The sequence below is a fragment of the Hevea brasiliensis genome, chromosome 15 (genome assembly GCF_030052815.1).
Source record: "Hevea brasiliensis isolate MT/VB/25A 57/8 chromosome 15, ASM3005281v1, whole genome shotgun sequence".
Lineage (NCBI taxonomy): Eukaryota > Viridiplantae > Streptophyta > Magnoliopsida > Malpighiales > Euphorbiaceae > Hevea > Hevea brasiliensis.
In genome coordinates, this window is record NC_079507.1 from 48,541,629 (window position 1) to 48,613,717 (window position 72,089).

The window sequence follows — 72,089 nt, forward strand, 5'->3', positions numbered from 1 at the left end:
GAAACCCTATGAAATAATTTTTGGGACTCAAGTGAAGAATTATTGAGGCTTAGATGGCAATAGAATGCCAAAAAAATGCTAAGAAAATTTTTTAAGTTGGTACAGACAATTTAGCTCGTTAAGCTAAACGAAGGGCATTTTGGTCATTTCGCCTTCAGAGTTTATTTTTTCGCCTTCAGAGTTTATTTTTGACCAACTTGTCCATTTAAGTAAGCGAGGTATATGACATAAAATGTAAATAAATATTGATGAAAATTTTATAAAAAAAAATAAGTAAAAGAGAAAGGAAAGAAAAACAACATAAAATGAAAATTTATCCTAAATATTACATAAGCATGAGGTAATTTAAAATGTGTAACCAATAAAAATTTGACAAATACCCTTATAAGAGATAAAAAGGAAATTAACTAAAATAAAAATAAAATCCATCTTCTTCCTTGGGCATTTTGGCCGAACCACCATTCTTAGAAAGCTCTCACCATTTTCTTCTTCATCTAGCTTTCTTCCCTAGTAAATCACACCATAAAAACCCTGGCTCCCAAAATAAAAACTTGACATTTGCCTATGATAAGAAGATTAGAAGTGATAGATTGAAAAGAAAGTGAAGATTGACCAAGTTAGGAAATCTCACAAAAGAGGTTAGTGCATTATCCAAGTTCTCTCTCTTCTTTAAGTGTTATAAACATACAAAACTAAGTTGAAATCACATGAAATTGAAAGAAAATGATGAGGAATTGAAAGATTAGAAATTCGGCAGCCATGAGAACATGTGAGAAATTTATCTTTTGATGGAATTAAATTGATTAGTAGTGTTATTGATGAATTTGAATGCGGTAGAGGTTGGATTGCATGATGTTATGCATGAACTAGAAATTTGAAGTTAGGGTTTTGACCTCAATTTGGGAATTTTGTGTTGTGACTTGAAATGATGATTTTGAGATTGATTTTTTACTATTAGAAGTGCCATGAATGTGAATTGAAGTTTGGAAGTTGGATGGAATTGAAAATTGGGAGTATTGTTCTTGTGCAGGGAATTCTGGACCTATGAGTCTAGTGTGTTTAAATGAACATAAGTAGAGCTAGAGAGCTCCAATTGGTATGAAGCCAATTAGAGATGAAATTTAAGACCTAAAGCAACATTTTTTATGAAGAAACCATGCCCAAAAACCAAACACAAAATGACCTAAAATTGGCTTGAATCCGGGTAACCACTTGCTGGACCTGGAAAAATGATCATATGAACAGTAAATGTTCAAATAGTCATAACTCACTCTAGGAAGGTCAGAATGACCTGATTTTTGAACCATTGGAAAGCTTAGACATAGAAGAACATTTCTTATGAAGAACTTAGAGCCTAGTTTTGACCCTAACCTAATCAAATTGCTAACCAAATTTAGCCCAACAAAACTGTCAAAACCAAAATTGCCCAGAAAATCCTGGATATTGACCATCCGACTAGTTGTGGCAAAAATGCCATAACTTACTCTACAAAATTGAAAATGCAGTGAAACCAAAGCCAAAATCTTTATAAGACCTAGAACTATAATTTTGATGTTTTGACCAAAACCCAGAAATGAATGCAACTTAGGGAAATTGTTAGGAGAAGTCAGGACTTCTTAATTTGGAAATTCCTGCACTTAGACAAATTGACCATTTGGCACCCGAATAGTAATTGAGCCAAAACTTTTAATAGAAAACTGCAATTAAGATGAGCCAAATTGATCTGGAAACTTAAGAAATAGAAGTACAATTTTGGTTTAGAAACCTCACTCAAATTTTGAGTGTAAGAAACCCAAATGTGGGATGCAAAGACTGACCTGAACCTGAAATTCTGGATGTACAGGGTGTAAGGGTCCAGGTTAGTTAAACTGCCATAACTCCTCCTATATAGCTTAAAAAATTAGTAATTTTGAACCAGTATGACCAAGACACATAGGGGAACAAATCATATGAAGGACATTAGGCCTAAATATGACTGCAATATGTCCAGCCATCAGGATAAAGTGAGATTTCAAAATCTGCCTGGCTCACTGACAAAGAACCAGTTTTATAAATTGACCATAACTAGAGCTATAGAACCCTAAATGAAATGATTCAAAATGATCTAAAAAGCTAAGACAGAGACCTAAAGCTTTGTTTTAGAGACCTAGACTCAATTCTAAGCCAAATGGATTATGCATCTTGGCCAAATAGTTAGAGGAAAATTAAGGCATAAATCTAAAATTTATGAAAATGGATAGGAATAACCTAGAATATGAATGGTACCCACTTTAATGACTTAATGGATACCTAAATTATGTGAATAGGTAGTTGGAACTTGTATTCCCATCACAAATGGAACTTATAATATATTAGCAATACAACTTAAAATATGAAAATTTCTTAACATAAAGGAAACGTTAAATGTATAAATGAAGTGAAGCCATACTTAGGACTTATGTTCCCATGGTATGACGGGCCGAGACACTACGGTGTACAGTGCGCAGTGACCCGCTTATCCAGTTTAGTCAGCCTGTCATAGGTTACTTGGGCAGTGAAATAAATTAAGAATATTAGAAATTAAAAATGTTAGAAATTAAATAAATAGATTAGAAATACTTGAAAAGAATTAGTTAGAATTAAGAATATTAGTTATTATGAAACGATCCAAACCACATAAAAATTGTTAAGTAAAGTGATAAAAGATTAGCAAAAATAGGTATAACTTAAAAAAATATCACAAATGTACCTTCTGTAACCATATGAATATAAATTTAGTATTTTTATTAATTTTATATATTGTATATTATTACTGTGCATTTAGGAACTAAGCGCTTCCAAGAGGAACAAATTAGAACAAAAAATAGTTAATACTAGAAATATCATATTAAATTAAATTAAATTCCTGAATATCCAAATGATGCTTATTTTCTTTCTTTATATGTATATATTATTTTCTTGTTATATTATCGCACCACTAAGCAGAAATACTTAGCGCGATGTATTGTTTCCTTCATGCAGGTACTGAAGATAAAACCCAGTGAATATTAGACTGAAATTTTAGAGTCTGAATCTACAGAAGTGTCAGAAGTGTTCAAGGTTGTCACCTCCTAAGCAATGCATGTAGATAGGGCTAACAAAAGTAATTTTATGTATTTTGTGCATTATAATTAGTTATTATGGAATTATAATTAATTTGTATATCATGTAAATTGTGAATTTATGTAATCAGTTAGTAAATTATGTAATTAATGGAAATTTGAGAATTTTGATATATGAATTGAGCATGAATAGAAATATATGGAAATGAATATGAAATAGAAATATATAGATGATATTCAAAATGATGAGATGTTTATGATGTGTATAAATGAGATTATTACTAAAAATTATTGTTGGAATCTTTAAACAGGTAAACAGTGAAACACGCCAACTGATAATAAAATAGGAAAAACTCCATCAGTTTCTCCTATGAATTTAATTTATTTTAAAATATAACGAAAACAAATTATTAAAAGAATAAAGTAAAATAAGATAGGGTGCTCCTACACCGAGTGTGACATGCCTTGCTCGGCTACACTGTAGACGAGTGAGGAGTGTCACAGTCCTTATTGGATACCAAGTTCCTCAATTATGAATATACTATAATTGATACCTGTGAAACGTAATACCTGTGAAACGTAATACCTGTGAAACGTAAGCTCCGTCACTTGGATAAGTCGGGAATTATCATGTAACTTTTTATAGTTAGTAAATCATTCCCATGGAATGATCTTTACCAAATCTTCTTTAGACAATTGTTGAGGAATTTGAACAATAGTGAGTGTGATTTCTGTGTCTACAAGAATAAATAGAGCATCAAAGGACACTCTTGCTAAGATAAACGTGGAGGTTACGGATAGAAAATCATAAAAATTATTATACTCAAATTTAAATTTGATTAATATTTTTAATATTTAAATTTATTTAAAACTTAGTCAAAATATATTTCTAATGATGTGAATTTATGTTAAACTCGATTATTATTATTTTTTAAAAAACACATAAATTTATTTATTTTTATATATTTTAATTAATAATTTATATATAAAAATATTTTTATTAATAATTTATATTTTAAAATTTTAATAATTTTATAAAATATTTAAATTTTATTTATCTATAATATAATATATAAAAATTTATGAATATTAAAATTAAATCGACATAATTTTTATTTTTTCAAATTTAAATTCATTAAAAAATTAAATTATATAATACTCAAACTAGTTACGTTAGAGTACTTAGCCGCAAAATATTAAACCATTATCATCCCGCATGTGAAATGAATGGCACGTGACGAATGAGGATGACGTGGCAAAATCAATGAAGATGGGGGGTGGTTGCAGTCAACAACAAAACCCATCTCCATATCCAGGAAAGAATGTCTCTGTTGTGAGGACCGTACTGGTCCCTTTCCTGTAAAGCTGTCATCCACACTCTTTCACTTTCCTTCCTTTTTTTTATTATATTATATTTTCTTTTCTTCATTATTATTATAAATATCTCACCTTGGTGAAAACGACTTCCCCTTTCTTTTTCTAATTTTTTATTTTTCAATTACTTAAAAAAAACTTTTTTTATTTTCTTTAATATTCAAAATTTTCCTTTTTTAAAATAATATATTTATTAATTTTATAATCATATTTATTATTTTTTAATTTAATAAACTATAATATTAAATTGACTTATAATATTTAATAGATGTAATATTTTAAATAATTTTAAAATACCAATACAAAATTTAAAATTATAATTATTATTTTGAAAAATGAAATTTTTAATATTATTATTTTAATTATTAATATTCAATTACTAAAATTCATGTTAAAATAAGATATTTTATAAAATATAAAAAAATACAAAATAAATTAATTTTATTAATTATAAAAAGTAGATATCAAGGAAACACGTAATATAGACACGTGTATGTGATAATGCCCCAGGAAGAGCCTATCAATTTCGCCCTCTCTCAAACTCTCAGCCCTATCACTTGCCCTTCTGCTCTCTCTCTCTCTCTCTCTCTAAGAAGGAGAGTAAATTTTCCAATTTCAGTGAAAACCCAGAAAAAATCTCAAAAAATCGAAAAAATAAAAAAAGCCCATACCTTCTCTGGTTCTATCCATCCAAATGAAACCCTAGATTTTCACCCATTCCACGCCATGCATCCATGATTCTTCTCTGAACACCAACCCTTATCGTCGCCGAGGAGGAGATCGTCGTCTTTGTCATGTATAAAGACCGAGGGATTGGTGGCTCCAAGACGGAGGTGGGACCTGTCGCTCGGAAGCGGATCAACGATGCCCTTGATAAGCATCTCGAGCGATCTTCTCCCTCTACTTCCAGAACAATCAACGGCAAGGAATTTTCGTCTCAGTCTCTTCTCATGGGGAAGCAACCTCCTGATCATAAGGATCCCCTCTCCAAAAACAATGCCTCTGATGGTATTTCTCTTTTACTATCATTTTTTTCATATGTGTATTTTGAGTATTTTTTTTTTTCAATGTTTGTTGCTTGCTTATTTAATCTGTAATTGAAGAGGTGTATGCTTATAAAAATTAATTTTTTTAGTGCTGGAAATTGTGATTTTAATTAAAGTTTTGTAGTCGGCTAAACGATTTAAATTCTTACTCTTATTAGGAACTAATAAGAACTAAAGCTTTTGCTTTGGATTCTAAAGTGGTTAGTAGGAGTGATACTAATTGCTTCAATTCGAGGCTATGATACTTTTTAAGTTGTTACCTTCCGTAATCATCAATCCTCGGAATCTACCTCTATGGAGTGGCGAATTTCTATTGGTGTTTTACTGGGTTTCTATATATATATATATATATTGATGGGAAGTTTTTTTTTCCAACTCCATTTATGTATTTGTATAACTTTTTTGATTGACAGAAGTTTTTTATTGTTAGTTTTTGGAGTATTGTTGATGGTGAAGTAAAACTGATTTGAATAAAATGCAATGCATTTGTATAAGATGAGGCACATCTGTTTGTAATATTTTCTTTTTTTTTAATGTTTCCTGTTATTCACTGTAAATTTGTTAAAATGTGCCAAGATTTATATTTTTTAGGAAAATCTTTAATTGTAATTGTCCTTTGCAGTTGCATTTGCATACTATGTCATTAGTACTAGTCTCCGATCTGGGTCAGATGCAGGGTAGGGAAAAAGCCTTACCTTGACAGTCCTGCTTATTACTTCTTAATGCTGTCTTCCTTTGGATTGCCATTGGACAAGCCTGTGACCTATAAAAGAAATGTAGTTGTGTACAAAAATACCTGGCGTGAGCCATATGGTTGATTTTGGCTATTGGCTGATGTAAATCTTCTATGTACTGCAGAGGAATCTGAGACGGACAGTGAAGAGTCAGATGTTAGTGGTTCTGATGGGGATGACACATCTTGGATCTCATGGTTTTGCAATCTGCGAGGAAATGAATTCTTTTGTGAAGTTGATGATGATTACATTCAAGATGACTTTAACCTCTGTGGGTTAAGCAGTCAAGTTCCTTATTATGATTATGCACTTGATCTGATTTTGGATGTTGAATCCTCTCATGGTAAGCTCAATATTTTTAGACAAATTTCATATTGAGGGTTGTGATACAATCATGTGAACATGCATTTATACGCATTAATGCCATTATATTGGCACTGTACCCAGACATTAATTCTGTCATTGAATCTGACATTTCATACATGTATTAGAATTTAGAAGTACATGTTTGTAGCCTGGTTAGTTATTTGATTATTTCTCACAATTGATCGGGATGGATAGGGGATATGTTTACAGAGGAACAGCATGAGTTAGTAGAGTCAGCTGCAGAGATGCTGTATGGACTGATTCATGCCCGATATATATTGACTAGCAAAGGAATGGCAGCTATGGTGAGATTTTGCTTATAAGTTTGTTCGATGTTTTCCAAGATTCGGTGACTTTAATATTGGTGTACGAACTAGAATCTTGCTGTTGTGGTTTCTACAGATGGACAAGTACAAGAACTGTGACTTTGGGAGATGCCCACGAGTTTACTGCTGTGGACAACCCTGCCTTCCTGTTGGTCAATCAGACATTCCTCGGTCAAGCACTGTGAAAATATGTTGCCCCAGATGTGAAGATATATACTACCCGCGATCCAAATACCAAGGTAGTATCCTTTGTTTCTTTGGACTTTCTTTAATGCATATATTCATCTTAGCCATGCACTTGCATAAGCAGGCTTTTCACATGCAACTTTGGTGTTCACTTTGGCCTAGACATTCAATAATATGTTTTTCCATCTAATTTGAACTTTTTCAATTTCAAAGGGGCTGAGGACTATGGTTAAGATTTAGAAATATAATATTTAGGTCTTGTCCTTGGGGTTCTTAACATGTTTATTTTAATTTCATTATCTGCTGATTTTCTGTTTAATTTATCAATTTTCTTTCTTTTAGGTATTGGTAAATGCTTTTACATTGGTGTATGAAAGTCATTAAGTTTGGATTCCTGCATTGCAAAGTTGTTCTTGCAATTTTTGAAATTTACTATTAACTAATGCATGATTTAGGCTTTTTTTTTCCCTTTATTTATTTTTTTTTTCTAATTTTTTAGATTTATGCATCTAGCTAAACTATGTGATGCTTTGTTAGACCTGCTGTAACAAGTCTAGCTCGTCATTTAGCTGAGCTCAAAACCCATTTAAAAGTCAATTTTTTCTAAACATGCTCTAGCTCAGACTCATATGAACTTTTTAGAAAGCTTAGCATCCGTAATTGCATATTATGATGTATTGTTATTTGTTTTTTATATATATTCTATTTATGGTCTGAGTTGAGCTTCAGCTGGGGCCTTATTCAAAGCTGGAACATTGTATTGTGCTGTGCTTGCACAAATATTTGAGTTGGCTTATTCGCAGCCTTGCAAAAAGGCACAGAAGATGTAGCTCTGGTTACCTTTCTTTCAAAATATTGGTGGATGCATAAAACCTAGCTGTTATCTTGGAACTTGGATCCCAAGATAAACTGTGTGAAGATCCAAACTGTCCTTTTTTTTCTTGTTCTAAAATATTGTTGTAGTAGCAGTTCTAAGAAGTGCACAAATAATTTGCTTAGATTGAACAAACTTATTCTGACATTTAAAAATGGTATGATAGAGAAGTAATTAATTTGGGATGGAGGTATAATTTGGGGAATCACCTCACATTGTCTTGCGTAATGGAAACTGTTAAAAGTTAGATGGTGGTTGGAAGTATCAAGTATTATAAAGTGTGTTATGGTGTTTTATCAACTGACCTACTTCATGTTTTATGCTCCATGTTCTCATGTTTATGGCCCACTCTATGTCCTGGCTATGCTTTAATATTTCTTAAAGTTTCCTCAACTTTATTTAGACATTGATGGAGCCTACTTTGGAACAACATTTCCTCACCTGTTCTTGATGACGTACGGGCACCTCAAGCCTCAAAAGCCATCACAGAGTTATGTTCCAAGAGTATTTGGGTTCAAAATACACAAACCATGACAGTGGAAGTTCTAGCTTATTTGGTTAAGAGTTTGCAAAGGTGAAAGTCGTGCAAAAGGCCATAAATCTGCCCCTGCCTCCACTACGAAAGAACCAGAAAAATAATGGGGAAAAATTGTTGTCATATGTTCAAGGTAAGGACCGTAAAGAAAATGTGGAATTATGTTGGGCAAGTAGTCTTCAAATATTAGTTCCCTAAGTAGCTATAGCTTCTTTTCGTTTCAGTTTTCAAAGTGGCAAATTTGCAACTTCGTTTTTCGTCTAGAGTAATTTCATGAATTGCCATAGAGGCTTCTTTGTACTTAATTAGCATCAGAATGATATTGGCAGTCAAACTTTGTCCGGAAATTCTATAATTTAGTTATATTTGGCGTTCTCTCTCTTTATTTTACTTCAATCTGAAGCTAATGAATTTTATATATCGTGCTATATCATCTGAGCTATTTGTTTCTTCTCACTGATGATAATTTGCTGAGGTTCTATTTAAATATGCATTAGTTTCAACTTTCGACTGGGATTGAAAACGTTAGGATTTAGCAGAGTACGCAGCTGCATGTTACAACTATTCTGCATCAAGCTTAAGTTATGTTAGGGCGACAAGTTATTGGGAGAAGAAAGAAATTTGTGTTTGAGAAGTGATCTTCATGTTTGCTCTCTCTCTCTCTCTCTCTCTCTCCTGGGGTTTTTGGGAAAGTTAATGTTAAACAGACTTCCCTCAGAGTTCCTCTTACAAAACCTGAAAGAGTGAAGCCTGGCTCTCTACTGTCCCTTTTCTTGTGTAAAATGCCATTTGAATGTCTCAAATCAGATCCAGTGGAAACTTCTTATCTGGACTCCATTCATGATTGATAAAAATACAAAACATATAAACTTTCACTTATAAGAGTGGGGATGAAACTGAGAAAGTCTATTGAGCTGTGTTTTGTTGCTTTTCGTACTCTGTCATCCTAGGGAGGCCCCAAGCGTGAAATGCTTTTTTTTTTTTTTTCCTCAACTTTGAATGGGTAAATTACTATTTAATTTTTTATATTTTAATAAAATTAATTATTTAATTTTTATATTTTAAAAATATAATTTCATTTTTTTAATTAATATTGATTAAATTATTATTTAATTTTTTTATTTTGATGAAATTAACTAATCTTTTTAGATATTTTAGAAAGACATTAATTGATTAACTTTGTTAATTATTTAGTCTTATTATTATTTTTTATATAAAAAATTACTTTAATTTTATCTCTTTGTTTGTCTCTTATCCCTTCTTGTTTCTTTCATCGTGTTTCATTTTTTCTCTATATACACCCTTCTACTTCTATAAATTTTTTTCATATAATATGAATTATTTACATGAAAAAATTAATTTATTTTCTTAAATTTTTAAATAATAAAAAGAAATTTCTTAAATTTTTAAATAATTAAAAAATTTTATTTTATAGTAGAGAATACAAATAATGTTTAAGGAATTAAAAATTATAAAAATGTAAATTTAATTTAGTTTACTTATAGCAAAATTTTTATTTTTATTTAATAATATATTTTATAAAATATATTAATTAATTAATTTTATTAAAATAAAATAATTAAATAATAATATTTTTTAAAATACAAAAATTAATTAATTAATTTTTTGAAAATAGAAAAATTAAGTAATAATTTTATAAAATAAAGAAATTGAATAATAGTTTAAATAGTATGAAAATTGATGGAATGATTAAATAATTTAACAAAATGAAAATATAGAAATTAAATAGTATATTTTTTGAAAATATAAGTATAAAATAATTAATTTTATTAAAATATATAATTAAATAATAATTTTTTTTTTTAATTTGGATAAACTATTAAAGAATATTTACCCTTTAATTTTGGAAATATAAGGCGGATATAAGTAATCCTAAGGATAAGGTCAAGTTGTTCAACAAATCAGATGCCAGGACTTGCATATGGATCAAGTTTGGGCATCTATTGGGATAAAGCTTGGTAGATAGACTTTTCTATTTGAAATTTAACACATTACAGCCATTTTTTGATTTATGGAAAATATTTTTTTAAAAAATATTTTTTATATTTTTTAACGTCTGACATATTCAAAAAATATATTAATAAAAAATATTTTCTTAATAAAAAAATATAATATAATTTTTAGATTGCCTCCTTTCAAAAGGTGAAACAATCTGCTAAATTTTGATAATTTTATTAGATTGTGAAAAAATTCATACATACGTAATATAAAAATATATTATTAATTTAATATTATAATTAAATAATAAAAAAAAATTTTATGAAAAAAAAATTTTTTTAATAATTTTAAAAAATATATTATATATATAATTTTTTTTTTCAATTATCCAATTGGTTTGATTTGCAGAACGTTATGGACTATTCCATCGACGCAGCAATGTTAAAAAAAAAATAATTAAATTAAAATAAAATAATTTGACTCATTTATTTATTTATTTTCAATTTACATACTAATGTTATTCCTATGGGTTATTGCCTATAATGGGCCCACAAGCACTGAAGGTGGGCCATCATTACCATTGAAGATAAGGCAAAAAGTGCACCCAAAAAAGTGAAGCTTCAAAATTCCAACTTTTCCATAAACATTCCTTAGTGGGCCTTTTTTTTTAATTATTTTAACTACTTTTTGCATTATTCAATGGCAAATTCTTCTCTAAATTTAATTGTAAGTATTCAATTTAGTAGAAAAATTATTGGTTCTAATTATGAATAATGCTTTTGTGGATTAGCTTCATTTGGATTAATAGTATTATATATATATATAAACTATAATTTATTTCATAATATTTTGTTAAATTTATAATTTAGTTATTACAATTTTAAAATTAAATAATTTTTTTCTTGGCATTTTAATAAATATTAGAATCACCGTTAATTCTTCATTAAATTTAATAACATATGATTTAAATGTATTCTATTAAAAATAAGATCTAAGTCAAGTAATGAAAAATAGAATTATCCGACTAATGATTTCGATTCTAAATTGAATCAAATTCGAAAAATCGATTAATTAAAATATAAAAATATAAAAATCAAACCGATGTTATGAATAAAATTAATTAATTTTGGTAAATTATATACCTAGTTTTTAATGTCAGCTAATTTAATAATTCGTTGAAAATTTTTATAATTTTCTGTTTTATTTGTTAAAAGTTCATATTCATTGCCAAATCCCATGATTCTTATAGTGATTTTGTGACACAATTTGTGCTTTATCACTTGAGCAATGCTAGTGACTTAGGCCTCCACTTGGAGACTTGGATCGTGTTGCATCTCATGACTTAGTTGGCATAGTTATGCATTGCTTGATGCATTGAAAATCAGTAATAATTAAGGTTTTTAAATTTTCCCTTATCTTTGAACCCAGTGAAGCAAAGGATCAAATGTTGAATAAGGATAAATGAAAATTAAATTAAATAAATATTGCAAACATAATACATAAATTAGTATTTTTAGTAAAATTTATGTTGCCGTGAATTTTTGGGTTCCCTTACTAGATGGCCTGTAAATTATACTGGCCTAATAGTAGCTACTCCTAGAGAAGGCAATGAGTACAGTAACCCCCAGAATTACTCTATCTAAATCCGAACCCAAACCCTGTTAAAATTTTGAAAACCTGAACCCATTTCAAATTTGACTAAAATTTATTATCAACTCTTCGAATCCGTCCCAAACTTGATTATTATTATTCAAAAAATATCTGAATTCGTCCCAAACCTGATTATTATTATCCTAAAAATATCCGAACCTATTTAATTTTATATATTTTAATTAATAAATTATATTTTAAAAAATTTAATAATTTCATAAAATATTTAAATTTTATTTTATTTAAAATAAAATATAAAATTTATAAATATTATTATAAGAAAATATATATTTTATATTTAATTAAATATTTACATAAATTGGTTTGGGTATCAAATACTTAACGTGTAAAATTCGAACCCAATCAAATTCCATCATGGGTTATGAACTCGATTATATATTACCCAAATACGTTCAATTAGGATTTAATCAAGTCAAATACCTGTGAAAATCCGATTAGTTGTCATCCTAACTACTTCAATGCTCATATTAGAGATTTTATAGAATTTGTGAATTCAAAACAATAGATTGAAGATGATAGAAGTGATTATAAAACGTACCTTGATTGTCAATTTTTACCTTCTTATAGTGTTTTTGTAGCCATTAGCGTTATTTTAGAGGTCTTGATGATAAATCCACCGAGTCTGATCCATCTTTGTCAGATTTTAGGACGAGTTATATAAAAAATTATAAAATATAAAAGATATTGAAATTAGTAAATTTTATTAAACTTGAATGTAAATTATCAAAATAAATTCAATAATTTCAAATTATAAGTTAATTTGAGAGCAAACTAGTTACATTAAAATTTTATATCAAAATAAAATTAGTTGAGTTAATGAAAACAATAAAACCAATTTTATAATTTTATATTATCATCTTTTTTTACAAAATGTAATTAGAGTAATTACAATTATTTTATAAAATAATATTTTATAAATGAAATATAATTAAACATTTTATTTTTTAGCCCAAGGGTTCAATTCCTCCCTCATGCAAGTTTTATTTTTAAAAAATTAGCAAGCCAATAGATATTAAATGAAGAAAGAGGCAAGTTAAATGATGGATATAAATAAATAGAGAGATAATTAAGTGAAAATGAAATAAAAATATATATAAAAAAAAAATTAAAGGTCAAACTTGGTAAAAGAAAGTAACATTAATTACTTTATTGATAGAAAATACACTTAAAATCCCTTTGTCCCTGTAAAAGTTTAATCCCAAAGTAATGATCACTATCAATAATGCTTTAACCATATCAATATTACCTAATAATAATATTACTAATCATGATTAGGGATGAATTATAATTAAATATAAATAGTTGAATATAAAATTAATTCAAAATTTCCTTACAAATAAAAAATTATATTTAATTTTTTAATTATAAAAATGTTAAAATAAATAAAAATTTAAATAATAAAATATTTAAATCTCTAGTATTTATTTAAAAAATGGATTAAATTGACATAAAAACCAAAAATATTATTTTAGTTATGTCCAAAACTTAATTTGAACTAAATTATAAATTAATTAAAAATTTAAGAGTCAAAGTTCATCTTTGTGCCTTATCCAAAGGATTATTCAAATGAGTATCACACAACTTGATAAATAAATAAATAATTAAAAGGAGTCTTGTAATTGACATAAAAATCTTAATCTTAAATCACAAGGTAATATATGTGAACAATATTTAAAACAAATGATTGATGAAATTAAGCAACCATTTTGGAATTCAACTAAATCATGATATGTTGGACCATGTGGGCTGTACTTGATGTGGACATTGCATAATTTCACAAATTTGACTAGACATTCTAAACCCAATCACATTTTAAATGATTTAGTCATAAAATTCTATTTTCATCATATATAGATATGTGTGTGTATGGGGATATCTATTGTGAACAAAATTGAGAAAAAGGAATGATATTTAGGCTCTGTTTTTTTTTTTTTTTTAATGTTTTTACAAATAAACCATTTCTAAAGAAAATGATTTTTTCCTCCCAAAAGAGAAAGTCATTTTCTATATTTTTACAATATTATTAAAATGTGAAAATATTTATACAAACATAATATAAATATATATTATTATTTTAACATTACAATTAAATAATATAAAATTTTAAAAAAGTATTTTTTATATATAAGTTATTCTCCATAAAATAAAGAGAACTTAGACATTTAACAAATAAATTAAATTAAACACATTAATAAATATGAATTAAAAAGAGAAAGAAAATTAACAAAACAAAAAATAAGATAAGGATGAATGTAATGAGAAAAGATTTAATTGTTCTACTATATATTAGTGTTCTTGTCTCAATTAAAAAAAAAATTTACCTAGCCTGACTTATTTAATGGTTAAAGGTATAACACTCACATGTGGCTTGAATTCTCACTCTCTTCATCTCCTTTTATACATATATATATATATATATATATATATATATATATATATATATATATATATATATATATATATATATATATATATATACTTTTTGAAAATGAAATGATCAAAAGAAGGTTGTTTTTATTATGGGTATCAATGAATGGATCCCATTTCCATCTCTTTCTCATGTTTCCAATTTTTTTTTTCCTTCTTATCTCATTCTCCATCCTAAAAATATGTACACACAAGGAAAAAGACCATGAGACCTAGAGAGAAAGTGAGATGTGTTGATTTTCTTAGGTCAATCTTTGTTTGGAACAGAAGTAATAAGACATGCATTTTAACACATAATGTGATGTCCTATTAAGAGATTAGGAGAAAAAGGGAATGTGATGATAAAGTTCAAAAACATATGTCATCTTAAGGGCCAAGAAAAGGAGAGGCAAAACTTGGATAAGAACAAGGTAAAGCCACAAATTTCATATTCATATAGAGATGTGGAGCCTTCAACTTGACTGTTGCCCATGCAACCATTTAAACTCATCTTATTCATTGAATTTTTCATCTGCTGGTATCCATTGATCTGCTTCAGACAGATACTGACTACCACACATGACCAATGAGTTAGCTACTCTTGCTTTTTCTTTAATTTCTTTTATAAATAATTAAAAAATTATTATATATATACGATTAATTCTGATTTCAAACTTAAAATTTCATAGTTATAAATACGATTGACTTAAAGTTTATTATTTATATTATATTTATTGAGATTGTATAGAAATTTTAGTGGGTTAACATTCTGTTCAGATCTTTTTAATTATGATATCTGAGTTATTATACCATAAAAAGTTAGAATTGCACTTTTAATAACAATTTAAACTTTTGACTGTAAACTCTTAATCCTACAATTTTTTTATTATTTTTATTTGTCAGAGTTTTTTTCATTAATTTATATATTAATAGGGACATATTATTTTATTTAAATTAAATATTAAACTGAACAATTAAATTTTTTAAATAAACAATCTAATTTTTTTAATTTAATTATTTTTTTTTAATTTTATAATAAAAATATATAATTAACTAAAAATGATGAAACAAACAAGATTAATTAAAATATTTTATTTTTAATTTGATACAATAACCATTAATTTGATGCTATCAATTCAATTCTATCACTTATTTGATTTCAATTTTGGTTAGACAAATAATTTATTTGATTTTAATGAATTTCAAATTAAATAAATCAAACTGATCAACAAGATGGAGGCAAATTCACTATCTAATTAAGTTAACCTTTAATTTTTATTTTATTTTATTTTTATATTATGAAACAATTACTTTACCATTAAGATACTAATTCATTGATCAAGTCAACTAATTTTTAATGTCCTTGTCTTAGTTTAATTCCTATCTTATCATAGTATCTGCAAGATTTAAGGGAAAATTATTTTTTAATCCCTTTATTTTAATAAAATTAATTGTTTGATCATTTATTTTAAAAAATATATTAGTTAATCTTTATATTTTTGTTCTATTTAGTTTTTAGTCCCTGTGGTTATTTTAGGCATTTGTTTAAATTTTATTTAGTTCCTAGAATTTAAAAAATATAGTCCTTTTATTTTCTAAGACTTGAATTATTTAGTTCCTATGACATTAATTTTGCACCCATTTGAATATATTGATTAACAAAAAATTTAATTTAAATTACATGAAGAGACTAAAAAATAAATGAAATAAAAAAATATAAAAATTAATTAATATATTTTTAAAAATGAAATAATAAAATACTTAATTTTATTAAAATAAAGTGAATAAAGAGTAATTTTTCCTACATCTAACTTCATGGATTGAACTTGTGTTCTATTGGTGTTTATGTCTTCTAGTGAAACCTAAATCTCTTCTTTTTTTTTTTTCTATTTTAAGCAATGACATAAGTTTGTAGTTTGGCATGGAGACATAAGGATATGTGTTTATGAAGAGAATGTCATTTCAAAATTTTAAAATACATTAAATTTTATTAATAAATTAATTTTATAATCACATTAATTCTTAATTATTTAAGATATATATATATAAGAGTCAAGCATTTGTATAGATGAAAATACCCTTAATTATTTATAAAATTATATTTTATTAATTTAGATATATATAATTAATTTTTTTTTATTCAATAGAGGCCAAATGAATTAAATGATAATTGATGGTCTACACAATAGAAAGTAATTATATTTATTTTCATTATAAAGATAAATTATTTTATAATAGGTAGTTAAAAAAATTTAAACTCGATATCTCTCCATTTTTTGTCTTAAAGATGAATAGAGACTAATCTAACTACTCATAATTTATTATAATTTAAATATTTTATAAAATTATTAGAATTTTAAGATATAAATTATTAATAAAATATATTTTACACATTTTTTTAGAAAGATTTTATATAAATTATTAATAAAAATACATAAAATTAAACGAATTTATATAATATTCAAGAATAATAATAATAATAATAATAATTACATTATGATTAATTTAAATAATTTATAATAAATTTTAATTAAATTTTAGGTAAATTTAAATATCAAGAATAATAATAAAAAAAATTTAATTTAATTTACAAGCAATCCACCCGCAGCTATCCCTAGATAAAACCGCTGCAATCCAAAATCCAAGTAGATACTTTGCTGGCAATGCCTTCCCTCCGTACCAAAGAAACCAGACATCAAAACCATAAACAAACATCGCCAACCTTCACTCTTTCTTTCTTTCCTTCTTTTACTCTCTTCTTCCATTATATTCATCAGAGCTCTTCTCCTTTCAAATCTCACACACCAACAGAGATTGAGGAGAAGAAACAAAAGCAAAAGCTCTACAGAGAGACTTGCAGAACGAAAGGGCATCTCTGATATGTAAATGCGTCAGAAGATATCAGAAACGCAGATCAGAAAAGAAACTGGAAGCAGAAGCAGGGGCAGAGGCAGAGGCAGAAGCAGAAGCAGAGGCGTTTCTTCTGGTTCCGATACTACGATTCCAATCCACCAAAAGCATCTCCAAATCCAAATCCCATCCCTGCAAATATCACCGAACCCACCACTGCCTATGCTGCTAGCCCAACACCATCACCAACACCAACACCAACCTCACTTTCACTTTCACCATGACCTACAACAACCCATCTCCAATCATCCTTCGACAACACAAACAACACCCCTTCTTTCGTTGCCTCACAAAAGACCTACAATCATGACTCTTTCACCCTCTTCTCTTTCCCTTTCTTCTACTCGCCACCAATCCAATTTTAGTCCAACACCCTCTTTTGCAACTCCATTTTCCATCAGAACTCTATCATATAAACTATTTTTCTGTCTAACCCGTGCCCGTTTGCTTTGTGTACATTTGCGGGTCTTAGTCCTTATTTCTTTGCCTTCACTTTACTTCTTTTTATCCATACATAATCGCTTTTTTATCATAAATTTTCTTTCAATTCTTGCTTTCTCAATTACCTTTTTGGTATCTCTCACCCTCGCTTTCCCTCGCTTGCCTTCTATTCGATTACTTCTTGCCCGTTCATTGCCTAGTAAGCTCAACTCAACAAATTTACCCACAAAAGCTTCAAAACCTGTAATATGGTCTATTGGTTCCAAGCCAAAAGTAGAGAAGAGGCCGAATTCGGGGTCTTGGGTTCAAGTTTACAGCAATGGTGATGTTTATGAGGGTGAATTTCACAAGGGAAAGTGTTCAGGCAGTGGGGTTTATTACTATTACATGAGCGGGAGATATGAGGGTGATTGGGTTGATGAGAAGTATGATGGCTATGGAGTTGAAACCTGGGCTAAAGGGAGTCGGTACAGAGGGCAATATAGGAAGGGTTTAAGGCATGGAATTGGAGTTTATAGGTTTTATTCTGGTGATGTTTACGCTGGGGAGTGGTCTAATGGGCAATGTCACGGGTGTGGGATCCATACCTGTGAGGATGGTAGTAGATATGTTGGGGAGTTCAAGTGGGGCGTCAAGCATGGCCTTGGTCGTTACTATTTCAGGTAAACTTTTGATCTTTGATTCTTCCCATTTTCAATGATAGTTAATTGTTAAACTTTTTCCCCCCATTTTGAATGATGCGACGGTTAGATTTCGTTTATTTAAATTGCATATTCTTCATCATACTTCACAATTTACCGCATTGAGTTTATGTGCTATTCAACTTGGCCTACATGGATTCATTACCTGCATTCAGTTTCTATGCAAGATAGAATTTTGAAATTGCATAAAGTTATAGGCATTGAGCTTATCATCTTATTGGTCAGCAAATGGCTTTTCCCTGCTCAACTATACAGTTTACTTTCACATAGCTAAGGGAAATTATTGTTCAGGCTTTTATGCCTTCTGGTGTTGATCAATAGAAAGTATTTATTCAATCAGTAACTATGTAATGTGGAATTGTGGATTGATGATGTTTGAGCTCATAGCTAATTCTAATAACAATTATGAAATAGGGTTTCACTTTAACAAAGAGGGATCACTGGTGCACTAGGAAATTTGATAGAATTCTTGAAGAGAATGTTTTATTTAGCTATAGAGAACTCAGTGCTAAATTTCTGGTTATGTTTCGTATTTAAAGAGAAGCTATTTCTTGTATCCTTATTTCTACTTGTTCTAATAGCAATGGGCTTATGTAATCCTAAGACAACTATAATCAAGAAAATGACCTTAACATAAAAACATCCTAACATTATATTATCAAGAACTATTAAATAAGTTACCTTGACCCTATATTTTCTGTTTCTCATTTGCTGCTCTGATGTATGAAATTGTGAATATTTATATGCTGTAAAAGTAAGTACTGTGTTCTGGATTAAATTGCTAACAGACAATAAACCTATTTAAATCAATCAATTCAGTCTAATAAATTAGAGAACTCAGAGGATATTCTGATACAATTTATTACAAGATTGCTGTTTCAGAACTCACTGAATTACAAAACGTGGTCGGGTGATTAATATAATACCTTGATGTGTAAATTTATTCTAAGTTTATGGTGTAAGACAGTTGGCAAACAGTTGTTGGAGAAATTAGATAATGATGGTAATTCTCAGGCAATACAACTATTGCTAATTTGCATCTAAAATTTAATGTCTTGGCTTCTGTGCTGGCCATTTTGCAGAAATGGGGACACATATGCTGGGGAATATTTTGCAGACAAAATGCATGGTTTTGGAGTTTATCAGTTCGGAAATGGACATCAATATGAAGGAGCTTGGCATGAGGGAAGGAGGCAAGGGCTTGGCATGTACACTTTCAGAAATGGGGAAACACAATCTGGTCATTGGCAAAATGGTTTTCTTGATTTCCCCAACTCAGAGAATAGCCTTTATGGATCTCCTTATGCGGTTACTTATTCCAAAGTTCTTTATGCTGTCCAGGTAACTGTATATTCAGACATCTGAAGCCGTTTTGTTGATTAGATTTTCTAGATGATGGACAAAGTAGAACAAATGAAAACATATGATTTTAAATACACACAAAATTATGCTTGACTTCAAAGAATTCTGTGCCAGACTGCCAGTTTAGATAGGTTATAATAAAGGGCTGCTAGTTTCTTAAATTAATATAGGCAGAGGACCAGGCAAATCGCAGGCATATCTTATCATATTTGTATTTTGTGAAAAGTTTGGAGTTCGGAAACCATGTAATCTCAAAGACAAGCCTATATGGGTTCAATTTTTAGTAGAGCTTCAGTAGACTGGGCTCCCTTTGTTGCTGTTGGGAGTAGCTCAGACTGCTTGGCTAGTTCCACTACAGTAACTTTGTTATATCATTGCATTTTTTGAGGGTTTCAAATGAACCTGCTGTTTAATAAATGAGTTACAAGCTATATTCATATTTGGGTATAGATGCCTTGTGGCGATTGACCTTTTTCTAGCTGATGTTCTGTTCTTAGGTGTTGAAACTTACCTACTATGTCTGCATATACTAAAATTGATAAGTGGCATAATGACATACCATAATCTGATTCATCTATTACCTTTTTATAAGCAGGAAGCACAGCAGGCTGCTAGGAAAGCATATGATTTGGCAAGAACAGATGAAAGGTTGAATAGAGCTGTTGCAGCAGCAAATAAGGCAGCCAATGCTGCAAGAGTTGCAGCAGTAAAAGCTGTCCAAAGACAAATGCCTCCTGACAACAGTGATGATGCACCAAATCCCTGTGTTTGATCTTACAATCATCCAGGCTTTTTTGGAGTCATTTTGAATCCCTTAGATTATCTAGTGTTTAGCATTTCTATCCTGTTAAACGAATGACAGAATCATGAGGTACATGAGGTACCTACTTGGACCCACATTCAGCCACCAAAAGGGATGACTGAATGGAGGAACAAGAAGGGATACAACCTTTTCTCTTGACCAAATAATATGTGTATGGGTTTTGTAAGAAATTTTAAGAGTGAAGGTCGAGTATGGATAGGTTTATGTAGGATGGCAACATTGTGCCTAAATGCTAACTAGAGTTTGCCAATCCCTTTAGCTGTCCGTAAATGTATCAGTTACTTGTGTGTCCTGCATGAAATGATGCAGGCAGTATTGCTAGTGTTCTCAGCTTATGCATGAAACTGCCCTTCCTAATGAGTTTATTTACTAAAATTTTACAAATTAACACTTCAAAACAAAATTCTTTCAAACTTTAATATCATTAATTTTATTGAACTTATTACATATAATTTTATGAAATTTACAAATAAATCCTAAGCTTGCACGCCTTGAGTCTCAAATTTAAATCATTTTCTCAATTAAATTAATTAAATGAGGTTTAAATTTAATAATTAAGTATAAGAAAAATTTTATTTAGAAAAAAATGTAATTAATAGAATTAATTGGCAATTGAAATTAGAAATGGTAATGGGTAGAATGTTGTGAAAATTACTCTACCTAAATTTGATTAATATTCTCAAATTTGAACTCATTAAAATTTGTTTTCAATCACTCAAAACTCAGATTATTATTATTTAAAAAATATTCATATTTGTTTAATTTTATATATTTTAATTAATAATTTGCATAAAAAAATTTTTATTAATAATTATATTTTAAAATTTTAATAACTTCATAAAATATTTAAAATTTATTTTGTTTAAAGTAAAATACATAAAATTTATAAATATTATTATAAAAAATATAATTTATATTTAATTAAATATTTATATATCAATACTCAATCTATAAAACCTGAACTAGATCCAAACCTATAATAGATATTATTTTTCAAACTCGAACATGTCTCAAACTCATTATATTCTACTAAATCCCGTTCTACTCAGGATAGATCATTCAAGTATCTAAAAAAACCAACCTATTGCCATTTCTAACTAAAATAAATTTTACATTCATTTCATCCAAATACAATGAAAATTTATACATAGAATATAAAATTAAAGGTATCTATAGTAATTTTGCTTTTCACAACATAAATCAACTTTTGTCTATAATTATCATTAATTATTATTAAATGAGTTTTTAAGCCTAATGTCTATATAATATATAAATTTGTGAAGAGGGGGACATTGGAAATTTTTAAAATACCCTTCACCATTTTTATTATCTATAATTATATTTTTTTATTATCTAATTAATTTTACAGTTTATATAAATTTAAAATTTTTAGTATATATATATATTTTACTATTTATATTATTTATAAAAATAAATAATATTTTATTTTATATGAATAACTTTTTTTAATAAATCATAATAGATTTCTAACTCTATCTTGTAATTATTTATATAAAAATATTTTAATACAATAATAAATATTTTATTTACTTTTCAATAATAGTAATTAATAATCATTATATTAATGCCATATCCGTATCATTCCATATCTAAATCATTCTAATAATAATAATTTAAAAATAAATTGTTGTTAAAAATAATTATTATCTAAGGCTTTTTAGATTAAAATTTCATTATTTTTCTATAAAACTAAAGTAATTATTTGCTTATTTTTTTCACTATGTTTGATATAAATAAATTCAATCTATATAAAATTAATTTAAATGAAAGGGAAGGGGGACATTAATTTTGTCAAAAATACCCTTCATGATTTATATTATTCATAAAAATAGAAAGATATTTTATTTTTTATAAATAATGTCACAACCCAACCTATGGGCCGGACCGGCACTAGGACCTGGGCCAACCTAAAGCCCCCGAGGTCCGTAGTAAGCCTAACTATTCCTCAACCCAACTCTAAGGCCTATTTGGGTCCAATTTCAAGAATTCAACCGGACAGAGTCCGGCCATAAAATGGACCTTTTAACGAGGAGCTTTTGACTCACCTGACCTATAAACACAATATATAATCAATTAGAGAGCTCAGCTTACCCTCCATATACTTATAATAACATAAAGTCAAATGGGAGCTCAAGCTCTCTCATCCAGTCCAACATACATGCATCTAATAAGTTTACAAGTCCAACATAGCAAATTATATTACAGACCCAAATCAAATAAATATTTCTAACACATGTGAAAATTCTAGGAGTTAACAGAATTAAAGAAATATTACAGACATTAATAGACGACCTGCGAAGAAGAAAAGCAGGTTAACCATAACAATAATCCTCTTGTAGCCTGGAAAATAATGAACAGGAGTGAGTGTTCGATTCAAAGAGTAAAATATCAATTTTAACCATAATCTTTATAACTATCTAAAACTAATGCACCCTGTAGAGTGAAATGCAACATCACCAATATTTTCACATTATAACAGCAAAAAGGTAATTTGGAGCACTCACACACACCCGATAATGTCAAACCATACATATATGGGAGCTGATCCCCTATACAGTCCTCTTAATCCAACCTCTGCCAGCGAAGAACTCAAGCTGGACTTTCGCTTAATAAACTAATACGGGTTCCCAGCGAAGAACTCAAATCGTGTCTACCCCGAAGGACCGGGTCCCAGCAAAGATCTCAAGCCGTGTCTACCCGTCCTATCCATATCCAACACTATACCACACACACGCCAACGCACACACACTGCTCCAAATCACCACAAATAACATCCATAGCACTTCAACATTTATAAATGCAATGTACAACATGCTTAGTGTTTAACTACATAGATACATATTTATAAGTGATGTATGGGCATACTTAAACATATAATAATATCAAAATTACAATTAAAATTAATATTTTACTCACAGACTTAACCGTAGTCACTGTGGCGGCTGGGTAGTGGAGGAAGGCTGTCCCGGCTCACCTGACAATTTTTATTACAATTATTTAGTACATTTGACTCAATACAAGCTAAGAAAAGACCAAAGATGTTCTAAGTCGTGCCGAAAATCCGGCAGAGTCTCCCTTATACCTAGGATGTATCCAACCTATAAAAGGGCTTAAAACGCACTTCTATATCCACAAACCATACACCCACAACTCAATTACATCACACAGCCCCTCCTAGGCCCATCCAAACAGTCATCAATCACAATATGTAAAATTACAGTTTAGTCCTTATAATTGATCCTTTTTACAAAAACTACCCAATTAAGCTCTAAAAATTCTAAAATATTGTCCCGCGGTCCTTAGCAATATTACCAAGCTAACGCAAAAAGAATCATAATTTTCTGAGCTACCACGAATATTTTATGGATTTTTAATCCCATTCAAGCACTAGAAAATTAAGACAAAGTAAGGTTCGGGTTTAGCTATGCCGATTCCGATCTCGAGAACGCACTCGAGACATCTGACAATGGTGGGGTAGCCAAAATCTCAACCCAATTCCGAGACTTTTTCGGTAGCTGTCTGTCTGGCCGGAAATTCACAGACCCGGGCAACCGTCGAATTTTCGCGAATTGAAGGTACCTACACGAAGCCCACAACACGAGGGTTAGTATATAATTTTTACAAAATTTTCTAAACTCATTTAATGCTCGGAAAAACACTACGAAGTTTCGTGGGACCCATTGAAAACGGTATCGAAAAATTTTGAAATTTATATTGCCGCGAAGCTCTCGATGAGTGGAGCACTTTGGTACTCTCGATTTTCTCGTGGGGTTCACGGTTTGTGAGAAAATCTAGCCCAAAAATCGAAATGGGCTAAAACTTTTCGAGTAAAAATTGGACAAACCGCTCGATGGATTTTGGTAATCTTGGTGTCTATGGAAAGCTCTCGAGGTGTAGGTGGTGTTTGACACATGACCCGGCCCAAACAGTGGCCGGATCGGCCGGATTTTGGCCGGGAAGGTGAGGTGTCGCGATGCGCGTCGCGTGACTTTGCGCGTGTTTTCTCGGGTTTCCAGGCGGCCGACGAGGGGAATGGTTGCTGGAGGGGTGCCGGTGAGCTGGGTGTAAGGGGGACAGCCCGTTACCCCGCGAGGATTGGCCAAACCCAGCCAAGCCGTAGGCCTATGAAATGGTGTAAGGGCACAATTGATGAGAATGAGAAGTTTGGCGGACACTTTTATAAATATGGAAAAGTGCAGGGGGGTGTGACCACTGAGACATACTGATGTCTCCTCCTGCCAGAGGTCACTATATTCCCAATGCTCTTTAGGGGGGTGTGACTAGTTGGCCACTGGTGAGCACGGTCGAGCCCAACTAGTTGCCGAATTTGCTGTCAAGCTCTCCACCATCCCCGGGGTCACTGGCGCAGGGGCGTGACTCTAAGTGAGCTCCCTACGTACTCATTGTACTAGGCGACGGGCATCGTGCTCTTGAGAGATAGGAGCTCGGTGTCTCCATGAAGAAGGAGCTTCATGGACACTACAAGGCCGAGGGGCTTGTAGTGCGTGTCTCTCCTGGGCTCGAGGTTTCCATATAAGGCCGACGATGCTGCTCGGTATAAGGGCCAATAATGCTACTTGGTACAGGGGAATAAACATTATAGATTGGCTTTGGGTTCAGCCATATGGTCGGATGTTACTTATTGCCTTGCTTTTGGATGATGCTTGTGGATGTACACAATGAAGGGCGACATCGTGCTACAAGGAATATCAATGCTCAATTACTGGGCTAAATATGTGTCACGACCCAACCTATGGGCCGAACCGGCACTAGGACCTGGGTCAGCCTAAAGCCCCCGAGGCCCGTAGTAAGCCTAACTATTCCTTAACCCAACTCTAAGGCCCATTTGGGCCCAATTTCAAGAATTCAACCGAATAGAGTCCAGCCATAAAATGGACCTTTCAACGGGGAGTTTTTGACTCACCCGACCTATAAACACAATAAATAATCAATTGGGGAGCTCAGCTCACCCTCCACATACTCATATCAACATAAAAATAAATGGGAGCTCAGCTCCCTCATCCAGTCCATCAACATGCATAAAATAATAAGTTTACAGGTCCAAAATAACAATTTACATTATAGACCCAAATCAAATAAATATTTCTAACACATGCGAAAATTCTAGATGTTTATAGAATTACACAAACATGAATAGACAACCTGCGAGGGAGAAAAGCAGGTTAACCTCAAAAATATCCTCCTGTGGCCTGGAAAACTATTGAACAGGAGTGAGCGTTCGACTTAGAGAGTAAAATATCAATTTTAACCATAATCTCTATAACTATATAAAACTAATGCACCCTGTAGAGTGAAATGCAACATCAGCAATATTTTCACATCATAACAGTAAAAAGGTAATTTGAAGCACTCACATACCCAGTAATATCAATCATAATATATGGGAGCTGATCCCCCATACAGCTCTCTTAAATCCAACCTGTGCCAGCGAAGAACTCAAGCTGGACTTTCGCTTAATAAACCAAATCGAGGTCCCAGCGAAGAACTCAAGCCATGTCTACCCCGAAGGACCGGGTCCCAGCGAAGATCTCAAGCCGTGTCTACTCGTCCTATCCATAGTCCACACCACATCACACGCACACTAACACACGCACACTGCTCCAAATTACCACAACAACATCCATGGCACTTTCACAGTTGTGAATGCAACATAAAATGTGCCTAGAGTTTAACTATATAGATACATACATATAAGTGATGCATGGGCATGCTTAAACATATAATAATATCGAAATTACAATTAAAATTAACATTTTACTCACAGACTTGACAGCAATCACTGTGGCAGCTGGGAGGAGTAAGAAGGCTGTCCCGGCTCACCTGATAATTACATTACAATTATTTAATACAAATGACTCAATACAAATCAAGAAAAGACCAAATACGTCCTAAGTCGTTCCGAAAATCCGGCAGAGTCTCCCCTATACCTATGACCTACCTAACCTGCAAAATGGCTCAAAACACACTTCTATATTCATAACCCATATATCCACAACTCAATCACATCACACAGCCCCTCCTGGGCCCATCAAATCAGTCATCCATCATATATTATGTAAAATTTCAATTTAGTCCTTATAATTGATTATTTTGCAAAAACTACCCAAATAAGCTCTAAAAATTTTAAAATTTTGCCCCGCGGTCCTTAGTAATATTACTAGGCTATTGCAAAAAGAATCATAATTTTCTGAGCTACCACGAATATTTTATGGATTTTTAATCCTATTTAAGCACTAGAAAATTATGAAAAAGCAAGGTTCGGGTTTACCTTTGCCGATTCCAGCTCCGGGGATGCACTCGGGACGTCTGACAATGGTGGGGTAGCCAAAACCTCGATTCAATTCGGAGACTTTTTCCGGTAGTCGGTCTGTCTGGCCGGAAATTCACAGACCCCGACAACTGTCGAATTTTCGCGAATTAAAGATGCCTACACGAAGCCCACAACATGGGGGTTAGTACATACATTTTACGGAATTTTCTAAGCTCATTAAATGCTCAAAAAAAACACTGCGAAGTTCCGCGGGACCCATCGAAAAACGATGTCGGAAAATTTCGAAATTTATATTGCTGCGAAGCTCTCGATGAGTGGAGCGCTCTGGTACTCTCGATTTTCTCGTGGGGTTCACGGTTTGCGAGAAATCTAGCGCAAAAGTCAAAATAGGCTAAAACTTCTCGGGCAAAAATTGGACAAATCGCTCGATGGATTTCGGTGTTCTTGGTGTCTATGGAAAGCTCTCGATGAGTAGATGGATTTAGACAGAAGACCCGATCCGATTGGTGGCCGGATTTCAACGGGGAAGACGAAGCGGCGCGCTTGCGCGTCGCGTCACTTCGCTTCGAGCGCCTTTTGCCGGCGTTCCAGGCGGCGGCCGGCGAGGGGAGGAGGGAGGAGAGAGAAAATGGGAAAGAAAGAGAGAGGGGTCGGGACGCGCGCGGGGAGGAAGAAAAAGGAAGAAGCTGGTCCGATTCGATCGGTCCAATCCGGTCCGGTTCGATTCGGTCGGTTCGATTCAGAATACAAAATTTTAAATTTTTACTCTGTCTTGGGACCGAAAACGAGGTCCAAAAATTTTGAAAAAAATTCTAAAAAACTCAAAAAAATTCGTAGACTCCAAATATATTTTTAGTTTTGCCACGTGGTCTTTAAATTAATTTTTAAAAATCATCAAAGTTTTATATTTTCGGGAAATCAAACCCGATTTCAAAAATCCGAAAAATTTCAAATAATTTCCTAAAATTTAAATAAAATTAAAACATCAATATTTGCCCAAAAATAATAAATTTAAAAATTAGGGGTGTTACATTCTTTCCCCCTTACAAAAAATTCGTCCTCGAATTTTATACAAGGCAGAATAAAGTACAGGATTACACATTGAACAGATAAGGGTACTTGCTACGCATGTCCCGTTCTGACTCCCAGGTGCACTCTTCCACTGAGTGGCTCCTCCACAAAACCTTAACCATAGGGATCTGTTTTGATCTTAGCTGTCTCACTTGGTAGTCCACTATGGCTACAGGTTGCTCCTCAAACGTCAAGTTTTCTTTCAACTCTATTACATCTAGTTGTAACACATGGGAAGGATTAGGAATGTATTTCCTGAGCATGGAGATGTGAAATACATAATGAACATGAGAAAGGTTGGTGGTAGCTCCAACCGGTAGGCAACTGCTCCAACTCTATCAGTAACCTCAAAAGGTCCAATATACCGAGGTGCCAACTTGCCCTTCTTTCCAAATCTCATGACTCCCTTCATCGAAGAAACCTTCAGGAATACATAGTCGCCTACTGCAAACTCCACATCCCTTCGTCTGGGGTCTGCATAACTCTTCTGTCTATTGAAAGCTGTTTTCAATCGTTCCCTGATTAAAGGAACTATCTCTGAAGTGTACTGCACTAGGTCTACATCATGCACCTTCGCTTCTCCCATTTCCGTCCAACACAGAGGAAACCTACACTTTCTTCCATATAGTGCCTCATAGGGTGCCATCCTTATGCTGGAATGGTAACTGTTATTGTAGGCAAACTCCATCAAAGCTAGCTGATTATCCCATTAACCTCCAAAATCCAAAACACTCATGCGAAGCATGTCTTCCAGTGTTTGGATTGTCCTTTCGGACTATCCATCTGTCTGAGGGTGGAAAGCAGTACTAAAGTTCAACTGTGTGCTAAGTGCCTCCTGCAACTTCCTGCAAAACCGAGAAGTGAACTGGGGCCCTCTGTCAGATATTATGGAAGCAGGAACTCCATGCAATCTGACTATTTCTCGAATGTAGAGTCGGGCGTGCTATGCCACAGAATATATAATCTTCACAGGCAAGAAGTGAGCTGATTTAGTTAAGCGGTCTACAATTACCCATATCGAATCATATCCTCTCGTGGTACGAGGCAACCCAGTCACAAAATCCATAGTAATCATTTCCCACTTCCATTCTGGGATAGGGAGCTCTTGCAGCTTCCCTGACGGTCTCTGGTATTCAAACTTCACCTTCTGACAAGTCAAGCACTTGGACACAAAGTCTGCTATGTCTCTCTTCATGCCATTCCACCAATAGCTATCTTTCACATCATGGTACATGTTAGTGGAGCCTGGGTGGATACTGTACAGTGTATAGTGTGCCTCTCACATGATTTCATTTCTGAGATTGTCCACATCGGGCACACATATCCTAGAACCTTACATAAGGGTGTCATCATTGGCGAATCCAAACTCACCACCTTCACCTTGTTGTACTCTTTCTATGATCTTCATCAATTGTTGGTCACTGTGCTGGGAAACTCTGACCCTATAGCGCAAGTCTGGCCTCACTGAAAAATGTGCCAACAATACCCCCTCATCTGAAAGATCTAGGATTAAACCTTGATCCATCAACTCATGTACTTCCTGAATCAACGGTCTTTTCTCTGCTGAAATGTGCGCCAAACTGCCAGAAGATTTTCTGCTCAAAGCATCTGCTACTACATTGGCCTTCCTAGGGTGGTACTGGATGGTGCAATCATAGTCTTTCAGAAGCTCCATCCATCTCCTCTGTCTCAAGTTTAAGTCCCTTTGTTGGAAGATGTACTTCAAACTCTTGTGGTCGGTGTATATCTAGCACACTTCACCATACAGGTAGTGTCTCCAGATTTTTAGTGCAAAGACTACAGCCGCCATTTCCAAATCATGGGTGGGGTAGTTCTGCTCATGCGTCTTCAACTGCCTTGAAGCATAAGCCACTACGTTTCCATTCTACATCAAAACACACCCTAGGCCAACTCTGGAGGCGTCATAGTACACGGTGTATCCTTCACCGCTCATAGGTAGTGTCAACACAGGGGCAGTGGTTAGACACTCCTTAAGCTTCTGGAAACTCTCCTCACAGTCATCTGTCCAAACGAATGGAACATTCTTCTGAGTTAACTTAGTTAGGGGAGCCGCTATCCTGGAAAAATCCTGTACAAAACGCCTATAGTAGCCAGCTAGATCCACAAAACTTTGCACCTCAGTGACTGTTGTAGGCCTAAGCCAATCAGATACAGCTTCAATTTTCTTGGGATCCACTTGAATACCTTCACTAGAAACCACGTGTCCCAAGAATGAGATGCTTTCTAGCCAAAATTCACATTTTGAAAATTTGGCATATAGCTGGTGCTCCCTCAAAGTCTGCAACACCATCCTCAAGTGCCACACGTGTTCTTCCTCGGTCCGAGAGTAATACCAAAATGTCATCCATTAATACGATGATAAAATGGTCCAAAAATGGCTTGAACACCTGGTTCATCAAGTCCATGAAGGCTGCTGGTGCATTAGTGAGTCCAAAAGACATCACCAAAAACTCATAATGACCATATCTTGTCCTGAATGCTGTTTTGGACACATCCTCATTCCTGATTCTCAACTGAGGTAGCCTGATCGCAGGTCTATCTTGGAAAAGAATCTAGCCCCTTGGAGCTGATCAAACAGATCGTCGATCCGAAGAAGTAAATACTTATTCTTCACAGTCACCTTGTTCAGCTGTCTATAGTCGATACACAACCTCAATGACTCATCCTTCTTTCTCACAAATAGAACAGGAGCACCCCAGGGTGAAGTGCTCGGACGTATAAAACTCTTGTCCAAAAGCTCCTGTAGTTGCTCCTTTAGCTCTTTCAATTCTGCTGGTGCCATCCTGTAAGGCGGCATTGATATGGGGTTTGTACCGAGCACAATATCAATGCAGAACTCTATTTCCCTTTCCGGTGGCAACCCTGGAAGCTCCTTAGGAAAGACATCCATGAATTCTCTGAAAACAGGAACATTTTTCATGTTGACACCTTCTACAGATGTATCTCTTACCAATGCCAAATACCCTTGACATCCACGCCTCAACATTTTTCTAACACTGATTGCTGACACCAAATTATATGGAGCCACGCTCCTGTCACCATCAAAGCTAAACCCTTCCACACCAGGTATGTGGAAATACACCTTTTTTTTCCTGCAGTCTAAAGTGGCATAATGAGTTGCCAACCAATCCATCCCAAGATTACATCGAAATCCATTACTGGTAGAGGAACCAAGTCTGCTGGGAGGATCTTTCCATCCATTACTACTAGGCTACCCGGAAAAACCATATCTACATCTATATTGTCACTTAGCGGGGTAGCTACAGACAAAGGGTATTCTAAAGTGGTAGGGTTTCTACATAATCTCATGGCAAACACAGGGGAGACAAATGAGTGCGTAGCACCTGGATCTATCAAAACACGAGCCTCATAGGAGCAGACTAGAAGAATACCTGCCACAACTGCATTGGAAGCCTGAGCATCCTTGTGGGTTAAGGTGAAAACCCGAGCTTGACCCCTACCCTGGGTAGCAGAACCCTGATACTGTCTTCTACCTCCTGATCTGCCTCCAAATCCATGTCCCCCTTGTCCTCGGCCCTATTGGCCACTGAACTGATTGCCTGCCATGCTGGAAGCACCCGGATACAACTGACGAGGAACATTTGCAACAGAACCCTGTGACCCCATCTGTGGCTCGCTGAACACGGGGCATTCCCTAGCAAAGTGACCTGGTTGGCCACACCTGAAGCATACCCCTGAACCCATCATACAAGGTCCTGAATGTCCTCTTTCACACTGTGCACAAGGTGCCAAGGAGGATCCTGAACCAGACCCAGAACTGCTGTACCCCGAACTGTGACCACTGCTGGATCCGTACCCTGGTCTGAACCCTCGAGATTTGTGTCTAAAACCACTCTTCTTGTTCCTACTTCTTCCTCTGTAATTAGTTTGGCCACCACTATCCGTAGTACCCATGTGGGGAACACCTTAAGAACCCTCTGCTCTATTTTTCTTTGCCCTTCCGCTGTCATCCACAGCATAGCTAATCTCTATCTGTCTGGCTCAATCAACCACCACATCAAAAGACTGATCAGACATCATGGCCAGGTTTGCATACCTCCTGTCAAGCCCCTTTTGGAATCTCTTCACCTTCATGGTTTCTGTAGCTACTGCTGTAGGGGCATACCTGCTCAGTTTCAGAAATTCTATAGCATATTCATCTACAGACCTGCCATTCTGTCTTAAGGCCTTAAAAGCCCACTGTTTTTTATCTCTGAAACTTTCTGGTACAAACCGATTGATGAACAGTTCCACAAACTGAGTCCACGACAAACCCTCCATCCGAGGTAATATGTAGTCATTCATCCATTGTCTAGGCATAGGCCCCATGACATGCTGCATACACTCTATAAGTCTTCTATTAGTCAACTGTAATTCTGTTCCTGCCTGTCTGTAGGGGTGTGCAAACGATCGGTTCGGTTCTGAACCGAACTGAACCAACAAAATCGAAAATAGAAAATAAAAAATTTTAAAAACCGAACCGAACCGATTGATAAGAGAAAATTGAACAGAATCGAACTGATAAATTTCGGTTCGGTTCGATTTTAAACTGATCAAACCGAAATTTATAAAATTTCATATTTTTAACATTAAATCTAAATAATAAAAACATAAAAACAAAAAAAAATTAGAAATCAAAACTCAAAAATCTTAAGGTTCGGTTCGGTTTTCTTTGATTTCGGTTCGGTTCGATTCGGTTCGATTCAATTTGATTCGATTTTTTTTATTTCCTATATATATTAATAATTTCGGTTCGGTTCGATTTTTTTGATTTTTTTATGAAAATGACCGAACTGATTAAATTTTAAAACCGAACCGATTGAACCGAATTAATCGGTTCGGTTTGGTTTTTCGGTTTGAATCGAAAACTGCTCTCCCCTACCTGTCTGCAGGAATCCAAAAACCGATATGCATCGTCTGACACATCATAAGTACTAGGCACCAACTTCTTGAAATTGATGATCTGTTTGTAAGGTTTCCCTCTTGGTGCGGTGGACTGCTGCTGCTATAGAGGGTGGATCATATACTGCACCATCATATCGATGGTTCTCTGCAACCCAGCTAGAGTAGCTGTCATTGGGTCCATGGGACCCTGTGCCATAAAAGACTGATCATGAACTGGTAGCAGCTGCTCTTCTACTTGAGCAGCTCTAGGCCTCCTACCCCGCCTCCTCGGGGCAGGCGCCTCATCCTGTGCTAACACCGTCGAGCACATCCGGTTGCAGTGCGATGGCGGCTCTCACCTTCTACGCATTTTCCTGAAATTCAGCAGTATTAGCCCACAAAATTCAAAACTGCACATTACATAACTCTATAGACTCATATTTACACACAATATATGAAGCAGAGACTAGAAGCAAAGATGACAATGCAAGACGAATGTGGACCCTATTTTCCGTATGTGACTCCTATTAGACTCTTCCTAACATTTTAGACAAACATTCCCTAAGAATCTGAAGCCTAAGCTCTGATACCACAATTGTCACAATCCAACCTATGGGCCGGACCGGCACTAGGACCTGGGTCAGCCTAAAGCCCCCGAGGCCCGTAGCAAGCCTAACTATTCCTTAACCCAACTCTAAAGCCCATTTGGGCCCAATTTCAAGAATTCAACCGAACAGAGTCCGGCCATAAAATGGACCTTTCAACGGGGAGTTTTTGACTCATCCGACCTGTAAACACAATAAATAATCAATTGGGGAGCTCAGCTCACCCTCCACATACTCATATCAACATAAAAATAAATGGGAGCTCAGCTCCCTCATCCAGTCCATCAACATGCATAAAATAATAAGTTTACAGGTCCAAAATAACAATTTACATTACAGACCCAAATCAAATAAATATTTCTAACACATGCGGAAATTCTAGATGTTTATAGAATTACATAAACATGAATAGACGACCTGCGAGGGAGAAAAGCAGGTTAACCTCAAAAATATCCTCCTGTGGCCTGGAAAAATATTGAACAGGAGTGAGTGTTCGACTCAGAGAGTAAAATATTAATTTTAACCATAATCTTTATAACTATCTAAAACTAATGCACCCTGTAGAGTGAAATGCAACATCAGCAATATTTTCACATCATAACAGCAAAAAGGTAATTTGGAGCACTCACACACCCAGTAATATCAATCATAATATATGGGAGCTAATCCCCTATACAGCTCTCTTAAATCCAACCTGTGCCAGCGCAGAACTCAAGCCGGACTTTCGCTTAATAAACCAAATCGGGGTCCCAGCGAAGAACTCAAGCTGTGTCTACCCCGAAGGACCGGGTCCCAGCGAAAATCTCAAGCCGTGTCTACCCGTCCTATCCATAGTCCACACCACATCACACGCACACCAACGAACGCACACTGCTCCAAATTACCACAACAACATCCATGGCACTTTCACAGTTGTGAATGCAACATAAAACGTGCTTAGAGTTTAACTATATAGATACATACATATAAGTGATGCATGGGCATGCTTAAACATATAATAATATCGAAATTACAATTAAAATTAACATTTTACTCACAGACTTGACAGCAATCATTGTGGCGGCTGGGCGGAGGAAGAAGGCTGTCCCGGCTCACCTGACAATTATATTATAATTATTTAATACAAATGACTCAATACAAATCAAGAAAAGACCAAATACGTCCTAAGTCGTGCCGAAAATCCGGCAGAGTCTCCCCTATACCTAGGACCTACCCAACCTGCAAAAGGTTTCAAAACACACTTCTATATTCACAACCCATATATCCACAACTCAATCACATCACACAGCCCCTCCTGGGCCCATCAAATCAGTCATCCATCACAACATGTAAAATTTCAATTTAGTCCTTATAATTGATCATTTTTGCAAAAACTGCCCAAATAAGCTCTAAAAATTCTAAAACTTTGCCCCGCGGTCCTTAGCAATATTACTAGGCTATTGCAAAAAGAATCATAATTTTCTGAGCTATCAAGAATATTTTATGGATTTTTAATCCTATTTAAGCACTAGAAAATTACGAAAAAGCAAGGTTCGGGTTTACTTTTGCCGATTTTGACTCTGGGGACGCACTCGGGATGTCTGACAATGGTGGGGTAGCCAAAACCTCGATTCAATTCGGAGACTTTTTCCGGTAGCCGGTCTGTTTGGTCGAAAATTCACAGACCCGAACAACTGTCGAATTTCCGCGAATTGAAGATACCTACACGAAGCCCACAACACGGGGGTTAGTACATACATTTTATGGAATTTTCTAAGCTCATTAAATGCTCGGAAAAACACTGCGAAGTTCAGTGGGATCCACCGAAAAACGGTGTCGAAAAATTTTGAAATTTATATTGCCGATAGCTCTCGATTAGTGGAGCGCTCTGGTACTCTCAGTTTTCTCGTTGGGTTCACGATTTGCGAGAAATCTAGCCCAAAAGTCAAAATGGGCTAAAACTTCCCGGGTAAAAATTGAACAAACCGCTTGATGGATTTCGGTGTTCTTGTGTCTATAGAAAGCTCTCAACAAGTAGATAGATTTAGACACAAGACCTGGTCCGATTAGTGGCCGGATCAGCTGGATTTTGGCCGGGAAGACGAAGCGGCGCGCTTGCGCGTAGCGTTGCTTCGGGAGCCTTTTGCCGGCGTTCCAGGCGGCGGCCAGCGAGGGGAGGAGGGAGGAGAGAGAAAACGGGAGAGAAAGAGAGAGGGGTCGAGACGCACGCGGGGAGGAAGAAAAAGGAAGAAGCCGGTCCGATTCGACCGGTCTGGTTCGATTCGACCGATTCGATTCAGAATACAAAATTTGAATTTTTACTCTGCCTTGGGACCGAAAACGAGGTTCAAAAATTTCGAAAAAAATTCCAGAAAACTCAGAAAAATTCGTAGACTCCAAATATATTTTTAGTTTTGCCACGTGGTCTTTAAATTAATTTTTAAAAATCATCAAAGTTTTATATTTTCGGGAAATCAAACCCGATTTCAAAAATTCGAAAAATTTCAAATAATTTCCTAAAATTTAAATAAAATTAAAACATCAATATTTACCCAAAAATAATAAATTAAAAAATTAGGGGTGTTACAATATGTGAAAGACCCTCAATAAGAGTATTTGAGATCCTCTATAAGGGGAAGGACCCTTGAATACGAGTAGGTTGGCCTAGATTGGATGGAAGTCTAAGTGCCACATGGGACTACTGTCCAAGCTAGGAAGTGGCCCCGTGACAGTTGGTATCAGAGCAAGGTCAGTGCTCGCGATGGATAATAATCCATACCTCCCTTAAGAAACCTTTGATTGTGTGATGCACACGAGATACAAAAATAATGAGAAACGATGGAAAGCGATGGTTGTTAAATAAAGCGATGAAAGCCAATCATGTGTTCACCTTGAGAAAGGGTGAGCGGAGTATACAACCTCGAAATGGGGGAAGCGCATGATGTCCTTATTAGAAACATATTGTGGCATGCACAACGTATAAGTGATATGTTGGGCAAATGAGTATTCTTGATGTTGGTGAGTCCTGAAGAGGTGGTATGCGAGTGCAGTACACCAATTGGGGATCATCAATACAAAGGATGCTAATGTGGGCAAAATAGGGTGCGAAATTGGCAAATGACATTTGCCAAGCAAGTAACGTCATTTGAGACTTTGGTCGGAGAAAAATGAGACGATCGATATTGAGAAAACATTAGAAAATATGGGGCAACTGGCCCTAAAGCCATTGAGATGGCGAATGACCCTTGTCGGGTGATGAGATGCAATACTCGGGATTGCTTAAAAGACTGGGAGAGTCTTCGAGATGTGTGGGGACGAGTAAGCCCCAAGGATTGATAAGACTGCTGCGAATTGTTGATCGACTGTGGAAGTCTTTCGATAAATGGGGTGTGCTATCCCTAAGAGATTATGGAACTGATGGCTTATCTTTCTGAGATGGTGTCTTACCCTAGTTGGGTAAAGAGATGGGAAATTTGAGATAGCTAAATGGTTGTGAAAACCATCGGAATGATGGGTGAAATACCCTAATTGATATTGAGACGGTCGTTTTCTCCCCTGGAGAATAACAATTGTGGTTGGCTGCTATAACCTTCAAATGAAGGATGAGAAATGTATTGAGTCCCTTGAAATAAGAATGTTGCTATTATATGGATAACATAGAAAGTGAAACTGTTGCTAGAGTGCAACTTAAGACGAGACGGTCATTGCGTGCCATTGATGGCAAGTTCGGATTATGCATGGATTCCATTGAATCCCATTTAATTACGAGGCGATAGACGCTAAGAGTTGCTGAAGTTAAAATCAACTATGAGATGAATTCAGAAAAGGGAAAGGTGGATCCCAAATCATGTCGCGTAAAAATTGAATTGGCTTATGATAAGCCTAGAAAGGATATAAAACCCAAGGACCAATTTCGGAGGTAACGAGTTGGCTTGTGGTAACATGAGAAGGGGCGGAGGCCCAATTGTGCATGTAAGCACTATGAAGTTGCGTTGGCAAACAGTAGCTCAAATATTCATATAAAACTCAATGTTTCGGATGCCTAGTACTAGTAACTAGGTCATAATACTAATGGTGATAGCTTATATGAGAAAAAGCTTGCCAGAACAATCTTAAAATACAAGATGGTGGTGATGAAAGCCACATTGTGATAAAAGTGGTGATACCACGTGTGGGAGGGCTGCACGCCTCATTAGATATAGTCTTTTGAGGAGAGGGTAATGACTCCCCGATGAATTGGGTGTGCCAATAGAGCTTGAGGCCACCTTGAATACCTATGAAGTGAGAATACATAGAGATGATAAAGCACTTGTCAAGTGAAATTAAGTTATAGGAAAACGAATGATCTTTGGATCACAATTGTGATGATAGTGGTGTCAAATAGAGTTCTAGACATCTGTGGGAAATCTAAGCAATTGTGATGGCCAAGCATTTAGATTGCGATAACGAGATGTGCTTGATGACTGTGGCAGTCGTGTATATGTGTTTTTCACCGAGGAAATGAAAATGAGAAACATGCGGGATAAGAGAAGTCCCTCGAGGCAATCTTGTGGAAATTTTGCAGGTGGAGAGTGCAATCATGAGCCATATGATATCCTGTCGAGATGTCAACCACATTCCAAGTGGAAGATGAGAAGTAGCAAAAGGTGGAGACCTCAAGAGAACCTGAATGCAAAACTCACTTTGTGGTGCACAAGATAAATTAAAACCAAACAAGAAGAAAACGAAGTGATCGGAAGCGATTGGTAGCCGAGAATTGTTTATCATCGATAGGCAGGAGCATCAAGAGATGAGTATACGAACAATGGGCGTGCAGTAGGAAATGAGGGCAAGACTAGCAGGAGTAATGAGTCCTACGAGCATAATGCGAGTTCCAGAGAGGAACGTAATGATGCATGAAATCGATAATGTGTAAGTTTTTCTATTCATTTACATGATGACTATGTTGTTCATTATTGGCAACTATTATACTATAGCATAGCTCCGAAATGGAATACTATTACTTCCTTATGCTTGAGTTCATGTATAACACTACTATTTTGTATTGTGATTATTTTGCGAGGTACTTACGATGGTGCAAATATAAGGCAGAGCCACGAGAATAACTTAGGGAAGGCCGAGGATATTCATGCGGAGGCGTGTTCATCACAATACAGAGAAATGAAGCACCGGAGGAACCATCACAAAATGAGCTTTAAAGAATTAAGTGGGGGAGTATGCAAATGATTGAACAGATCCATCAAAGTGAGAACTCGCTGGAATGCAATGCCACGGCAGCAACAGCGGTAGTCGACAGGGTTGTCAAGTATCTAAGTTGGGGAGAATATCACAAGGAAGAAAATGGTAATGTCATTATTAATCAAGCGGGGCAGCCATTCCATCATTGACCGAGTGGGGCAACCATGCCATAATCCTAGTATGAGGATGCTACGAAGAAGTGGTATGAAGACATACACAAGCTATGAAGATACATAAGAGAATTCTGATATCAATATGTGAGAACCAGACATGATGAAAGATTTAAAGAGACATAAGATGTTTGGGGGGAGCTTTGTTCAACATGGTGACTAACATGGAGAGGCACAAGATGTTCAGGAGAGCTTTATTCAATAGGAGGTGTTCAGGGCAAATCGATGAGGACATCGATTGTTTAAGTGGGGGAGAATGTAAGGGGGACAGCCCATTACCCCGTGAGGATTGGCCAAACCTAGCCAAGCCGTAGGCCTATGAAATGGTGTAAGAGCACAATTGATGAGAATGAGAAGTTTGGCGGACACTTTTATAAATATGGAAAAATGCAGGGGGATGTGACCACTGAGACATACTGATGTCTCCTCCTACCAGAGGTCACTATGTTCCTAATGCTCTTTAGGGGGGTATGACTAGTTGGCCACTGGTGAGCACAGTCGGGCCCAGCTAGTTGCCGAATTTGTGTCAAACTCTCCACCATCCCCGGGATCACTGGCGCAAGGGCGTGACTCTAAGTGAGCTCCCTATGTACTTATTGTACTAGGAGGCGGGCATTGTGCTCTTGAGAGATAGGAGCTCGGTGTCTCCATGAAGAAGGAGCTTCATGGACACTACAAGGCTGAGGGGCTTGTAGTGCGCGTCTCTCCCGGGCCCGAGATTTCCATATAAGGCCGACGATGCTGCTTGGTATAAGGGCCAATGATGCTACTCGGTACAGGGGAACAAACATTATAGATTGGCTTTGGGTTCAGCCATACGGTCGGATGTTGCTTATTGCCTTGCTTTTGGATGATACTTGTAGATGTACACGATGAAGGGCGACATCGTGCTACAAGGAATATCAATGCTCAATTACTGGGCTAAATATGTGAAAGACCCTCGATAAGAGTATTTGAGATCCTCTATAAGGGGAAGGACCCTTGAATACGAGTAGGTTGGCCTAGATTTGGTGGAAGTCTAGGCGCCGCACGGGACTACTGTCCAAGCTAGGAAGTGGCCCCGTGACACTGGAGAGGCTGAGGAGGTGGCTGGCCGGCGTGGGGAGGAGGGAGGAGAGAGAAAACAGGAGAGAGAGGAAGAGAGACGGGGCGCACGCAGGAAGAAAGAAAAGGAAGAAAGAGGCCGGTCCGATTCGACCGGTCCAATCCAGTCCGATTCGATTCGGCCGGTTCGATTTAGGGTACCTGAAATTGAATTTTTACTTTGACTTAAGACCAAAAACGAGGTCTAAAAATTTCGAAAAAATTCTAAAAAACTCAGAAAAATTCGTAGAATCCAAATATATTTTTAGTTTTGTCACGTGGTCTTTAAATTAATTTTTAAAAATCATAAAAGTTTTATATTTTCAAAAAATCGAACCCAATTAATCTCAAATAATTTTTCAAAATTAAAATAAAATAAAATATTAATATTTACCCACAAGATAATAAATTTAAAAATTAGGGGTGTTACAAATAACTTTTTTAATTAATCCTAATAAATTTCTATACCTATCTTATAATTTATATAAAATATTTTAATCTAATTATATTTGAATTTATAAAAGAAATAAGAAAAGAAATTAATTTTTGTGAGACAAACATATTAATTCTTTTATTAAAATTTTTTAAATTTTCTTTTAATTTACTTTCTTATAAGTTATTTAAAAAAATATTTCACATAAATTTCTAAAATTCTTATTATATATATATATATATATATATATATATAAAGCTCCAACAAAAAGTATTGTAAAAAATTCAAATTCATTAATTTATTAAAAACATTTAATATTTAATTAATATGTAATATACAACAAAATTATATGAATTTAAAAATTTTAAATAATATATATTTACATATAAAGTATATAAAATAAATTATATATAAAATAAAATATTTGTATAGACAAACATATATTATTTACAAATTAATAATTAATATAATATATTAAATTTAAGTTTAATTATATAATTAATAAATAATTAAAATTTATAATTCTATTTTTTATTTTTAAAATGATACATTATTAAAAAATTAAAAAATGTTGAAAAATATAATATATTTTAATTTTTTTAATATTGTAATTTAATTGTAATTTCACAAATAATTAATAAATAAATTAGAAATCACATTTTGAACATAAATACAAATTAAATGTTTTAAAAAAAATCATCTTTCTATGAATACTAACATTAGCGTTTTTTTTTATTTTATTAACATATTTTTTATTTTTTATAGAAAAAATTTATTAATATACTTTATTTTATTAACTTAAATTTAAAAATGATAAAATATTATCATAAAAAATAAAAAAACATTATATAATAATAATTATAATAATAATAATCAATAAACTATAATAATAATATTATAACATATAAAAATTTAATAAAAAATTATATATAAAAATATTAAATCACAATTATATACATTTAAGAACAAAAAACTAGTAATGATAAATTAGGCAACCGGAGATAACACCTAAGAATATCTAAAGGCGTAAAGGGCAGAAACATTGATGCACATATATCAGAAAAAGTCCGTAATTCCATTCATCCATGGAATGGAATAAAATGTTGCTTCTTTTTAAAAATCCTACCAGCATGAACACGTGAAATTTTCACACGGATGTCAGTTTCCAGCAGATACATTGACGTCCCATAAGCAAGCAAGAAAATTTTGAGATTACATAACAATTAAATAGCAAATGATAAAGAGTTATAGCCTTCACAATAGACTTCAATGCCACAAAATATGACCAAAATCATGCGGTACACTACATAGATGAACATCAACTCATCAAAAATATAGATCAACTTCAAAACATTTTCAAGTAGTCTATCACTAAAACAATAGTGCGGATGTATCCCAAAGACGGACAATGTGCCTTGGTGATAGCAGCTCAGCTCTCGGTTTGTTCCCTCAGCCTTCTAATTGTGCTCCTCACAGTCACAGCGCTGGCAGTGCTGTCACATAAAAAAAGCACCAAAGAGTTAAGTCTCTTGGATGGGAAGGCTTTTGAGCAGCAAATGATTAAAATAAAAAATAAAAATAATTAAACAAAAAAACATTATGGGCCAGGCAGTATAAGAAGGGGGGAGGGGGGTGCCGTGGGGGATAGGCATAACGAGAAGGTTATTTACTTCAAAGTGTAGGCACCGCCTGCTTTGACTTTTCCACAGTCCTTGCAGCCCCAAATTCCCACAGCTTTCCTCTTCACAGCATACTGGAGAAGTGCAGAAGATTATTACAAAAAGCACAATTTAGGGCAAGTAATGATATTCACACTAACTAAAGCCAGATATAAAACATACATGACCAAAGGTATTATTCCAATAGCTTACCTTCCCACAGAATTCGCAGAAAAATTTGCTGTGCTGACTGACCTCCATCTTCTTAATCTGCTTCCGTAGACTAGCACCATAACGGGTGCCTGCATCAAAGACCAATTAAAAATCAGACAATTTTCATGCCAAGAACCATGAAAATGAGAGTAAACAAGAAGACATCACTCTTCACATTCTTCAAATCCAGAATCACTCTAAAAAATTCCATGTTGCTACATTCACCCATTAACAGCTTCAATTAACTCAATCTTAAATAATAATAACCTCAATGATGCATAAGAGACCTTAAGTGATCTAAAATCCTAATGTAGCTAAAGTATCATTACTATCACAATTGTAATACAGATTTGGAGTAGCACTCAAGTTAAGATTACTATGTCTCTTGCTAGATCAGGTAAATATAACTAATTAACCATAGAGTACACAATGTCAGATTACAAAGTGCACAGAAAAAGTTGCTAATTTAGAATTCTATATATGTAAGAATATCTTTACTATCCAGCAATTCAACAATATAAATTGTGAGAAAATTGTAAGAGACTACATTAATTAATTTGCACCTACCATACTTCCCAACAATACCAGCCTTCTTTGTTCGCTTGGTCTGCATCACATCAAACAAAAAAAGTTAATCAACTTAAAAAAGTTTACAAGAGCAAAGCACGAATTGTAGAATGCAACTATTATAATTGCTAGAGCAATTGGCGATGTGTTAGGGCAAGGCAATGATTGCCTGGAATAATCTACCCACTTATGTGACAAAACACTTCACCAATTCCATCACACCAAATGTCCAATCGCATGATGACCTTCTTGCTAAAATATTTTTTAGGCATCTATAAAAGCATCAAGTCCATGTAACCACACTGCAGAATTTCTATAGCTCAATGTATATTCTAGTCATAACTTTACAGTCAGTTTCATCTCAACTCTCAAGACCTATTGAAATCAATAATATGTCTGGATAACCGAAGGATTAGTAGAGATAGCAATTCTTTCAACTGTCAGCACATTCACCTTCAAAACCAAAACTTCATTTTACAACCAGCAAATTAAACATATAACATTTGCAAAATGCAACCACCATGCATCGAGTAACCCCAACTACCGTTTTGAAGTATTATCCACTGGGTTCCGCCAGCAAATACACCTTAAAAAATAACATATCATATTCGGCATCAGTCAAGCATAGCTTATTCCTCAATTAACTAACCATAAATTGCTGCAAATGAAAGACTCAATCTTCACCAACATAGCTAAAACTTATCCCAGTTGATTCATGATTCGAAATACAATCGCATTTTTGGGGAAAAAAAAAAAAAGACAACTTCTCAGCGGGAATACACATAAAGAAAACCATTTTCCAAGGAAACAAACAGACAACCAGCACGCAAATATAGAAGGCTCAAGATCAAACATAAACATCACAAAAAAATTAGGAGAGAGAGAGAGAGAGAGAGAGTGAGAGAGTGAGAAGAAATACCATGGTTGCTAGCTTGAAGGATTTCTTGTTATGGTCCGGGAAGCCGCGGCAACCGAATAGAGGGCAAATGAGAAACCCTAGGGTTTCTTACCTAGGCTTTTATAGAAACTCGAAATGGTAAAACGGACCGAGCTATTAAAACGGGTCCCGAACCCAAATGGGTCATATCCTTAAATATCTCTGACATTTGAATTATTTTTATTGTTAAATTTTTTTTAATATGTTAATTAAAAAAATTAAAAAATAATTTAAAACTAAATATATTTTAACCACAAAAATTATAAAATAATAAAATAATATTTCTTATCATCTAAAAAAAATTAAATATGAATAACTGTTTAAGTAACATAGTTATAATATCAATTACATATAACTGCCTACGATTTATGTAATCCTAGGATGATTAATGCACGAGTAACATAGATTAATAAATATTATTCAAAACTCATATACAATCATGATATTATACACAATATGAAAGTGCAATCTTTAATTTAACAACTGAATCATATAATTTCTCTTAACCAATCCACGAGAGTTAGTGAGAATCTCAATTCATACCTACCTTGTTGAAACCATATATGGGCTACCTTGAAGGAACCATATATGGGCTAGAGTTAGTGAGTCTACCTCAAATGTACTTATTCGTCTATTCCTTATTTTATAATATCAATTATCTCGTAGGATTACTTTACTTTTGGGGCAGGGGACTTCCCTTAACTGGGTTGGGGCATGAATATGGGTTTTGGTTTATGTTTTTGCAAGTGAGTCGAAATGGATAGTGTTTATTTCTAAGAAATCCTGTGTTGTGGCTTTGGATTTTAGGTTCTTTGGGAGTGCTTGCCTTTAGGTTGGTAGCTTGAAGGTTGAAGGGAGCTGTTTGATGCTCAACTTAGGTCTAAGGGTTTACTTTTTTCTGTTTGAAGTCTTCTCTTGCATTGGCTATATGCATCTCTGAGATTCGCTTCTACACCATGGCTGGGAAGGTCGTCATTATGGCCTATAGGGCCAACGAGCTCTATTGCAGTATCCTCTTATCAAGGCAGAGATGAACTGCATCTTAATGGAGTTTCCAAAGGTCAATGATTTGAGAGGATTGTGGTTTGGGGTAGGCAATATTTCTGTCCTTTGTGTTGCTAGTTGTGTACTAGCTTTAATCCTTATGCAGCGACTTGGCGTCAAGCCTTGCAATGGTCGATGGTGTGCTTCTTCAACGAGGACTCTTTTTGTATTCTATTCCTAGATTAGGGTTAGGTCAATTTTTTGGGCTTGGTTTGGGTTGGTTTGGTTTGTGGTTGGTTCTATTAGGCTTGGTTTATGCCATATACTAACTCGTATTGTTTCTCTTGCCCTTTATAGGCTTTTTATTGCAAGGCTGCATTTTCAAAAAAAAAAAAAAAAAAAAAAAAGAGAGTGGCCTCAGGCCTACAACACTTCTCACAATGCTCTTCAAAGGCTTGTCAAATCTAACCCATTATTCTCCATTCCACAATCCCAACTTAGGTGCCTAACTTCTTTAATGTCTAAAAATGCTTAGTTTAACTCAATTAATAATTTAAAGCATCAAAATCATTTTTTTAAAATGTTATGTGGTCTTTAAATAATTTTTAAAATGTTAATTGGTCTTTAAATAATTTAAAATAAAATATTAAAAGTGCAATAGAAATTCAAAACTCAAAAATTAAATTCCAGAAAAATTTTTTACAATTTTTAATACATCAAAATACATTAGAAGATGCAAATATTTGGGATGTCACATTCTTCCCCATTAAGGAATTCATTCAAAAATTCAACATAAAACAGATGGAAAAAAAAAAAAAATTAGATATAGAGCATAAAGAGTGAGCATCGCATGTGAAATAAGTATGACACATGTTTCGCATCCGATTCAACTCCCAAGTATGCTGAACATTTAGTCAGTTTGATTTAGAACTAAACAGATAAAACCAAAATGCTGAAATCCTTAACTAGAATAGGGAGTAAAACATGTGACATTCATTTGTGAGCTTATTTGTACGCTTCAGCTTGTATATATATATATATTGATGAGATATAAACAAAACAAAACAATTATATACCTTTAAACAATCATACTATACATGAACACTGGGGAAGGCTTAAACTATGTTTTACACAGTCAAATAGACATTAGAGCACAAAAGCAACAATATTCAGTAAACAGATATCAACATTTAAGTTATTTGACAAGTTCACCGTTGCCCAGGCCAAGAACTCAACAATTCACTAAAATCAGAATAAGGGAACTTACCATGTTGCAGTATATTCATACTTTTCTAATCTGCATATACATGAATATTGGCCAAAACTTCAGAAGCCACTATACATTTTTTTTTTTTTAACCAGAAAGGAAAACAGTTTCAGCTTCTAAGAGATCAAAATATTGTGGCAAAATTTTCACCAGAATGTTTGCTACAGATTGACCAAGCCAAAAGAATCAACCAAATTAGAATCTTTAGGTTGGTATATTATCCTCTTAAACATGTCTTTGAGTTTGTTTCTGTTAATCATCTCTTCCAAAATTGCATCCTTTGCATCTTCTGACACATCGTATGAAATTTTCTCTCGATTATGAGCTCTTTCTGAAGAATAAAACACCAATTCTGATAACCGCTCCTTCTCAGCTTGCCGACAGTATTTCTCTTCTTCCATTGTTCCTGAAATAACGAGACGATAAATGTGCACAACTTTCTCCTGCCCAAGCCTATATGCACGGCTTATTGCTTGCCTTTCTACTGCAGGATTCCAAACCACATCAAGCAACACAACTCTCGAAGCACCAACAAGATTTATCCCTTCAGAACAAGCCTTTGTTGATGCAAGCATCACTTTTGCTTGACTGTTTCTGCTGTTGAAATCCATAATAAGAGATTGGCGCTGAACCGTATCAACCTTTCCAGTCATGCGTAAGATCTCTTTCCCTTCAATCCAGTTGAATCGAGATTCAAGAAGCTTGCATATAAATGTCAATGGGTGAAGATACTGACTAAATACCAACACTTTCTCACTTATGGCTCCACTAAGCCGAATAAGTTCGATAAGAAATTTTGTTTTGACCCCTACATCTGGATTCAACCTAAGCTTTTCTAACATGCCCCGCCCACCAAACTCTTCCAAATTGAATGAATGCTTCAGCAAAAGAGAAGGATGCACAGAAACCAAAGACACCAAATATTCCAAATCGAAACTAGTCCGTAGGTTCTCTTTTTGTTCAATTTTATCAAGTAGGCTCTTCTGCAAATAAGGTGGCTGCAAAATGATCATAGCATCTCTCAAGCCTGGAAGTCTTTGTTGTAGAATATTACCCTTGTGTACATGCACAAAAGGCCTTATCATGGCTCTAACCTCTTCCAATCTTTCAGCTTTCAGTCTATCATCGGTAACTCTGCCAAGTGGACTTGTGAGAGAAGTCCAATTTCTTCTTGCCCCATTTACCTTGCGACCATGCTTTCTTTCAAAAAAAACATTGAATTTGCTTGACATCCTGTCTGCAAATTTAGGTCTCGCCAAGCATAGTGTATTATAAAGCTCATCAAAATTATTCTGAAAAGGGGTTCCTGAGAGAATAATGCGCTTTTCTGTTCGGACTTTTGACAGAGCCTTCCATATAAGACTCTGGTCATTGCGAGGTGTGTGTCCTTCATCAAGGACCAAAAGACCAGGAAGCTCAAGAAGAATCTTCCGCACCATGCCATCTACATTTGTCTGTTGCATTGTGCTCCTCTTCTTGTCTTGTCCAACAAGCTCTTCAAAAAGTTTATAACTTATCCCAAGGATACTCCTATCATTTTTCCAGGAATATAACTTCAACATCCGAACAGAGTTTATACTATGCTGTCTGTATTTAAATAGCTTCAAAGCAGCCACATTTTCCTCGCCAGAGACCTTTGGTGTGTTCAGATTGTGAAAAGGAATATCAACTTTCCATTTCTTGAATTCTGCTTCCCAGGAAAGCAGCATGCTCGAAGGGGCAATAATCACCGGTCTACATGTTGGGTACAATTTCATGTGTGTCTGAAGAAATACTATTGCCAGGCGAGTTTTTCCTGTCCCAGGAGCATGTGATATGATACATCCACCACTCCCACTATCAAAACTGGTTGGCTCTTTCAACTTGTCAAGGTAAATCCCTCCAGCTATGTTTTTCCACAGAAATTCAAAACCTTCACGTTGATGTTCGTGCAGGTCCTTTCCAATACCAGGAATGATGTTCCACACTGTGCCTCGTGCATGAGCAGGGAAGGGATCACAGCCAGGCTGTGAGTCACGACCACAGTCTTGATCATGAAGCTCATCAAAGACATTAAGGTGCACTGCATAGTAGTCTCTCCTTTCTGAATATCCTGAAGTATGCCTACCCTGTAACAGATAAAACCATTTGAAAATCAGATGTCTAATGCTTATTTGATGTTACAGTCCAACACTGTAAGAAAAAACAGACATTAATCATAACTTTATATTGAGAGCATCCATATAAACCTTTGGCTGAGTTACTAAATCTGTGATTAATATAAATCCCCACTAAACAAATTTAATAAACATCCAAAGTCCTCTCTTTTCAAGTAAAGATAAATTTATAATATCAAGATGACACAAACTTTCCAATCTCAAATTATGATTAAACTTTGACTATGAGGCTAGCTTATGCAATATGATTGCATTTTAAGTATGGCATCAGATTGCTAGCTGACTTCTAATCACGTTTCTTATATGCTTTTACTAGGTAACAGACCAACCAACATGTTACGCAGTTCAGATTGCTTTAAATTAGGGGATATGATTGCTATTAGACCCTCCAAAAATATTATTTTTAAAGCAATTGATTGCAGAAGAAAAAAAAGAAAAAACTTACACAAACAAGGTTTTTTTTGGTACATCAGAAAATAAAACAAACAAGTTTGAACAAGCCAACCTAATAGCAGAGAATCACAAAACTCACAAAAGGTGCTGTACAATATTTGATCTCCACATTTACAAAAGAGCAAAATTTGCATTTGATTCCAATCTCTTCATCAAGAATATATTGATGTTTCCCTTGTTGGCATAAGGCATCTGTATCAAGTTCATCCTCAAGAGTTACATCAGCCGTATTTTCAGCCTGCTGATCAACATAAAACAACATGACTAGATGAAAAGAATATCTAACATCTCTAATGTGAGACTACTTCGACTGATCAACACAAACTGTGAAAGCAACTGTGAAAAAATAAAATGAACAGAGCATGCAAATGACTAAAAGAGAGAACCATAGGCGTTCAAACAGGTGATGGAATTAATAAGCCAGAAAGAACAGGTTTTTGGTTATTCAAGATTACAAAACATCGTAGTTTTAGCCTACTTTCAGAGATACAGACGCTTTCGGTATTTTATAGTACTTTGAATAATTAAACTGGTTTTCATTGACATTGCCTCTATAATTTATTCAAGATGTAAGTTTGAGCAGATTTTCCAAACATGATTAAGAAATACTATTAACCAGAAATCATTTCAATTTCTGATCATAGAAACAAATGACAATTGAGCAGAACAAAATTATATACCTTTACACAATCACATGTATAGGCGAACACTGGCAAAGGCATAAACTATTTGACCTTGCACTCCTACCACCATTATAATCTACTGTTGGGTTGAAAACTTACATAATATGATTTGTCAAGCAGTTATGTTATTATGATAAGTTTAAAAGACAGACCAAAATATAAATCTCAACAGCACAGGTTTTCTTTGCATGAAAAATTTAAACCTTTTGGAAACTCAAAATAGGTCAACAATTTTAAAGAATCATGGAAAAGAATACCAGAAATAGATTAAACATGCTATTGACACCAAATTAGGTACAAAACCCAAAATTCCCATCTTTATTCTTTACCCACAAGCTTACTATAAATAGAAATTTAATTACTCATAAAATCTATTAGAATGGGTCAAATTAAAAACAAACAAATAAATAAATGTAAGTGTACCACTGCATCATCCGTAGCATCATCTGCACAAAGAGCAAGGCTCATTTCAGCCCATAGTTTCTCCAATTCTTTCTCCTCTTCTGATTTCTCCACTAGAACTTGTTCTTCAGTTCCAAATGTGAATTTCAGTGGAAGACTTGGCTCAATAACAGGCTCATCAATTTCTTCACAAGGCATTTCTGTCTTGTCTAATATGGAATTTGCAAGAATCTTCACAACTTCATGATCTTCATAGGCTCGGATTCTTTTTCTAGTGGGCTGCCCACCACAAAAATCCTGCACATGCTCCTCATCATCTATTTCCTCAATCTCAAAAGTTTCACCATCAACAACACCATTACAATAATCACCACCATGATCAAAGTCTTCAAGATCCCCCTTATCTAGACAAATAGGATGGTTAATGGTTCCAAGCCCAATTCTCTTCTTGCTAGATTCTAAATTATTTTGTGATCTTATGCGTTTTGAAACACAATCACGCTTTTGGCCACCATCAACAGCATCATCCTTGCCATTACTACTATCAGACCACTTCTTCCTTTTCAATCTAAGCTCAACCTTATCCCCTTTTCCCCTGCTACCAGTTTCTCTTGCTGAAACCTGGTGTTCTTCCTCCTGATGACTTTGGTCCTCCTCTTCGCTCTCACTACTAACTACCTCAAAATCAGAAGAATCATCAGGCGTTTCCTCTACACAATCATCATCATCTCCACTTGAAGAAGTCTCAATTTCAACCTCATCATCACTATCCTCTACACTCTCTCCACTAGAAGAAGTTGAATCACTATCTGAAATGGTTACTACATCTGTACCCTTCTCACCATTAGATATGGACCTACTAGAACTTTCTTCCACCTCCACTCGCCCACTTTCCCTCCAATCTCTCTCCTCAGAATCATCATTATCCACACACTCAAAACCCAAAATTTCATAATTAGATGCGCCCATATCAAACTTATCTACACTATCATATGGACCCAAATCACTCTTCTCTAAGACATCATCGCCATGCCCCAAATTATCACTTTCATTATCCCTTTGACATGACCCACTAGAACTCTTCCCCTTAGCTACACCATAATCACCAAGCCCTAAATTTTCACTCCCATTATCCTTCTGACATGACCCACTGGAGCTCCTCCCCTTCGATACACCATAATCGCCACGCCCTAAATTCTCACTCCCATTATCCTTATGACGCAACCCACTAGACTTCTTCCTCTTAAGTACGCCATAATTATCATCAGGCTCCAAACTTTCACTCACATTATCCTTTTGACACGACCCACTAAAGCTCTCCCCTTTAACATCACTGAACCCACTAAAACTCGTGGACTCAGAGGCATTAAGTTTCTTGTCATGGTTCTTTCTCTTCAGCTCTTCATGTAATTTCCTATACATGAGGGCTTCTCTACTCCGAGTCCTTCTAGCTATAGGTATATAATCCATTTCATTGAACACAGAAAGACTCAATCTTTCCAAGCAAGAATCAAGAAAGAAAACACAGAGTCAACACACGAAAAAATCACATGCAGAGGAACATCTAACAATAGAAAGAAATCAGATACCTTGATAAAGAACATATAGAGAAAGAAAGATACCTTTAGAGGGCTGCATAGACAGAGACAGAGAGAGCACTAAGAGGAAAGGAATGCAAAAGGGCGCGAATTGCGTACAGGGAAAGGGAAGAGAATTTGTCTCTTTGATGTGTTTTGACTTGCTAAGAGTTTCTGTTTACTTTAAACTGTTGCAGAAGTACTGTACTAGGTTTTGTCCCTTTTTTCAGTATTTATAAATAGTATAATTTTGGTGGGCCTATCATAAAATATTTCCTATACCCAATTTGCCCTTCCTTATTGAGACAAATTACCAAACCATTTTATTTTGGTGCAATTTTTTGTATTTTTTTTAAGTCATTTATTTAGAATTAAGGTATACTACAATGAGTTTCAACTAACCATTATTAGTGAAATTTCAAGTCTAAATCTTAATTAAAACAATTATAAACATTTTTTAAAGAGTATTTTAGTGATATATATTATTTTTGTCTATTTTTATATATCAATAAATTTTTTTTATCGTAAATAAAAAATTAATTAAATTATTAAAATTATAATAAAATTATATATAATTTAATTAAATTATCTTTTATCTTATCTAATTAAAAGAGAAAAAGTATAAAACTAAAAAAATTTATTAATGAACCTTTATTTTCTCAAAGTGATAAATAATTTTAAATGAAATCATTTTTAAAAAGTGACATATAAAAAAAATAAAAATAATAATTAAAATTATTTTTAAAAAAATTTTAAATAATTTAATGAATTTTAAATATTTTTAGCAATAAAAAGTTATAATTGCAAAATAAATTTATATTTTAATTTTTTTTCTAACTAAGACAAAAAAAAGGAATATATTAAATGGTAGCCATAAATGGTTGAGATGTTATTACCTAATTGATGAGTATTTATTACTAATTAATAATTACTTTAATTTCTGACCTATCAAATCTTAATGGAAATATGGAGACCCAATTTCCCAAATTAGGCTTTCAAGAGTCATAGTTTGGCTTATGGTATAGAAATATACAATTGCATTCACATTGGGAGAATGTGATGGCAATTGTGTAATTAAATCCAACAATGAATGGCAACTAGGAATACACAAGTCACGGTGATATTTCAATTTTCAAAAAGAAAAACTTGGCATGTGAAAAAGATTTTTTTTATATAAAAAAAGGAAGATTTTTATTTTAATTTTAAGGTTGAGGCTTTTACGACATATTTATTTAAAGAGAATAATTTTTTATTTTTCAATATATTTTATTTTATGTAAAAATTTTAAAATTAAAAATAATATTTTTATTAATTGTTTTGTATAATTAAAGAGTCGAAAAATTCATGTTTTTGCAAATAGAATATCAAAAAATCATATTTATATAATCATTTAATTTAGGCTAAAGGCTCAAATAGACCCTTGATGTATAGCGCAATAGTCAATTAGGCCTTTCATGTAAATTTGAAATCAATTGGGCCCTTAATAATTTTAAGATGGCTAAATAACCTTAAAATTAACCTACGTTACTTTTCATTTTCTCTAACCAGTGGACTCTACTAAGCTGAAACCTTAAATCCCTAAATAAAGTCCAAATCCCTAAATTTCCTAACCTTTGCCCCAGATTCCCAGGAGAACTCAATCAAAATCCTCTGCTATTACTCCTGACATTTGCTGCGTATTTGAGAAGGCAATCAACATAATAGTTGCACTTGGGCATAATAGTTATACTTCAATTGGGGCGAGCTAATCCAGAGGTTAGTGTCATTGTTTTGAGTAGAATAAGTGGAAATGCTTTATGTATATTGTTTGTGGTTGTGCATGTTGGCTTTGTGGGGTGCTTGTGGTCCACACTATTGTGATACATTGGGTGTGTGAGTATATTCAAATTAACTTCTTATGTGAATATTGGATGAATTATTTATTTTATGCGTTAGATGTGTTTTTCATGGTAGGATTGCACTAATTTTAGATAGTTATAGAAATTGCATCTATGATCAATATTTAAACTATTAGAGTCGAACGTTTATTCCTTTTCAATTATTTTTTTCAGGTTGCAGAAGGAACAAATTTATTTTTTCAAGTCTAACCTGTATTTTCCTCCATAGGTTGTGCTTATTGGTTAATAGTTTATTATGTTTATTTATTTATTTATATGTTTAATAACTAGAGTTTCGCTGTGACATTAGTTTAAGTATATATTATATTAATTAATGAAAAATTTATGATATTAAATAGTTTGTACATTATAGGTATCAGGGTTAAGCTAAACTCCCTAGTTTTGATTTTTTGATGGTTATTGGGTTGTGTTGGCCCGAATAAAAATATAATATTTTATTTTATTTTATTTACATGTTGGGCCTTAATTTTGGCCATGGTTATGGGTTTGAGAATAGTGAAGCTTACTATCGACCTCCAAGCTTTATGCCGGCCCAAGTCATAGTGCTGGTCCGACTCATGGAATCAGGTCATAACATATTTATATTCACAGTCAATTTTGCTTTGTTTGGTTAATGAGATGTGAAAGTATATTTGAAATTGGAAATGAGATTGGTGCAAAAGAAGCTTGGGTATAACCCGTAATCTTAGGAAAGGAGATTTGGTTTTTAAACTTCCAAAATCTACCTTGCTAACAACAGATAGATTGCTAAAAGATGGGATACTCTCCTCTGCTGTCAATGGTTATCTCTATTTCACTCCTATTCAAGTTTGCTTATTTTGCTGTATGGAAAAATAAAGATCATGGGTTCTCTCTATTTTCATTTTGTGAACTTTACTTGAATTTGTAGTTACTGATTTCTTCCTATAAAATTTAATGTAGATAATGACGATAATGCATTTTAGGTAAATTCTCTTTATTTTAGTTATAAATTAATGTTTATAATATTTTTTTTATTCCCCTTCTAAATTTTCAAAGTATTTAATTATTTTCGCGTGAGATTAATCAAACTAATTTAATAAATTTAGTATATCACTTTATCCTTTTTTTATAGAAACAAAAGAAAATTATAAGAAATAAAATGAATAACACGAGAGTTAAATGATCATGTGTATTTTCTTAATTTACAAATAATAATTATTTTTAAATATTTCAAAATATTAATTATAAATATACTACTTTATAAAGATAAATAATATTTACACGTAAAATTTCATGACACATTTATAATATAGATATATATATAAATATTTAACATAAAAAAATTATATGTGAAATTCTTAACTATACATACAAACAATATAATATAACTTAGAATTCATCCTAATAAAATCGTTAATATTTAATTATAAGTTAATTATTATTATGACTCATTTCACAATATCTAAATTTTTATGATCAAAATAATATATAAAATATATAAAAATATCTTTACTCATATTATTATTTTCATATATAAAAAATAAATTATTAATAATATAAATATACGCAATACAGGCATGATACTAGTTGTAATTCCTAAAAACCACCACATTCTTATCAGGTTACGTTCCCTAATTTAACTTTAAATTTTATTCAATTTAAAATCATTTGAAATGAGAAGTTATTTTTTTTTTAAAATGACTTACTTTTCTTTTTTATTAAAAAAATATTTTCAACTGAAATTTTTTATGCGGCTAAACACTGAAAAATGTAAAAAGGATATCTTCCAAAAAAAGTAATTTTCACAAAATAAATGGAGATTTAATGAAATTTGTATTTTCTATTGCAGGTAGTGAAATCAATTTTGAAATTTGACGGTAAACTTACTCTTTGTAATTTAATTATTTATAAATATTTATAATTTAATTTATTTGTTTTTAAAAAATATATTAATTAATTCATATAATTTAATTTCATTAATTATAAAATCTTTCCATTCATATCTTTAACGTTTTATAAAAATATCTAATGAGAGAAAATTTATCACAATTTCTGTTTTGCTTTGCCAAAAAAAAAATAATAATTTTTTTTTCTTCCATTCTCACCCAACACAGCAGCCCACCTCCCTTTGCTCCATCTTTCCTTAACTCTCATTTAACCCGTTCTCTAACTTAATTTCTTCCTTCTCTCTGTTACAATAATTTCTTATTGAATCAGAGGCGAAACCAGAAATTTTAATCAATAAATGCAATAATTATTCCTTTTATTTATAAAATATTTGCTAATACAAATAATTAATATCACTTTTTAATAAAATATAATTATATAAAAATTCAAAATCAACTATTAAACCTTGTTTAGATAAATAATTTTGTAATTTATCTTATCATATATGTTAATTTATAAATTGTTTGAAACCTAAAATTTGATGCCAACACTTAATTTTGTTTAGCTTTAGTAATAAATTCTCGTTTAAATATTAATTATTAATATTAATATTAATAATACAAGTTAAATTTTAATAAAATAAATATAAACTAATATTTTTAATATATTTAAACAAATAAATATAATTTATTTTATATATTGATTTATTATGAATTTAAAATTTAAATAAAATTTAGAAATACAAGATATTTATTTAAATTTTTAATAATTTATAATATAAAATTAAAATTTTGATTATAAAATTCTAAAAATAATCATATATTTTTTTATAATAAATTAATTTTAAACTATATTCCTATTTTATTTGACATATTCCTATTATTCTCTTTACTTGAAAACATATTCTAATAAATCTATTTGATTTGAATATTATACCCAGTTAACTTATTTAATCAGTATTTAAAAAATAATTTTTAGTTAAAATTTAACTAATATCATATACATTGAGTTTTTTAATTGAAATTTTTACTATATTTATATCAAAATTAAATAATATGATAAGAATGACTCATAAAAGCGACAATTCATATGAGTCAATATGAAGCTATTCTATAAAATAAAAATATTTAAAAATTAATAATATATTACAAATACATGTGCAACATATATGCTAAAAAATTCTTATTTATAATTATAATATACATATAAAAGTTCTTGAATGGTGAAAAAATTTATGAATTGATAAAAAAAAATATATACTTTACAATATTTAAAAGAAAGAAAGAATTTACATTTCTACTATAATTTTATTATAATATAAATATATTTAAAAAAAATTAATATGAGAGAAAAAACTTGAGTAAAATGAAAAGTCATTGTTAAAAACTGAAAAAATTGTATAGGTGTTGAAATTGAATTGCAAATAAAGGAAATTAAATAATTAAAGTTAATATTTTAATTTAAATAATTGAATATAATATTTAAAACGTTATGATAATATTATATTATATATAAAAAAAATTATATAAAAAATTAAATAATAAATATATATAATGAGTACAACAACGTTCATAATTAAAAAGAAAATAGTATATATAAATGTACGAATGGATGAGTAATCTTATAAACAATCTATATTGCCTCAATTTTTTATGTGATTTATAATAATAAAAATTTTAATGCAAACAAAGTAATTAAATTAAAATATTATATATATATTTTTTAAATTTTAAAAATATATTAACTTTATTATTATGTATTATTTTTTAAATGAAAGAAAAAAAATTTTTTCCTAACGAAATTGAAATGGTTAATAATATTTCTACTTGGAAGATTATTCTAGGTTTATCATTTGTGAATAAAATATTTTAGTTATCTATATTTATATTTTTTTCTTTTATAAGAATATTATAGTATATTTGTTTTATTATTTTTATTAATAAATTATCAAATTTATTTAAAAGAATAATATTGTTTTTTAATAAATAGACACATCCCAGTATCCATGCATTATCTCTTACAATAATGTGAAACCTACTCTCTATATTGTAGGAAGGGCTCACTTTTCTGTGAGAGAGAGAACATTATTTTTCAGTGCTCCAAATGTATCTAATAATTAGCCGTACGAATCCTGCCATAAAAAAATCAAAAGTTTCGTTATCATGCATTTAACTTAGAGAACATTGAGCAATTATAAAATTATTTCACTTTTTTTTCATTATTTTACTTTCTTCTGCAAGGAAATTCACTTTCCTTAAGCTGGGTTCCAATACAAGTTAACGGGCAGCACATGGATTGGCTAGGCTATCTTGTAATTATCTTTGTCTTGTCGTTGGGCAAGGTCTCCCATGTTTCATAAGTGATACTATTTTTGAATTTTTTTTTTGTTTGTATTTATAAGATAAGAGAGAAAAGGCAACTCTTCTAATGCTTAAATTAAGGATAAATTTCAATAACTGTCCCTGAACTTATATAGTTATAACACTATAATTTTTTAGCTTTAAAATGTAATATAAAACTCTCTAAACTTTCAAATTTTGCACAGTAAAATCTCTTTGACTTTTAATTACTGATTTTTCAGTTAGAAACTGATGTGAATAGCTTCCACATGGCACTTAGTTAACATTTCTCTCTTCTCTCTTATGCAAAGTGTAAAATTATTCTCTTTACACATGAAAAATTATTCTGTATATAAAGAGAAAAATGACTCAATTTATACATAATTTGAGAGAGAAAAGAGAAATATTGACTAAGTTCTATGCCGGAACTGTCCAAGTCAGCGTCTAACTGAAAAACTAGTAATTAGATGTTAAAGGGATTTTACTGTGCAAAATTTGAAAGTTGATGGAGTTTTATGTTATATTTTTAAAATGAGGGACTATAATGTTACAACTAGATAAGTTCAGGAACAATTGTCAAAATTTATCCCTTAAGTTAATAAGAAACATCTACAAGACACTATCTAAGGCGATAATATACAAACAAAAATAGTTAAGATTATGATTCATTTAAAAATCTCAAAAAGTTCTATCACATTGTCAAAATTGTATAATTTAATACACCATCTGACATCAAATATATAGATATATACACTAGTTTTCTGAAATATGCATGTGGATTATGTAATTTTAACTCTTAATTATTTTATTTATAATTATATAAATATTAAATTATAAGTTATAGTATATTATATATTTTCTAATTTAAGTTTACTTGTTTAAATAATAATAATAATAATTTTATGGCTTAATATCCATAATTTTATTTAAGATGAAACCCTAAGATTTCTCATTATTTATTACTTTGTCCTTACATATTAATAATTGCATTTAAGTTTTTTAACTTTTTTTTTTTTCTTAGGGACTCCTTTTATCAAAAAAATTAAAATTTTTTACCAATAGTCTATTTATGAAAAGACTATGGTGTGCTCATTTCAATACTCTACCTTTCGTGTTACTTTTCTCGTTTATCATTTCTATGCGTTTTCTCCTTTCTCTCTCATTTCTTTGCCCTCTTCCTCCTGTCTACAAACTCTCATCCTTTCTCTTCAAGCAAAGACGGAGCTACGTTAAGCCCCCTTGGAATTTCCAAGTTTTGCAGGGGTATATTAATAATTTTACAAACCTTAAAGTTTCACCAACATAAGTGCAGAGTAAAATTCTTTAAACCAGCCGACTTTGCCTCTCCATAGTATAAAAGAATTCTATTAGTTAAAACCAATTCATTTTAAATTAAAATGTATAATATATAATGAAATCTATCTATTTTATATATCTTAGCTTAATTTCTTTTTGAAGGAGATATTTTCATAGACATTTTAGATATATGCACATTTTTATTTTTGTGCTTGCATTATTTTCACAATAATTGTGTATTTTTCATTTTTCAACCTTTGAAAACTTCAAAGTATATTAAGAGTTATTTGGTATTACTATTGAAAAAATTATTTTTTTTTAAATATATTAGTTAGAGAATATTAAAAAATTATTTAAAATTAAATTTGATAAGTTTTAGTTATAAGAACATTAAAATAACAAATTTTTTTTTTTTCAACTTACTTTTTAACGACATCTAACGATACTTTTATTTAGAAAAACAGTTTTGATCTCACAAATACAGTGCCAAACAAGCAGATTTTAGCACAAGTCCAATGGTCATAATTTGGAATTGCAACCTGCTTGCTCTTTTTTTTTTTTTTTTTACTTGCCTAACAATATTATTGACTGATTTTTGTGATTCTAGTTCAACCATGTTGGAATTATAGAATATTTAAGATTAATTTTATGGAATATTCATCTTAAATGATATGTTGTTAAAAGTCCATTTGTAATAAAATAGGAGATGAGCTACGGAATAATTGTATTATTTGGTAATTAACTTTGAAAGAGATGTATCTATAAGTATTAACAATAAAGCTATGAATAAATTTCAAATAATGAAAAATAGAATTTAATTATAACAACTTATTAGCTTTTTATATATAAAAAATCTCTTATCAACTTATGCATGTTTATTTTATTTATATTATTTTTATAAATTATATATTTTAATTGGACTCCTCAATTGAATTTCTGCCTTCGTTATTGTCTTCAAGGCTATAATTTATCTTTATAACTATTTGTTCACCATTGCTCTTATCACTATCTTAGCTAAACTCAAAATTTCTAGCACTGATTGGTTGTACTCTCCTCCTTTTTATACCTCAATTGGGTGACTTTTAGAATGTTTAAACTCTCATAAGATCACTTTTGTTTCAGTCTAAAATTTTTATGAGATTAATGTCACTATCGGCCATTGCTATTCATAATTTTGACAATCAAACGTTTATGCTTGACTAAGTGGTTTTTCAAACCTTTAAATTCACATAGGTCCTCCTTTATTTCAATTACAAAATTATTCTCACTATCAGCCATTATAATTTATAATTTTGACAATCAAATCGTTTTAATTATTTAGCTTTGCATGCTTTTTTTTAATAAAAATTTATCTACATTAAATTTTCTTATTTACTTAGGTTAAATAAAAATATTAAGTAATACGGTCCATACTTAACAAAAGAAACTAATAGTACTACATATTATATGTAAACATTATAATATTTAGTACTAATACTTTTAAACACATATTTTCATATTTTATTATATAAAGGAAAGAATGTACTAATTATAGTTAATAAATTAGCCACGTATACATAGTAACAAAGAAAAAGACATAAATTATCTATAAAAAAATTAATTAATTGAGGATATTGAAATTTAAGCTTTATAAAAAAGCATTGTAAATATGTCACCTTTTATTTGATCAATTTAAAAAGGGTGATTAAAAAACATTAACGTTTTCTTCTTTAAATTATTGCTTTCAATAAAAATAAATCAATAAATTTAACAATACAAATCTAAAAATTGTGAATCATTGGTAGAATGTATATCTACTGATAGTAATCATCAGTTGATGAATTCATATTTATTATTATTGAATAAATGTTATATTATTTTAATTAATTTAACTTATTATTAAATTAATGTTTTTTTTAAAAATTTATAACAATGGGAATTCTATGTAAAGTATTGTTTTTATTATGAATTTTAATTACGTAGGTTAAAGAAACTTATTTACATTAAAATTCTACATTATAACTATTTTATAATTAATTTATATAATTTATTGACACCTATTTGACTTAAGTTTTGTATTATAGATAAAATTTAATTTTAAAATAGAAATAAAAATTAAATTTATATTAATTATGTTTTATAAATTATATAAATTTATAAAAATATTTCTATCTGCTCAAAAATTCAAGCCAATTTTACAAGGGAGTGAGCCATAGGGGTGGTAATTCGGGTTGACAGGTCGCGTTTGTATCATGTCAATATGTGACACAAACACGATTAATATCGACATAAACATTACAAAATTAATAAATAGTGTCAAAAATTTATGTACAAATACGTCTCTTCTATTATACGGGTTACACGATATAACACGATTAATATTAAATTATATTAGGTGTATTCAATATGACAGACCCATTTAATATGAAATGACCCATTTAACATAATTTGATAGATTTAACCCATTTAACAAGTCATATAAGTGAGTTCATGAGTCATAGTGGATCAAATAAATTAGTGAATTATGAGTCAATACGTGACACGAATGTTAAACCGTGCCATAAACCTATCAAATCAGCCTAACCGAAAACTTATATTCGTGTCATATTCGTGGGTGGTGTCTAAAATTGCCACAGCATGGTTACAATTGAAAACAAGGCATTACTGAACAAAAGATTGAAGTTGTAGAAGATGAGTTCCATTGTTAATTATTAGGGACCAAACAATTGCTAACTAAGATGATGGACTAAGGCCGATGAGTGAGGCTCAAGTATAATATTATGAAAACTGGCTTCCAAAGCTTGTGCAACAATAAAAGAAGCACCAAAGCCATCACATCAAGGAAGACGATATCGAGGATTAAGAGCCGGCGTCCAAAAAAACAAGCAACTCGCTGGTGCTTCATGGTTAAAAGGCCATGACCTCTGTTTTCCTTTTTCCCAAGTCGAAGGTGATAGAAGTTCAGCGGCTTTTATAGAGATGATGGGGGTTTCTTCTTGGCCTGCTTGTTTTTTCAAGCTTTGCATGGGTTAGCAGTAACGCCTTCGTTTACGGTCTCTAATGGGTGGCTTTGGTTCTACTCAGTTCTTGAAGAGGCGGCGTTGAGCAAGCTTCTTGGCTTTCTGCTTGAGTGTAGAGCTAGGCCTTTGGTGAGGAAGGGTATTGGGCTTCTATTGCTAGGCCTGTATTTTGGGTTGGGTCTTTTATTGTAAAATCAGCCTTCAAGCCTTATATTTGTATTGTACTTGCTTGGGCTTTTACAAAATTGCAGATCAAAAAATAAATAAATAAATAAATAAATAAAATAAAAGAAGCAGCTTCCACTGGACGTCGTCCACCAGTAATGAAAATTTCCATCTGTAGCAACCTGACACCAAGATCTCTCCTCTGGAATCTCAACCCCCAACAGCCATCCTCACTTGTACAGCTGCATCTATATATATTGAGCTTGGCATAACACTAATTAGAAAAAGGTGGTGTCCATTGTGTATTAATCCTCAAGTATTAACTTAATATTTAAATTAATATTATATATTAATAACTTATAATATACATAAATGTATAAATTAGAGGCGAACTTTTGAGTGGACAACAACATCCTCACTTTTTTATATTTATATTTATATTATTTTTTATTATTTAAATTAATTTTAGAATTTTAATAAATTTAAAATTTTTAATTCTACTATACTCCTATTATAATTTAAAATAAAATCTTATAAAAAAATTAAAATAATAAATTTACGTTTTCAAACATAAAAAGTTAAAAAAATTAATAATAATAATAATAATAATAATAATAATAATAATAATAATAATAATAATAATAATAATAAAACTACCTATAATCTATAATTATAAGAGTACAAATGAAGGATAACGGATAAATATATCTTGAACTTTTAGATTATTTATAATATTATAAAGTTTAACAAAAAAACAAAAATAAAATATTACAATAAAATATTACAATAAAAAATAATAAATAAAAATATAAAATATAAAATATAAAATATAAAATAAATAATTATGATAAAATGAAAAAAAAGTTGAAGTCATGTTCCTGATTGAAAAGTGATAAATTAGTAGCATTATGCCAAAAAAAATAATGTTTTTAAATTTTTTATAATTTTATTATAATACTAATAAAATTTTAACATTATTTAATATATTTAGATATAAAATTTTTATAATATAGTAAATTGTATATTTATTTTGATACAGTAAATTATGTATTGAGATCATATAAGTGCATTATGATGAGAAATTTGATTTCATTTTACATATTCATTAATCTCTTGTAATTCATTAAAAAAAATTTATATCATCAGAAATGCTTCAATTAAATATCATAAGAAATTTAAAAAGTAATAAAATATATAAAAAGTAAATTAAATTGAACTTTTTATAATAATAATAATAATAATTAAAACTAAACCTCGTAACTTTTTTATGATTATGAATTGTAAAAGAACAAAATAAATAATAAAGTAATCAAGGATGAGGATTAATTTTAAGAAATAGCCAAAGTAAAATTTAAAGAAAAAGAATTTTATTAGATTTTAATAAAAAATTAATACTAAAAAAATAGTTGATAACATATACACCTAAATTTAATTATTTTATTTTCTTATATATTTGTATTATGATAATTATTTTACAATTTTAATAAAAAAATTATTTTGTTTTATTATAATTTACTAAAAATTACTACTACAGAGTTATTAATTTTTTTTTTATCTTTAATTTTTTTATTGTTGAAGGTAAGGTATGCACAGTTCATAAAAATCGATACTTTAAAAAATTGAACCAATTAATAAGAGCCAAAATTAAAAAAATCGATACTATAAAAATCGAACTATATCGATATGAGCTTATTAAATTTTAATTTTTTTATTAATAATTGAATTAAAAACTGTATCAAATAGTACTAAATAAAAGAATGAAATAAAAATTAATTTTATACATATATTTTGTATATTTTTAGATATATTACATAATTTTAATATAATTATTTATTTATATGTTATTAAATATGTAATATATAGTAAACTAAAAACTTTTTAATATTATATTTTTTTCTTTAATTTTATACAAGTACAACGCATGTATTTTAAAGACTAATATATATAAATTTGGGAATGAGATAAAAATATCCTTAATTTTTATATTATTTATTATTATATATTTTTTAATATTTAAATTAATTTTAGAATATATTTAAATTTAAAATTCTTAGTCCTAATTGTATTCAACTTCTATTTAATTAATTTTTATTGTAATTCAAAATAAAATTTTATAAAAAATAAGTTAAATAAAATCAGAAATTCATATTTTCTAAAAAAAATTTATAATTTTCATATTTAAAAAATATCGATTTTTATTAAAAATTAACTAAAAAAATCAGAAAGTTATATTTTTCTAAAAATGGTAATTTTATGTTTTAAAAAAATTATCACCATCTGATTCGAATTCAAAATATTTTTTTTTTATTTTCTTACAATTTTTTCGAAGGCGAGTTTTAATTAATTATTTTATTACTAATTCTAATTGAAATATAATTATATAGCATTTCTTAAATATAAAATATTATTTTATAATTTTATAATATTAATATTATTTTATAATTCTGATTCAATATAAATAGAGATCGATTGTCTTCAAATTTTGAATTGAAAAAAGGTTGAATATTAATTATACATTTAGAATTAAAAATTGTAGCAAAAACTTCTAAATAGAAATTAAAAAAAAATAATAATCCCAAGTTAAAATAAAAGGAAAATATTTTTTTTGTTTACAATAATATAATCCTTGAAAAATATAAATAATATAAATATAATGTAATTAAAATAGTATGTTAAAAATATAATTAAATAAAAAAATTGTACTGTAGAAAAACTAAATAATTTCTTTCCCACAATATAATTCTATATTAGCAAACAAGGCAAAAGACTCTTTTAAACCCTTGAGAAATAGGTTAATAATCACTTAAATTCTAGTCAAACCAAATAAGTGACTTAAGCCTTGAACTTTTTTAAAATAGCTATTTAATCCCTTAAACTTTAAAAAATAGTTAAAAAAAGTCTAAAGCCTTAACACCGTTAAGTTTTCGTTAAATAATATAAAAAAATAGACATTTAAACTCTTAAAAAATAATTAAATAGTTATTTAAGCAGATTAAATAAATAAATTTAATTTTGAAATTTTAATAATTAAGTTTACAAATAAATTATGTTATTTTATATTGTTAAAAAGTGAATAAAATAATTTTATAAAATCTATAAAATAAATAAAATATTATTAAAAAATTTACAAATATTTAAAGTTAAATATATTAAAAAGTATAAAAATCTTTTACTTCAATTAAATACTAAAAGAAATTCAGATTTTCCTTTCCTTTCTCATCAACCAAACACTAAAATTTAATGAGAATATCTTTAAAAACTTTTTAAAATATCATTAATAAATATGCGAATATTATTCTATATGTAAGATAAATAATAAAAGTCATAGAAATTTATTGAAAATTTAAATTTAATATTTACGGATATGAAATTCAAACTATACTATAATTAAGAAATAGAGAATATCTAAAAATTCTTATAATGTTTTATTAGCTTTATTAAGAAAATTTTATTTTTATGCTTCTATTATTTATAATTATTATATTTTTGTGGCTTTCATTAGATTTAGTAAGAAAATTTTAATTTTATGGCTTTTATTATTTATAATTCTTATATTTTTTATGGATTTTATTAGCTTTATTTCTTATAATTTAAAATTTTAATATATTTTTATGACTCTTGTCATTTAATTATCTTACATATACAATAATGTTCATATATTTTTTATGTTACTTGAAAAATTGTTTGAAGAAGATTTTGAGGTTAAATTTAGTATTTGGTTGATGAGAAAACAAAGGAAAATCTGAATTTTTATGGTATTCATTGAAGAAATGATTTTTTTAATACTTTTTAATAAATTTAAATTTAAATATTTATAATTTTTTAATAATATTTTATTTATTTTATAGATTTTATAAAATTATTATATTCATATATTAACAATGTAAATTAACATAATTTATTCATAAACTTAATTATTAAAACTTTAAAATTAAATTCATTTATTCAATGGGTTTAAAGGATTATTGGATTATTTTTTAAGGGTTTAAATGCTCATTTTTTATATTATTTATTAGAAATTTAATTATTTTAAGCTTTTGGACTTTTTGAGCTGGTTTTTGAAACTTTAAGAGTTTAAATGACTATTTTAAAAAGTTCAATAGTTTAAATGACTCATTTGATTTGAGCAGGACTTAAGTACTATTAGCCTATTTTTCGAGAACTTAAAAGAGTCTTTTGCCTTGAAACAATTTAATTATAGTAATATATTAGGAATAAATTGTGTGAAAATATATTATATTTCAATTTACCAAACCATTTTATTTTGGTGCATTTTTTTGTATTTTTTTTAAGTAATTTATTTAGAATTAAGGTATACTATAATGAGTTTCAACTCACCATTATTAGTGAAATTTCAAGTCTAAATCTTAATTAAAACAATTATAAAATTTTTTTAAAGAGTATTTTAGTGATATATATTATTTTTGTCTATTTTTATATATCATTTAAATTTTTTTATAGTAAATAAAAAATTAATTAACGGTTGGTGGTCTTGGATGTCAAGTTTAGGAAAAATTCAAGTAAGGTCAGAAGAAATAGTGTAACTCGAACAAAGTGGTGGGAGTTCAAAGGAGTAAAGCAAGTGAAGTTCAAAAATGAGCTTCTCGAGTCCGAAGTATGGAAGCTGGATATGGAGGCTAATGATATGTGGATACAGATGGCATCAAATATTAGAGAAGTAGCTAGAAAAGTACTTGGAGAGTCTAAAGGACATGGACCACCCTCAAAAGAGAGATGGTGGTGGAATGAGGAAGTACAAAAGGCAGTGAAAAGAAAAAGAGAATGGTATAAGAAATTACCTAAATGTGATAATAATGAGGCATATGAACAGTACAAGATAGCAAAGAAAGAGGCAAAAAAGGCAGTTAGTCAAGCAAGAGCATAGGCTTTTGAAAAGTTATATGAGAAACTTGGAACTAAAGAAGGGGAGAAAGATATTTATAGATTAGCAAGGAGGAGAGAAAGGAAATGTCAAGATCTCAATCAAGTTAGGTGCATTAAGGATAAAGAAGGAAAAGTGTTGGTGAAAGATGAGGAAATTAAAGAAAGATGGAGAAATTATTTTAATGATCTCTTTAATAATAGTCAAAATAGTAATAGCGTGAATATAGATTATAGAACAATAGAAAAGAATGTGAATTATACTAGAAGGATTAGATCTTTAGAAGTAAAGGAAGCACTTAAGAGAATGAAAGTGGGTAAAGCCTGTGGACCCGATGAAATACCAATTGAAGTGTGGAAGTATTTGGGAGATATGGGAGTGGCATGGTGAACTAAATTATTTAATAAGATTCTAAACTCAAAGAAAATGCCTGATGAATGGAGGAAGAGTATTTTAGTACCTATTTTTAAAAATAAGGAAGACATACAGAGTTGCTCAAACTATAGGGGAATTAAACTCATGAGCCATACTATGAAGTTGTGGGAGAGAGTTGTAGAGCATCGACTACGTCATGATACTTCTATCTCTCTCAATCAATTTGGTTTCATGCCGGTCGTTCAACTATGGAAGCGATCTTTCTCATTAGAAGCTTGATGGAGAAATATAGAGATGTGAAGAAAGATCTACACATGGTTTTTATTAATTTAGAGAAGGCTTATGATAGTGTTCCAAGAGAGGTCTTATGGAATGTGTTAGAACAAAAGAGGGTATCTATTAGGTACATACAAGTATTGAAAGATATGTATGAAGGAGTAACTACTATTGTGCGCACAGTGGGAGGGGACACAAGAGATTTTCCGATCTCAATTGGATTACACCAAGGATCAGCCATAAGCCCTTACCTTTTTACATTAGTTTTAGATGAACTGACGAAATATATACAAGAGAGTATTCCTTGGTACATGATGTTTGCGGATGATATTGTTCTGATAGATGAGACACGAGAAGGAGTCAATAGAAAGCTAGAACTTTGGAGAAGTACTCTAGAGTCAAAGGGTTTTAAGTTAAGTAGAACGAAGACAGAATACATGCATTGCAAGTTCAGTGAAGGCCAAACTGGTGATAGGGAAGGAGTTAGTTTGAATGGAGTGATACTGCCCCAAAGTAATCACTTTAAATATCTAGGCTCAGTCCTTCAAGTAGATGGGGGATGTGAGGAGGATGTTAGTCATTGGATTAAAGCCGGATGGTTGAAGTGGAGACGTGCCACGAGAGTTTTATGTGATCGTAAGATTCCCAATAAATTGAAAGGAAAATTTTACCGTACAGCCATACGACCGGTTATGTTATATGGTAGTGAGTGTTGGGCACTGAAAGAGTCGTATGCATCTAAGATAATAGTTGCAGAGATGAGAATGTTAAGGTGGATGAGTGGCCATACTAGACTAGATAAAGTCCATAATGAGAGTATTAGAGAAAAGGTAGGAGTAGTGCCAATTGAAGATAAGTTGAGAGAAGGGAGATTGAGGTGGTTTGGTCATGTGAAGCGTAGGCATACGGAGGCTCCAATTAGACAAGTAGAGCACATTAGGTTAGAGGATAGAAAGAAAAAAAGGGGTAGACCTAAATTGACTTGGAGGAGAGTAGTACAACATGACCTAGAAGTATTACACATTTCTGAGGATTTAACCCAAAATCGTTCAGAGTGGAGAAAGCGAATCCATATAGCCGACCCCAAATTTTTGGGATAAAGGCTTAGTTGAGTTGAGTTGAGTTAAATAAAAAATTAATTAAATTATTAAAATTATAATAAAATTATGCATAATTTAATTAAATTATCTTTTATCTTATCTAATTAAAAGAGACAAAGTATAAAACTAAAAAAATTTATTAATGAACCTTTAATTTCTCATAGTGATAAATAATTTTAAATGAAATCATTTTTAAAAATTGACATATAAAAAAAATAAAAATAATAATAATTAAAATTATTTTTTAAAAAATTTTAAATAATTTAATGAATTTTAAATATTTTTAGTAATAAAAAGTTATAATTGCAAAATAAATTTATATTTTAATATTTTTTCTAACTAAGACAAAAAAAAAAAAGGAATATATTAAATGGTAGCCATAAATGGTTGAGATGTTATTACCTAATTGATGAGTATTTATTACTAATTAATAATTACTTTAATTTCTAACCTATCAAATCTTAATGGCAATATGGAGACCCAATTTCCCAAATTAGGCTCTCAAGAGTCATAGTTAGGCTGACTGGTATATAAATATGCAATTGCATTCACATTGGGAGAATGTGATGGCAATTTTTGTAATTAAATCCAACAATGAATGGCAACTAGGAATACACAAATCACGGAGATATTTCAAAAAGGAAAACTTGGCATGTGATGAAGATTTTTTTTTTTATATATATAAAAAAGGAAGATTTTTTATTTTAATTTTAAGTTGAGGCTTTTACGGTGTGTTTATTTAAAGAAAATAATTTTTTATTTTCAATATATTTTATTTTATGTAAAAATTTTAAAATTAAAAATTATATTTTTATTAATTGTTTTGTGTAATTAAAGAGTCGAAAAATTCATGTTTTTGCAAATAGAATACCAAAAAATTATATGTATATTGTCATTTAATTTAGGCTAAAGGCCCAAATAAACCCTTGATGTATAGCGCAATAGTCAATTAGGCACTTAATATAAATTTGAAATCAATTGGGCCCTTAATAATTTTAAGATGGCTAAATAACCCTAAAATTAATCGACGTTACTTTCCGTTTTCTTTAACCAGTGGACTCCACTAAACTGAAACCTTAAATTTCCAAATCGAGTCCAAATCCCTAAATGCCCTAACCTTTGCCCCAGATTCATGAGAGAACTCAATCAAAATCTTCTGTTATTGCTCCTGACATTTGCTGCGTATTTGAGAAGGCAATCAACATAATAGTTGCACTTGGGCATGTAATAGTGATACTTCAATTGGGGCGAGCTAATCCAGAGGTTAGTGTCATTGTTTTGAGTATAATAAGTGGAAATGCTTTATGTATATTGTTTGTGGTTGTGCATGTTGGCTTTGTGGGGTGCTTGTAGTCCACACTTATGTGATACATTGGGTGTGTGAGTAACTCTAAATTAACTTCTCATGCGAATATTGGGTGAATTATTTATTTTATGCGTTAGATGTGCTTTTCATGGTAGGATTACACTAATTTTAGATAGTTATAGAAATTACATCTATGATCAATATCTAAACTATTTGAGTCGAACGTTTATTCATGTTCAAATATTTTTCTCAGTTTGCAGAAGAGCGAGTTTATTTCTTCAAGTCTAACCTGCATTTTCCTCCGTAGGTTGTGCTTATTGGTTAATAGTTTATTATGTTTATTTATTTATTTATTTGTTTAATAACTAGAGTTTCGTTGTGACATTAGTTTATGTATATATTATATTAATTAATGAAAAATTCATGATATTAAATAGTTTGTACATGATAGGTATCGAAGTTGAGCTAGACTCCATAGTTTTGGTTTTCTGATAGTTATTGGGTTGAGTTGGGTTGGCCCAAATAAAAATATAATATTTTATTTTATTTTATTTACATGTTGGGCCTTAATTTTGGTCATGGTTATGTGTTTGGGAATAGTGAAACTTACTATCGGCCTCCAGGCTTTATGCTGGCCCAAGTCATAGTGCTGGTTCGACCTATGGAATCGGGTCATAACATATTCATATTCACAATCAATTTTGATTTGTTTGGTTACTGAAATGTGAAAGTATATTTGAAATTGGAAATGGGATTGGTGCAAAAGAAGCTTGGGTATAACCCGTAATCTTAGGAAAGGAGATTTGGTTTTTAGACTTCCAAAATCTACCTTGCTAATAACAGATAGATTGCTAAAAGATGGGATACTCTCCTCTGCTATCAATGGTTTTCTATATCTCGCTCCTATTCAAGTTTGCTTATTTTGCTTTCTGGCAAAATAAAGATCATGGGTTCTCTTTATTTTCATTTTACGAACTTTGCTTGAATTTGTAGTTGCTGATTTCTTCTTATAAAATTTAATGTAGATAATGACGATAATGCATTTTGGGTAAATTCTCTTTATTTTAGTTATAAATTAATGTTTGTAATATTTTTTTCTTCCCCTTCTAAATTTTCAAAGTATTTAATTATTTTCGCGTGAGATTAATCAAACTAATTTAAAAAAATTATCAGCATTTGATTCGAATTCAAAATATTTTTTTTATTTTCTTACAATTTTTTCGAAGGCGAGTTTTAATTAATTATTAAAATTAATTATTTTATTACTAATTCTAATTGAAATATAATTATGTAGCATTTCTTAAATATAAAATATTATTTTATAATTTTACAATATTAATATTATTTTATAATTTTGATTCAATATAAATAGAGATCGACTGTCTTCAAATTTTGAATTGAAAAAAGGTTGAATATTAATTATACATTTAGAATTAAAAATTGTAGCAAAACTTCTAAATAGAAATTAAAAAAAATAATAATCCCAAGCTAAAATAAAAGGAAAAGAACTTTTTTGTTTACAATAATATAATCCTTGAAAAATATAAATAATATAAATATAATGTAATTATAATAGTATGTTAAAAATATAATTAAATAAAAAAAATTGTACTGTAGAAAAAGTAAATAATTTCTTTCCCACAATATAATTCTATATTAGCAAACAAGGTAAAAGACTCTTTTAAACCCTTGAGAAATAGGTTAATAATCACTTAAATTCTAGTCAAACCAAATGAGTCACTTAAGCCTTTGAACTTTTTTAAAATAGCTATTTAATCCCTTAAACTTTAAAAAATAGTTCAAAAAAAGTCTAAAGCCTTAACACCGTCAAGTTTTCGTTAAATAATATAAAAAAATAGACATTTAAACTCTTAAAAAATAATTAAATAGTTATTTAAGATGATTAAATAAATAAATTTAATTTTGAAATTTTAATAATTAAGTTTACAAATAAATTATGTTATTTTATATTGTTAAAAGTGAATAAAATAATTTTATAAAATCTATAAAATAAATAAAATATTATTAAAAAATTTACAAATATTTAAATTTAAATATATTAAAAAGTATAAAAATCTTTTACTTCAATTAAATACTAAAAGAAATTCAGATTTTCC

At 31.3% G+C, this 72,089-nt stretch overlaps 4 protein-coding genes across 8 annotated transcripts; 2 read left to right on the forward strand and 2 right to left on the reverse strand.

Annotated features, from left to right (window-relative positions):
• Window positions 1-4,995: 4,995 nt before the first annotated feature.
• Window positions 4,996-8,906, forward strand: LOC110657496 (casein kinase II subunit beta-1). 3 transcript variants are annotated; one of them, XM_021814726.2, is made up of 5 exons: window positions 4,996-5,462; window positions 6,359-6,577; window positions 6,796-6,905; window positions 7,003-7,168; window positions 8,390-8,906. In XM_021814726.2, the coding sequence occupies exons 1-5, from the start codon at window positions 5,249-5,251 to the stop codon at window positions 8,518-8,520; spliced, it is 840 nt and encodes a 279-aa protein (XP_021670418.1). In that variant the 5' UTR covers window positions 4,996-5,248; the 3' UTR covers window positions 8,521-8,906. The 3 variants fall into 3 exon arrangements, with proteins under 3 accessions (XP_021670418.1, XP_021670419.1, XP_021670420.1); XM_021814727.2 differs by having other exon boundaries at window positions 7,003-7,165; XM_021814728.2 differs by having other exon boundaries at window positions 6,811-6,905.
• An 8,296-nt stretch (window positions 8,907-17,202) lies between these two features.
• On the forward strand, window positions 17,203-21,154 carry LOC110657495 (uncharacterized). The gene is made up of 3 exons (XM_021814725.2): window positions 17,203-18,570; window positions 19,692-19,950; window positions 20,567-21,154. The coding sequence occupies exons 1-3, from the start codon at window positions 17,444-17,446 to the stop codon at window positions 20,741-20,743; spliced, it is 1,563 nt and encodes a 520-aa protein (XP_021670417.2). The 5' UTR covers window positions 17,203-17,443; the 3' UTR covers window positions 20,744-21,154.
• Window positions 21,155-41,779: 20,625 nt separating this feature from the next.
• Window positions 41,780-44,090, reverse strand: LOC110657494 (60S ribosomal protein L37a). Of its 2 annotated transcripts, XM_021814724.2 has the most exons (5): window positions 43,949-44,090; window positions 43,030-43,069; window positions 42,463-42,551; window positions 42,262-42,344; window positions 41,780-42,084 (listed from the first exon to the last, which is right to left on the reverse strand). In XM_021814724.2, exons 1-5 carry the CDS (start codon window positions 43,949-43,951, stop codon window positions 42,021-42,023), a joined length of 279 nt encoding a protein of 92 aa, XP_021670416.1. In that variant the 5' UTR covers window positions 43,952-44,090; the 3' UTR covers window positions 41,780-42,020. The 2 variants fall into 2 exon arrangements, with proteins under 2 accessions (XP_021670416.1, XP_021670415.1); XM_021814723.2 differs by lacking the exon at window positions 43,949-44,090 and having other exon boundaries at window positions 43,030-43,075.
• A 1,972-nt stretch (window positions 44,091-46,062) lies between these two features.
• LOC110657493 (SNF2 domain-containing protein CLASSY 4) lies at window positions 46,063-51,690 on the reverse strand. Of its 2 annotated transcripts, none has more exons than XM_021814722.2 (4): window positions 51,534-51,690; window positions 49,933-51,406; window positions 48,906-49,064; window positions 46,063-48,325 (listed from the first exon to the last, which is right to left on the reverse strand). In XM_021814722.2, exons 2-4 carry the CDS (start codon window positions 51,379-51,381, stop codon window positions 46,379-46,381), a joined length of 3,555 nt encoding a protein of 1,184 aa, XP_021670414.2. In that variant the 5' UTR covers window positions 51,382-51,406; window positions 51,534-51,690; the 3' UTR covers window positions 46,063-46,378. The 2 variants fall into 2 exon arrangements, with proteins under 2 accessions (XP_021670414.2, XP_021670413.2); XM_021814721.2 differs by having other exon boundaries at window positions 48,906-49,067.
• Between the last annotated feature and the right edge of the window lie 20,399 nt (window positions 51,691-72,089).

Excerpts from the sequence above, each read along its gene's own strand:
- LOC110657495 (XM_021814725.2), top strand. The coding sequence starts at position 17,444 with ATGCGTCAGAAGATATCAGAAACGCAGATCAGAAAAGAAACTGGAAGC. Across the intron at positions 18,571-19,691 it reads CTTGGTCGTTACTATTTCAG|AAATGGGGACACATATGCTG; the intron begins GTAAACTTTTGA and ends GCCATTTTGCAG. Across the intron at positions 19,951-20,566 it reads AAGTTCTTTATGCTGTCCAG|GAAGCACAGCAGGCTGCTAG; the intron begins GTAACTGTATAT and ends TTTTATAAGCAG.
- LOC110657494 (XM_021814723.2), bottom strand. The coding sequence starts at position 43,075 with ATGCAGACCAAGCGAACAAAGAAGGCTGGTATTGTTGGGAAGTATG. Across the intron at positions 42,345-42,462 it reads TCTGCGAATTCTGTGGGAAG|TATGCTGTGAAGAGGAAAGC; the intron begins GTAAGCTATTGG and ends GCACTTCTCCAG. Across the intron at positions 42,085-42,261 it reads GGCGGTGCCTACACTTTGAA|CACTGCCAGCGCTGTGACTG; the intron begins GTAAATAACCTT and ends TTTATGTGACAG.
- LOC110657493 (XM_021814721.2), bottom strand. The coding sequence starts at position 51,381 with ATGGATTATATACCTATAGCTAGAAGGACTCGGAGTAGAGAAGCCCTC. Across the intron at positions 49,068-49,932 it reads ATGCTACGGATGATGCAGTG|CAGGCTGAAAATACGGCTGA; the intron begins GTACACTTACAT and ends TATGTTGATCAG. Across the intron at positions 48,326-48,905 it reads AATATTGTACAGCACCTTTT|GGTAGGCATACTTCAGGATA; the intron begins GTGAGTTTTGTG and ends TATCTGTTACAG.
- LOC110657496 (XM_021814726.2), top strand. The coding sequence starts at position 5,249 with ATGTATAAAGACCGAGGGATTGGTGGCTCCAAGACGGAGGTGGGACCT. Across the intron at positions 6,906-7,002 it reads GCAAAGGAATGGCAGCTATG|ATGGACAAGTACAAGAACTG; the intron begins GTGAGATTTTGC and ends TGGTTTCTACAG. Across the intron at positions 7,169-8,389 it reads GCGATCCAAATACCAAGGTA|ACATTGATGGAGCCTACTTT; the intron begins GTATCCTTTGTT and ends AACTTTATTTAG.